Source organism: Stegostoma tigrinum, chromosome 12 (assembly GCF_030684315.1).
Source record: "Stegostoma tigrinum isolate sSteTig4 chromosome 12, sSteTig4.hap1, whole genome shotgun sequence".
NCBI lineage: Eukaryota > Metazoa > Chordata > Chondrichthyes > Orectolobiformes > Stegostomatidae > Stegostoma > Stegostoma tigrinum.
Window position 1 is genome coordinate 39,096,765 of NC_081365.1, and position 72,089 is coordinate 39,168,853.

At 40.8% G+C, this 72,089-nt stretch overlaps 2 protein-coding genes and 1 long non-coding RNA gene across 6 annotated transcripts in view; all 3 read right to left on the reverse strand.

The window, feature by feature from the left end:
- Window positions 1-6,963: 6,963 nt before the first annotated feature.
- On the reverse strand, window positions 6,964-32,518 carry trim45 (tripartite motif containing 45). 3 transcript variants are annotated; one of them, XM_059650292.1, is made up of 6 exons: window positions 31,372-32,518; window positions 27,519-28,105; window positions 16,481-16,610; window positions 15,157-15,271; window positions 9,893-10,019; window positions 6,964-8,866 (listed from the first exon to the last, which is right to left on the reverse strand). In XM_059650292.1, exons 1-6 carry the CDS (start codon window positions 31,809-31,811, stop codon window positions 8,718-8,720), a joined length of 1,548 nt encoding a protein of 515 aa, XP_059506275.1. In that variant the 5' UTR covers window positions 31,812-32,518; the 3' UTR covers window positions 6,964-8,717. The 3 variants fall into 3 exon arrangements, with proteins under 3 accessions (XP_059506275.1, XP_059506276.1, XP_059506273.1); XM_059650293.1 differs by having other exon boundaries at window positions 9,893-9,939; window positions 27,519-28,255; XM_059650290.1 differs by having other exon boundaries at window positions 27,519-28,255.
- A 6,361-nt stretch (window positions 32,519-38,879) lies between these two features.
- Window positions 38,880-48,109, reverse strand: LOC125457308 (uncharacterized). 2 transcript variants are annotated; one of them, XR_009446552.1, is made up of 5 exons: window positions 47,333-48,109; window positions 45,526-45,966; window positions 41,973-42,451; window positions 40,792-40,872; window positions 38,880-38,984 (listed from the first exon to the last, which is right to left on the reverse strand). It is a non-coding gene; the product is annotated as an uncharacterized LOC125457308 (long non-coding RNA). The 2 variants fall into 2 exon arrangements; XR_009446551.1 differs by lacking the exons at window positions 38,880-38,984; window positions 40,792-40,872 and having other exon boundaries at window positions 41,017-42,451.
- Window positions 48,110-59,823: 11,714 nt separating this feature from the next.
- ttf2 (transcription termination factor, RNA polymerase II) overlaps window positions 59,824-72,089 on the reverse strand; it is a 60,034-nt gene continuing 47,768 nt past the window's right edge. Inside the window, exons 20-23 of the mRNA XM_048540549.2 lie at window positions 71,384-71,537; window positions 67,799-67,881; window positions 66,084-66,158; window positions 59,824-60,368 (exon numbers count right to left, since the gene is read on the reverse strand). Coding sequence (XP_048396506.1) covers window positions 60,224-60,368; window positions 66,084-66,158; window positions 67,799-67,881; window positions 71,384-71,537 — 457 coding nt within the window. The 3' untranslated portion in view covers window positions 59,824-60,223. The remainder of the gene's footprint in view (window positions 60,369-66,083; window positions 66,159-67,798; window positions 67,882-71,383; window positions 71,538-72,089) is intronic.

A 72,089-nucleotide genomic window follows, 5' to 3' on the forward strand; every position in this document is an offset into this window, starting at 1 on the left:
AATTTCATAATGAGAAATACGCTGTTGGAAATATTTCAGAAAGCCAGGGAACATCTTACAGAAAGATGCATGTTTCAAGTCACTGATCTTCCATCAGGTTTCAAATTTCCAGCACCTGCAGCATTGTGCTTTGTATTAGATTTGGAAGTTAGCACAGATATCATGGTCTAAAAAGCCTGAAACCTGTGCTGGTATCCCTTTTTGGTTCTATAATGTCATGAAAGGTGATTGAGTACATGCAAAGCAAAAATTTTGCCATTGTTGGAACTTAACCTCTTGCCTCCATTTTGTTGTTGCAACCAAATTAGTTGTTGGTAGTAGGGAAGTTGAGAATTTCTGAGTACAACTTGAGACAGGCTTTGAAGCTTTTTCTGTTGCACTCATCAGGACAAATGCAAGGATACCAAAATTCAAGGGGAGTAATAATTTATACTTCATGAACAATTGGTCCAGGTTAGTTGCTAAATCAATTCTGACTGGTAGAACCATTGTTGTGAAGGGTGCCCAAGGACATTATTGTCACCACACTTTTTTTAATTCAATAAGATACAATGACTGGACTTTTTTCTGCTTACAGAGGACAAGTCATTTATGTGAATATATGTAGCTTCTAACAAGTATGAATGAACCACATTGCAAGCCTGACTGATAAACCTAAATTGTTTGTTTGCATAATTTTCAAGTAATTGTGAATGTTCAAGAAATGCTGTCCAATCACAGAATCACATTGAAAGCTAGATATGAGGCAGAATCTTATGACAGCCTGAATGGTGTGGACTGTTGGAGGAAATGTGGCACAATTGTTCAATAAATCCAGTGAGGGAGGCCTACCTCAACACTGGAAGTAACCTGTTATATTTGTTAACTGAGATCTGGGTATTGAGGTGAGATTCTCACTAGGAAGCAGTGATTGTTGTGAAGCTTCATCGGAGGCTGCGCTGATGATGTTACCCAGCAGGGTAATGAAATGTCTGTGGAATAACAAAGCAGCTCGGCGAGGCAACCAACCACAATATCCACAACCCAAGTTACAAATCAATTCTGAAACCTTGGAACAGTGCTGTGTTCATCCAGCTCTACACCTTGCTATCTAGCAGTGATTGCTTATTGAGGGTGATTATTGCTTGTTAACAATTTTATTAAATGCACATCTCACCTCATTAAAATGTATCTTTCCATCTTACCTTCCACTGCAAACAAATTAGATGTCAGTAAATCTCAACATGAAAATCAGGCCAAGAATCTTCCAACATTAGCTCTCCACTGGCTGCTAAGAATCTCTATGTTGGGCCACCAGCATCAACATCTCAAGGCACACTTCATAGGCCCTAGTCATGTACATCCCATGTCAAAGGATGTGTGCCTCGAAGGAGCTTTGTAACACATGTCCAATCGCGAACTGTGAGTTTATGCACTTCAATGTGCACCTTGGGTGAAAGCAGCAAATGCCAGTATAAAGTTGCAGCAAGGCCACTCTAAACTCACAAACACAGAACCCAGCTCAAGGACTTTCATCTCTGAACTGTTTTGCTTGCTCTCATGGTGCTCACTCTCCTTGACTCAATCTGGATACCTACAGTATCCTGCCTTGCCTTGCATTTTTATTCTTTATCCCCTCAATGATCAGTACCAGGCACACAGTACTTCTGCCTTGCTGTTTTGTGCAGGCACAAAGCCAGGAAACCTGTCATGCTTGATAGTCATCTTCAGTCAAGTCAAGGCCTTTGATCATAGGGTCCCAACAAATACATTAAGGCCAGTTTTCAATACCAATCTAGAGGCTGCACGTGGTCAGTCAGCCACGCAGTGCAGAGTCAAGATCCTCTCTTCAAAAGGGATGAGGATTTTTACTTGAGACGGACTGGTGTTAAGGGAGATGAAAGTGGGTGGCACACCCATTACATCTGGTGTCGGTGGGCTGGTGTCCCAACCCAGAGAGTAGGGCAATGCAGAGGACATGCAGGGTTCGTGGTGTTGTTGGTTTGATTGGGTGTGAGCAAGTGAAGGAAGATGTTGCAGGTAGTAATGAGAGCAGTAGAGTATGAGCCATGGTGGATGGTGGATATGGCAGTAGAAGCAGAGTGAGCATGAGTTATCAGAAAGAAGATAGTTGCACTTGTACTAATGGAGCGAAGATGTCTTTCTTCCAATATTGCTGGGCAGTGGCTAAGACTGCACTGAGTTGGATGACAACCTCAGGTTGAGATGGTCTGGCGTTGAGGTTTCTATTGCTAGTCCCGGGGAGTGGGGATATCCCCCTCTGCACCACCCTGACCAGCAGAAGATCCAGGTCCCTACTGACTTTCTCTTGCCATATATGGCTGGGGAGAAAATGTCAGGAAATATGCTGGGCAGATCCAGTCAAACAGTGCTTGTCCAGGTGCATTACACTGTTTTAAAGATGGCACCTCTTCAGGGATACCCTTGCAATGGTGAGTCCTTCTAGGTACAGCATTTGGTATAGTGGGGTTACAATTGAGTTGGGGTACCAAGGTGTATTAAGATTAAATGTTCACATAGCAAAAACAGAGTAAATTACACTTATTTCTCTTCATTGATTGTGTTTGGCCTTGTTTTGCAAAGTGAAAAATATAAGGTGTAACCATGATTGGTATGTGTCTAAACTGTTTTTATTAAGTCCTAAGAAAATGAAATCCTTTAAAAACCCGGAAGTGATTGGATATAATAGTTAATGATAGGGCACACAAAAAAACAGTAGCAGACATAGACCACTCAGTTCCATGAGGTTGGCCTGCCATTCGATAAGATCACAATTCATGTGTTTGTGTTTCAAATGCAACATTACCATCTACCCTGATAACAGTTGATTCCCTTGCCAAACAAAAATCTATCAGCTTCTGCTTTAAAAATATTTAATAACTCCTCCTCATCTGCCTTCTGAAGTAGAGAGATGCAAAGTCACACAATCCTCTGAGAGAAAACAAAATTCCCCTAATCGCTAAAAGTTTTAAAAGGGTGATTCCAAGTTTTAAAATAGTGCCCCCTAATTCTGCACTAACTCACAAAAGGAAACATTCTCTACATGTCCACATTGTCAAGTCCAGTTAGGATCTTATACACTTCAATCAAGTCACCCAACACTGTTCTGAACTTCAGTAGAAACAAGCCCAACCTGTCCAAACTACCTTGATAAGAAAACACACTCATTCCAGGTAGCAATCCAGTAAACCTTCTCTGAATTACCTCCAATGCATTTACATCCTTCATTAAATAAGGAGAACAAAAGCTGCACACAGAATTCAAGAGGTACCACCAATACCCCGTGTAGCTGAAGTATTACCTTCCTTAGTTTCTGTTCAGTTTATCTCGTAATAAAGGGTAGTGTGCCGAGGTTTCTTGACACGTGCTGTGCCAGCCAATCTCATAACCATGCTAGTTTGTTACGCCAATCAGTCCACACTGACCCTTGCAGCATCCCACCCATACCCATCTCCCTATAACCCACACACCCCTGAACACTACAGGCAATTTGGCATGGCCGATCCACCTAACCTGCACATCTTTGGACTGTGGTAGGAAACCGGAGCACCCAGAGGAAACCCACGTAGACACAGGGAGAATGTGCAAACCAAACAGACTGCATTTTTGTAAAGATCTTTGCTGTGGCACCTTATCAAGTGCCTACTAGAAATCCAAGTACATCTGAAGGTTCCTCTTTATCCACAAGACATGTTACTCCTTCAAAGAACTCCAAGAAATCGCTTAAGCACCAATTCCCTTTCAGGAAACCATATTTAATTGAGCCGCTATAATCTCTTCAATGATCAATTCTAATATTTTCTCTCTGACAGATAAGGCCTTTCTCCCTTTTTGATGGGTCATATTTACAACTTTCTAGTCTCATGGAATCTTTCCTGAATCAAGGGACTTTTGGAAAATTAACCAGCATATCTAAAACTGGATGTGATCTATTTGAATTTCAGGAAGACTTTTGACAAGGTGCCACACAGGAGACCGCTGAATAAGAGCCCATAGTATTAGGGGCAAAGTATTGGCATGGATAAAGGATTGGCTGACTGGCAGAAGGCAGAGTAAGGTTAAAAGGATCTTTTTTGTGACAGTGGCACAGTGGCTAGCACTGCAGCCTCACAGCGCCAGGCAGCTCAGGTTTGATTCCGCCCTCGGGCAACTGTCTGTTTGGTTTGCACATTCTCCCTGTGTCTACGTGGGTTTCCTCTGGGTGCTCCGGTTTCCTACCACAGTCCAAAGATGTGCAGGTTAGGTGGATCGGCCATGCCAAATTGCCTGTAGTGTTCAGGGGTGTGTGGGTTATAGGGAGATGGGTATGGGTGGGATGCTGCAAGGGTCAGTGTGGACTTGTTAGGCCGAAGGGCCTGTTTCTATGCCATAGGGATTCTATGAATATTGGAGTTCTGCAGCGGTCAGTGTTGGCACTACAATTATTTAAATTAACAATCTGGATGAAACTGAGGTCTTTGTTGCTAAGTTTGCAGATGACACAAACGTAGGTGGAGGGACAGATAGTGTTGATGAAGGAGGGAGGCTGCACAAGGACTTGGGCAGGCTAAGTGAGTGGACAAAGAAATGGCAGATGGAATGCAATGTTGGAAAGTGTAAGGTTATTTACTTTGGTAGGAAGAGAGGGATGGACTATTTTCTAAACCGAGAATGGCTTTGGATATCAGAAGCACAAAGGGGCTTAGGAGTTCAATATCAGCATCCTCTTAACGTTAACATTCAGGTTTAGTTGGCAGTTGAGAAGGTAAATGTAGTGTTAACATTCATTTCAAGTGGGCTAGAATGTCCTACTGAGGTAGACTGCATTTGGAATATTTATAGCAGTTTTGGGCCCCATCTCTAAAGATGGTATGTTGGTATTGGAGGGTGTCCAGACGAAATTTTCAAGAATGATCCTTGGGTTGCAGCGTTTGTCATATGAGGATCTGCTAAGGACTATGCTTCCGTACTCGATGGAATTTAGAAGGATGATTGAGACATACACAATACTGAGAAGCCTGGATAGGCTGGACATTGAGATGATGTTTCCACTAGTAGAGAAGACCAGGAACTGAGGGCACAGCCTCAGAGTGAAGGATGACCCTTTAGAACAGAGACGATGAAAAATCCTTTTTTAGCCTGATGGGTAGGTAACCTGTGGAACTTATTGCTGTAGAAGGCTGTGGAGGCCAAGTCATTGAGTGCATTTAAAACAGAGATAGATAGGTTCTTGATTAACGAAAGGATTGAAGGTTATGGAGAAAAAGGCAGGAAATGGGGGTTGAGAAACAGATCAGCCATAACAGAATGGCAGAAAAGACTGCTCCTATATCTTATGGCCTTAACGACATTAGTAGCAATATCTTTCAAGATCCTAGAATGAAGTCCATCTGAACCTGAAGACCTGTCAGCCCACAGTTTCATCAGTTTGCCTATTACCACTTCCCTTGAGACTGCAATTTCACGAAGTTCTTTTCTCTTTTCCACCTCATGATTTCAGCCAAAGTGGAATTTCTTTTTCTATCCTCTATAGTGAAGACAGAAGTAAATATTTGTTCATTTCATTTTCTTATTATCTACTATTAACACCCTACTTTTGTTCTTGAGAGAACTCTCTATTTTTACTCTTTTCCCTTTTAAATACCTATAGAAATTCATACTGCTACATTTTAAGCTAACTTCATCTCATACTGTGATTTCTTCCACTTTGTTAACCAGTTCCACATGCTGTGCCATTTTTATATTCTGACAAGTCATTTGACCTTTTACTCAACTGTGCAGATATATACCTTTTCCTTAAGTTTGGTGCATCTGCTATCATTATCAATCAGCCATGAATGGTGGGATTCCTTTAATAATTTTTCCTTTATAGTTTCATACTTATTCTGAAATATCCCCTTAAATACCAGAGGTTGCTTCTGGATTGATCATCCCCTAGTCAAGGATGCCGGTTTACTTTAGCTAGATCAGCTTTCATGTCCAGAGTGGTCCTTACTTCGGTTTAAAATACTAGTCTCAGACACAACTGTTTCCCATTCAAGCTGAAAATGTAACATTCAATCCAATTGTGCTCACTGTTACCTTGAAAGGTCCCTTCATTCTAAGGTCATTAATTAATCTTGTCATATCGCACACAGTAAGAATTTTGATATAATAAAATGTGAGGCTGGATGAACACAGCAGGCCAAACAGCATCTCAGGAGCACAAAAGCTGACGTTTCGGGCCTAGACCCTTCATCAGAGAGGGGGATGGGGAGAGGGAACTGGAATAAATAGGGAGAGGGGGGGAGGCGGACCGAAGATGGAGAGAAAAGAAGATAGGTGGAGAGAGTGTAGGTGGGGAGGTAGGGAGGGGATAGGTCAGTCCAGGGAAGACGGACAGGTCAAGGAGGTGGGATGAGGTTAGTAGGTAGCTGGGGGTGCGGCTTGGGGTGGGAGGAAGGGATGGGTGAGAGGAAGAACAGGTTAGGGAGGCAGAGACAGGTTGGACTGGTTTTGGGATGCAGTGGGGGGGGGGGGGGGAAGAGCTGGGCTGGTTGTGTGGTGCAGTGGGGGGAGGGGACGAACTGGGCTGGTTTAGGGATGCAGTAGGGGAAGGGGAGATTTTGAAACTGGTGAAGTCCACATTGATACCATATGGCTGCAGGGTTCCCAGGCGGAATATGAGTTGCTGTTCCTGCATATAACCTGTTTTCTCATCATTTCCAGAAATGTGCTGCTCTAAGGATCAAAATAAAATAATCTATTCCCCCATCTCAGTATCAGCACTCTGGTCTCATTCTGAAACATGTGGGCTGCTGATGTCATCAGTCAAACTCGAGTCCTTTCATAAATGGGGTTTGGGCATTTCATGTGAACTCTTGCTGTTACATTGGTATTTTTATGGTGATAATCCACGCATGTTTGATGCAAGCACAGTCCACAAATCAAAAGAATAAAGCTTAATATTTTGAAATTAGTTTATTAAATAGGTTAAAACACAGAGTTAGCGCATTACATGTAATTTAAAATTCAAGCTTTAAAAGTCTGACGAACACAGGAAGGTTTAAAAAAAACAAAATCATAATAAAGTATATAAGGAAAGGCCTGATAATTTTTTTAAAAATCCAGCACTTCAATGTAACACAAATTGTTTCAGGCTTCAAAGAGTCAATTGTTTGTCATGGTCCATTGTCTTGATTAATCAAAACATTGTAAATTGAGCAGAGCCAATACAAAGGTATCTACATAAGTAGCACGTTGTGTTCATCTAAGTTAGTATAAAAAAAGTAGACAATAAAACAACATCTCACACAAACTGATGGATTTTCATGTGCGTAGTCCATCACCCATGTTTGCCAATCTCTGGCAGCCATGATGAAGTTCCTATTCACAGCAAGTATCCTACTATTAGGATTTATGCCTCTCCTAGCATCATTTACTTGCCACACTATCACATCTTGGGTATCCTTCCGCATCCCACTCCCCACTCAGCCCAAGAGTTGTTAGTCAGAGGCCAGCAGCTCTGCAATTTTGGTTCTGCAATAATGGCATTGTCACCAACAGTGACAGCTACTGCTCGCATTACAGTTAGTTAATGGAACGGAGAGTTCCATACCACCACCAGACTCCTCCCTCGGCTCCTTGATACTGGGTCCCTCTATCATGCACAGATGACAGGTGCCTCCACTTGTTGCTAGCTGAATACCAATGATGATCTTATGAGGCACTTGAGTGGTTGTTTAAGAGCCTTGATTGCTTTCTGGACAACGGCTGCCAACCTGAACCTAAAATACACTGTTTACAGTGCAATGGTTGAAGTTAGTTTTAAGTATTTCAAACTGGCACAAAGCCGGTATTAAAAAAAAAACAGCTGTATGATTGAGATTATTTGAAATTTATAAAATTGATTTAATTTTAATTGTGACTTCAGTATTGAGATCACTAAAGTTAAATCAATAAGTAAGAGCTAAACATCCATTCAGTATGATTCCATATTAATATAAAATATGGATGCAAAATACGTATAATCTAATATAAACAAATTCACATACAAAATTATTGTGTTATAGATTGGGTACATTTCCACAAACAGCAGACACAATGTCTCCTTACCCAGATTTTTATTTCAAAATAAACATGCACCATTTAGTCAGAAAAAGTTCTGAATAAAACCAAGTTCAATTGAATCCATTGTTTGCTATCACCAAAGTATATCACAGTATCCCATACAGCAATTTACATTCATTTCTCTCAGGCCTTGGTTTCTTGATCATACCTCCATTATTTTCAAGTGGTTTTTGTGCATCATAACAAAAATGCATTGCTTCTAGTACAAGGTAATGCCATTTAAAAACGAGATCCTTTATTTTATTACACTGTGCTGCAGAGTATTCATTTGTGAAATCTGAAATAAAAGTACATTGTTACCCCCTTGTTATTACTATAATGCAGAACTCAATATTTGAATCGGTGCTGGTTCAGTGAATGTTCAAGTTACTTCTCTTGGGATTATAACTGATAAATTAGTCAATTTGATAAGATCTGAAAAGTAATTAACAACAGCTAGATCAGAACATCTCTGTCTCTGTCCACATCTTATAATTAAAAACTATAGCAAACATTAAACTGGCTAAGTTTTGAGCACCCCTGAAGATCACAGATTCTTCCAGATTGGCTGAACAGCCATTACGTCAATGCAATTTCTTTTTAAAAAAAGATCAATCATAGGTTTGTGGTTTCCATGTCTTGGTTTTTTTTTACAGAGCAACAGTTCTAACCAGATTCTGGTAAGAGTTGCTATTTATTGTTCCAGAGCATTCTGAATGTTCAGTCAACTTTCCACAACAGGACCAGTGTGGCTGGCCAGGGTGACCTTTGTGCCCATGTCCACAGCCTTGGTACCCACCTGCCAATTGAATACAAAGAACAAAAAGTTTCACAATACTGTACAATCAGCAATCCCTGTAAATTTCATGCAGTGTCACGTCAGAAACAATGCCCATCAAACTAACTACATCTCTACCTTCTATAAAAAGGCAAACATTCACGTTCGTTCTATATTCTGAATTTTCTCAACAAGTTGTTCCTCCATGAGCTGGATGGAGCATCATACATAAATAAGTCACCCCTTCCTCCGTGTTCATGTTTAATTACTTTAAAGTAGTCACGGATAACTTTAAAATCAACAAAAAAAGCACCTCCCTTTTCAGTAGATGATTTTTACACTTTCAAAGGAAATAAATTAGGAAGATTAATAAAAAAAAGTTCTCTTCCAATATTATTTGTGCTATTTCAGTTTCTGTTTTATTTTTAAGCATTATTTATATAGACTACCAAATCACTTATTACAACCCAGTAAGGATTAAAACATGAAGGAGAAAACAGAGTTAACATTTTGGGTCCGGTGACCCTTCCTCAGAAGTTCTAAGTAAGGGTAACCGGGCCCAAAGCGTTAACTCTGTTTTCTCCTTTACAGATGCCGCCAGACCTGCTGAACTTTTCCAGCAACTTTGTTTTTGTTCCTGATTTACAGCATCTGTAGTTCTTTTGGTTTTTATTAAGAACTAAAATGTGACCGGTGAGATGTGTAATTCACTCATAAAGGCTATCAAAAATATATTAAAGAATCAGCAAGTGTAGGTGATAATGCAGTGTATACAAAAACACACATTGTTGAGGTCTTGGGGATATTAATTATTAAATTGTATATTAAGTGCTTCATTGCATTCAGGTGGTAAACATTAAAAAGCGTTTTACTTGTGTTTCTCAGAATATAAAGTATAAGAACCTATAGCTGTAGAATTTGGAGGTCTATATTTGTATTGTGTATCTCTGTAAATGATGTTTTGAATGATTATGCCCTAGTTTTATAATTCACTGTCTGCTTATCTGCAACGGAACAATTATAAGTGAGACTTTCTATTAAACTCACCGAGCATTGTGCCTCCGCAACCACAACGGACATCCTTTTGTCCAACACTAGAACAGAATGTGCAGCAATGAAATATACCAGTGTGCTTACGGTATTTACTTGTGACTGTTATACTGAATGGAGATCCCTGGGAAACGAACAGCAGTTACTGAAGTTATATTATACTTAACATTGAAAAAATTCTTTAATGTTAAAAAAAGCAAAACAAGTGCTTCTTACTGTAAGTTATATGCCCCCTTCTTCAATGCACAGAAGTGACCAAATGTACAGCTACTGTACTGAAGGGCAAAATTTCAATTACTGTAATATTCTATCCTGTCCAAGTTTTATTTACAATATTTGTATTAGAGGAATGACAGTTTAAGTCACATTATTTTAAATCTACAAACTGGACTACTCCAGAATATGAGAGTTCAAATCACAGCAAAACAATTTAAGAAATTACAGTTTTTGTTTGCTTTCAAGCCTGGAGATTGCAGCAAGTGACCGTAAAGCTGTGAGATTGTTGTTAAAAACTCAAATGATGTGGTTTAGGCAGTGGATTCACCTGTACTTACCCAACCTAGCCTAGGGGTAACTACATTCAGACACCAAAGTGACTGACTTTAATTGCCCTCAGAAATGGCCGTGTAAACCAATGTATCAGCAATTCAAGAAGACAGGGCCTGTGCTGAAATACAGATTAAAATTGATTTATTTATAAGGGATCTCATGTTGAGATTGTACAGGATGTTGGTGAAGTCACTTCTGGAGTACTGTGTGCAGCTCTGGTCATCCTGTTATAAGAAGGCTATTATTAAACTGAAGTAGATTCGGGAAAGATTTACCAGGATGTCGCAGGGAACGGAGAGCACAATATAAAAACAAATTGGAAAGACCGGGACAGGTTTTTCACTGGAGCTTAGGAAGTTAAGGGGTGACCTTGAAGTTTATAAGATCATGAGGGGCATAGACAAAGTGAATGACAAGGGTATTTTTCTTAGGGGGCGCGAGTTCAAAACTAGAGGGTGTATTTTTAAGGTGAGAGGAGAAAAATTTTAAAATGATATATGTGGGGCAACCTTTTTTTTAAACAAAAATCACAATGTTTCGCGTGTGGATTGAACTGCCAGAGAGAAGTTGTGGAGGAAAATGGGCTGAGCCCTAGCAGATCAGACTAGTTTAGTTTGGGAACATGGTTGGCATGGATTGGTAGGACCGAGGGGTCAGTTTCGACACAATAGGACTCTACTGCCTCTGTCATGAAATATCAGAGATTTGGAAAGATACAAAGTAAGATTGCAATGAATCAGTCCACAAGGTAGAAAAATATCCTTTTCTAGAGCATACGGACAAATTTGGAAAGGTTTGTTCATAGGGAATACCCAGAAACATTAAAATTATAGAAAAAATATGGCACAGAAATGGGACATCCAGCTCAAGCAGCCAATGCTCCATTTATGCTCTACTTAAGCTTTCTTCTGTTCTTCCTTTTTATCCAACAACATAACCAAAAACAAACAAAAGGGTACTGACAGTCAGAGATTTCAACCATTCCAATTCTAACCAGCATAAAATCAGTGCACAGTGGGCACAGGATTCTTTAAAAAACATTCATGGAAACTATTTTAGTGAGTATCAGGAAGCCAGCCAAGTGGAAGCTGTATTATGTGATCAGCATTTTGTTGGTAATGATCATAATTCATTGATACTTACTATAAAAAAAGTTCAAAGATAGATCTAGCGAAAAAGTTGTCAATTGGCACAAGGTCAATTTTACAAAGCTGAGATATGTTTTAACAAATATGTTTGAGAAACAACAACTTGAAGGTGACATTCAAAAAGAAGATTGTGAAGGTATAGCGCAAGTATGTTCTCACAGATAAAGGCTGAGACTCTCAAATCTAGGGCCTTTGGGCAATCCATGAGTATGCAAGATAAGATGAGGAAAAAGTGAAAGCTTGTAGCAGATGCTGAGAACTCAATAGTGCAGAGAGACTCAAAGGGTACAAGAGATATAAGAGTTGAAATATTTTTCAAAATATTAGAAAAACAGAGCAAATGAGATATTATTGGCAAGTAAAATCCAATGATATTTGTAAATACAAAAACAAAGTGATATGTCGGACCTATTAGAACTTAAAATTATAACTGGGCTGTGGAGGTGAAAAATTGGGCCATGTTTATATCTGTTTTGCCAAAAGAGGGAAATGATCTAAACACTGTCGTCATCGATGAGGAAGGAAATGAAATACAATGTGGTAAGCATGAGAGATGAATTAAGATAATCATCATCTTTGAAAGTAGATAAGTTACCAGTCCTAGATGAGACATATTTCAGACTGCTAAGAAAAGCCGGGCGAGGAATTATTGAAAGCTCTGACTATCATTTTCCAATCCTCTCTGTCTACTCAAAAGATTTTAAAACATTTAAAGGTCACCATCAGCATTCTTTTTGCAAGAAAGAAACAAACAAAACAATTTTACATAAATGCTTCATAGAATCAGTCAAAGCAGAATTTCTGCTTTGCCAAATCCTCAGTTCAATTATCCATTTAAATGAGATAAAGATTATAAAGATTTTAATTTTTCTTTAAAATGAGGTAGCATATCAAATCGAAAATTTTTGTGGGTCGTTGCTTCTGTGACAAAGCTTGTGAATTGAAAACGTGTGTTTGGGTTGCAGTGGTCTTGAAATCTCGAATTTCTAAAGATCCAACTGATCACGTTGATCCAGGTTTGGCTTCTCCTATTGCATTATTTTGTTTGTTCAGTACTTTGTTGTTTGTTAATGGCATTTTGCAATTAAATCTAAATTTAATTACTTCTTTTGTGCAAAGTAGACAAAACACAAGGGCTGTTAGCAGAAGATAAGAGAACCAAGTGTGTCTTAAACTTCAAATCGTGAAAGATCAGAACACACAGTTAATTGAAGATAAGTAGGAATCTTGCAAGCATTGGAAAGAATTAGAAGGCTTTATACAAGATGCAGAGTATTCAGCTCTGCGCTAAATGCCTTCTGCAATTAGCCTGAGTAATGGGGCAATTGCACCTCACTCTAGACAAGCTGACAAAGCAGGTTTTTCATGTAACTTCTTAAAATACTCATGGGTTGTCAGAGTTTTAGTTACTTTTTATTGATTAATTTATAGAATGTGGACAACACTGGCAATTATTTACTGTCAATCACCAAGTGTGCTTTAGAAGGTATGCACACACAACGCTAGGGAAAAAAAAAGTTAGGGATTTGGCAACGATGGGGCAATAGTCATAGGTTTGAAAATCAAGAAAGTGTGATACTTGGATGGGAATTTCAGGTGTGGTGTTCCTGTGTACCTACTGCTCTTGTTGTTCTAGGCACTAGAAGTTATCACTTTGAATTGTGCTGTCAAAACTGTCTTTCTGAATTGTTGTCATGCACCTTACGGATAATATACACTCTACTCATGATCAGCTGGTGGTGGAGCAAGTGAATAATTGTTTGGCAGTACAGAACTGAAACCCTATTTAAAAAGGAGCTAAGCGGCAAAGCTTTTTTGTCTTGAACTCATTGGAACTTGGAACAAGGCGGAACACTAATTTCTACTGCCTGAGAAGTGGGTTGTGATTGGTTGGGCCATTGTTGGCATGAAGATACAGCACAAACAGTTAACTGTCTATTTTCATTCTTAGAACAAACAGGCAGAGTCTTATTTGTCAGGGTGTTGTTGTGGGAGTGTCACAGAAATTGGCAGGCATCATTCCCCTATTGCCAATTAAAAAGTAGCAATGAATACGCAAAATCATTTTGCCTACATAGAATAGCATCCTGTGTTAATATACACTGAGTCCATCATGTGCCCGACTAATCATTTTAAAGGGTTCCTAGTGTAAATTCTTAGCACAGTCTGTATGATATAGTTACTAGTCGTCCTTAGGTTGCTGGTTTTAATAGGAGGTATGGTGGCTCAATGCTTCGTACTGCTGCCTCACAGCGCTAGGGGCTTCGATTCTAGCCTCGGGCAACTGTCTGTGTGGAGTTTGCACATTCTCCCTGTGTCTGCGTGGGTTTCTTCCGGGTGCTCCGGTTTCCTCCCACAGTCCAAAAATGTGAAGTTTAGATGGATTGGCCATGCCAAATTGCCCAGGGATGTTTAGGTTAGGTGGGCTAGGTGTGGGGAAAGCGGAAAGCAGGGGGATGGGTTTGAGTGGAATGCTCTTCGTAGGGGGAGTGTGGACTTGTTGGGCCAAAATGGCCTGTTTCCACACTGTAGGGATTCTATGAATTTGATAAATGCAAATGGCATTTCTGACTGGTTGTCAGGAGGCATTTCAGAACTTAAAAGCCATGTTAACCACAGCACCAGTTTTAGCCACACCAAACTTCTTGAAACCCTTTACAGTTGCTATTGATGCCAGTGATGTAGGGGTTTGAGCTGTGTTGATGCAGGAAGATGATGGAGGAATTTGAAAAGTCCACCAGAGAAAATACTCCACTTCAGTATCTGAGGAGTCGCAAATGATGCTGCGTATTTTGCAAACATCCCCTCTTCTTAACCTTATGATGGAGGGAAAGTCACTGATAAAGCTGAAAATGATTGGGTTCAGGACATCTATCTTGAGGACCTCCAGAGTGATGTCTTGGAGCCCAGATGATTCAGCTCCAACAACCCCATTTACAAACCCATTAGTTTACCTCAGTCATCAACAACTGATAAAATGGTATCAATGACAGTGCCATCCCATTAGTGACGCCAAGTTTAGGTTCTATCAGGGCCACTCAGCTGATAAACTCATCACAGCTTTGCTCCAAACTGGAAGAGAGTTGAACCAAAAATAAATGCCTTTAACATCAAATCAACATTTGGTCAACATGAACCAACATTAAAAAAAGAGAAGGGTGAAGTTGCTGCAAAGATTTCAGTGCTGTAAAACAGCCCACTAAAATAATCTAACTCAGAACAAAAATAAAGAAACACAGAAAAAGAAGAAAAAGAAAAAGAAAAAAAAAAATCACTTATACTTCACTCTCCATACCATATAATGAGCCACAAAACAACAGTGCTTCTAATTCAATATCCTTGGGGCATTTTTTGAGCAAAGTGTAAATCAGAAGTGTATATTTTACATAATTACATGCATGCTTTCTAGAGACAAGCATATCTAGGAGGTTAGATGCAACTAGAAAACCCACTTAGAAACACAAGAACTATTTTAAACCCTTAAAAGCTGCATTCAAGCCAGGATCCAAAAGGTATGAAGAGCCAAGTCAACTTACACCCTTGTGACCTCAATATGTAACTCACTTGTACATGCTGTCCCTTCATACAGACATATCCCTCATACAAGCCTGACACCCGAGGAGTGTACGTAAATTGATAAGTTCCATCATGATTGTCGTGTAGTATTGTCTTGAGAGTGCTGCATGAGAGAGAAGCAAAGTATTCACAAGTTTTCCATTCAGTTAAACAATAGATTACTGTTGAGGTATTTTAGGATTAAAGATTTCTTTTTAAAAGCACGCAAATATAGGTGAGGAAAACACGGTTTCCCGAACATCTGGATTACTCAATCTGTGATTGAAATGTAAAGTAGGCAACTGGTCTTATTTCAACATTCAAGGTGGAACGTTTCTTAAGAATTTTGAACTTCAGTTCAATATTTCTCGGGATGACCCAACAATAACTTGTAAGGTTATACAAATTAAATACAGTAGTACATTCAGTCATTGAAGCCCCACATAATAGGAGCAATATGGAGCATTGCATATGCTATGTACACTTTGTTGGGAGAAAAAAAAGGCGACTTTGGACTTAAGTTGAGTAAGATTTTCCACGATAGAGACTTTTTGAGCTCAAGTCTGGGTCTGTTATATAGAATCTAGCTGTCATGATTAATCAACAATTCTAATATCATTATATCATGGATTGCACCAGGATCAGGACAGTGGTGGCCGAATTGGGATTTTGGCCTTTTTGCCCATGTAGCAATGCTGGATTTCTCATGTTCCTATGAAGGAATCTGTAGAAGCATCCAGAGAAAACAGCAAGTCTTTTAAAAGGAAATGAAAGCATTGCTTGTCAGCTGCTTTCAATGTTTCATTATTAGCTACAAAATCAGCTTGAACAAGAAAGTAAGACTTGAATGACATCAACCAAAGATGCAAGTATGTTGTGAATAGCCAGTACAATAAATATAAGCAGATAATTAATTTTAGTCAATGGGGAATGTTTAGGACGATAAGCAATTTTAAAAAAAACTACTTCTCAAAAGATTTGAGAACTATTCATTCAGGAAATATCTTTAAGTAACTTTGACCATTTAAGTCAATGAGTTGTTTTCAAAGGATTCAGGAACAGATACATTGAGGAATCATCTGTAATTTGCACCTTTGTTAAGCAAACTAGGGTACGTAAAAGAACACTGCGCAATGGACAGACAATCTGGGCCAGTCAGTCATTTTTTTCCCCCAAAGTAGACAGTAGATGCACATAGGGACCCCTCAGAATTCCTCTATGGGATGGATGAGCTGTTCAATAACCCAAACTTAACTCACTTTGTGTAGTATTAGTGCCGCATTTTGTCATGCAGTAATTTATGGCACAGTTAACCCTTGCACAAATCACTCACCATTCTTTATTCTTCTTGTTGTAGATGCTGACCTGAATGGATTCGCCTCCTCGCCCTATCTGCTGCCCGGATTGGTCATTACAGACCAGAACAAATACACTTGGCTGGTCTTGCCAAGCCACACGGAGGCCTGAGTGTGAGCAAGTTAAATTGTATTTTGATGAATTCATTGGTGTACGCACATAAACAATTAACACAATAAATAGATAAACACACAAAATCACGTATTCCTACAGGCCCCACTTGCCCTGAAATAACAGAAATCATGAATTTTATCCATGTGACTCCATGCACAGCGAAAGCCTGGTTTGTATGCCACACCCTGACACCATACTGACTTGAAGGTGCTGGAGATCCCTTGTCTCAACACAGGACAGGAACAGTTCAAACTGAAAGAACTGCAGATGCTGCAAATCAAACAAGAAATAGAAAGTGCTGGAAAAGCTCAGCAGGTCTGGCAGCATCTGTGGAGAGAAATCAGAGTTCTGAGGAAGGATCATTTGACCCGAAACGTTAACAGATTTCCATAGATGCTGCCAGACCTGCTGAGCTTTTTCAGCAATTTCTAATTTTTGTTACAGGAACATTTCACCTCCCCGTCCCTTGGCTCGCAAGAAATTTAACAGCATGTTGCCATTTCCGTTCTCTTAGCTACAGTTGTCTGCTTTGTCATAGAAAATTCTGCAATTCAATCTCCATCCTCCCGCAACCAGCTCACATTCTAAATGAAATATCTTGTTTCCTTCCACAACGTGCCAGCAACCCACTGAAAAGGCAGCCCAATAGTTTTCACAATGCTGCCTGTGGCACTGGCAGGCCATATTTAGACAAACAAGATGATAGGCAATAAAGTTTTCACCAGACATCAGTGAGCATGTTCTAAATTTCAGTCAGTTGCAGTAAACAGGAAAAACAGAGTGACAGCCTACAATATGTAGGATTTCAATCTAGCAATTCAAATGTTTTAAACAACCTCAGACATATTCCTTGCTGAGCAACTTTTAGACACGGGGTGGAAGTCACACACACTGTAAGCAGCAAAAATACATCAAGTCACTATGGAAACTGGGCTCGCTATTTTATATAACACGGTGTGAAGCTGGATGAACACAGCAGGCCGAGCAGCATCAGAGGAGCAGGAAAGCTTGACATTTCCAGTTGGGACCCTTCTTCAGAAAAGAGAAGAAGGGTCCCAACCTGAAACGTCAAGCTTTCCTGCTCCTGATGCTGCTTGGCCAGCTGTGTCCATCCAGCTTCACACCGTGTTATCTCAGATTCTCCAGCATTGGCAGTTCCTACTATCTCTGTCACTATTTTACATGTCTGTAAGTGGAACATGGTTACTTACCTTCCTGCCCTGTTGGTTACTATTGATGGAGTTCATACAGGCAAATTTACTGCTATATAAGAACAAAACTCCACGCTACTTGTTATTGAGAGGCAATTGCTTGCAACAAAAAGATTTGACCCGCATCTCCTGTTGACTTTGATTATAAAAGGCAGCAGGGAAACCCAGTTTGTGCATTAAACTAAGTTACAAGTAATTAAGGTTAAGTTTTACCATTAAAACAAAGCTACGCATTCTGACAGTGCATTGAGAAGAGTCAATTGAGGAAAAGAAAATTCCACCGTATCGATTAAGTACGTAATTAAAGCCCTCACTGATGTTTCATTATTGCTATTTTATTCTTCTATCAATTTTGCTGTGAATGTCTGAAGGACTACAGGCCAGCTCGGGCTAAAAAAAGAAAAGATCTGATACGGTGTGTGTGCGTGTGCGCGTGTGAGCGCGAGAGGGAGAGAGAGTGCAAGCGAGCAAGAGCGAGAGGCCGGGCCTGGAGGAGAGTTGAAGCCTTCATTACAGGGTTTTAACAGTCACCCCACCCTGCTCTTTCTCCCCTGAAACAGTATGGTATTTGAATAGATAGCAGAGGTCACCCAATGGACAAGGAGGTGAATTGATTCTGTAACAAAAATAGAAATTGCTGAAAAAGATCAGCAGGTCTGGCAGCATCTATGGAAATCTGTTAACGTTTCGGGTCAAATGACCCTTCCTCAGAAATCTGATTTCACCAAAGGACATGATTACAGAATGTCTGAAGGAGACCCTATATTCAACAGATGACCTTTGTTGAATGGTGACTGAGGCCTCATGGAGTCAGTCTAAACAGGGCAGAACCAGAATTAAAGTTGTTTTTTTTGACCTATGTTTTCTGAGAGATGGTTCCGGGCTGTTGCTAAGATAGAATGAAGATTTGAAAGTTCCTGTCTAATCTGACACAGCAGCCTCTGGATGCCTAGAAAAAAAATGAAAGTTACATTATAAGTATTGCTGTCTTTGCTTCAATGAATTGAGGTGACCTTGATCAACATTTTAGGAAAACCAGCCAACAAGTCCATATTTATGCCTGCAAAACAATGCATTTTGAGAGCCATTTAAATAATCTGGCCACTTTTGTAGTTTTATTTATTCCCTTAAATGTGCTTGTTTGTCTGTCTGTCTATGTGACAGGGCTGAAAACAAATGTTTCGGGTTTGAAGCACAAATGTTAATCAGCTTACCATGCCACCAAATTTTCTCTCGCTAATATTAGTTTTTAATTTAATAAATTGTTAAGCCTTTGTTTGAGATACAAAACTGATATCTGGAAGGTAATTATTCTGGGATTCATTATTCATTAGTCTGGTTATGAATATTGAAGTGACTATTTTGGGTGTTTCAATAGTATAATTTTGCTGTGTTGTGAAATGCAATCTCATTCGAAGAAAAAGTGGCCTAATTCCCACAGAAACAAGTATAGAAGAGACAAATCAGGAAGGATGGCATCAAAATAATTGCAAAATTCGATACTGTTGACAGCATTCAGGAAGCCAGCCTTGTCTCAGATTAAAGCCTTTAATTTTTTTTGTCTTCTTTTGTACTGGTCACAGTTCCCTTTTAACTTTGTAATTATGTGTATGTACTTATGCATGAAGTTTGCATTTTAATTAGCAATGCTCTACTTTGGTTCACTTGTATGTCAGATGTTATTTTAGCACATATGACTTATAAAATTTCACTCATTAAAACTTTATAAATTTGATTAAGATGAGGCAACTTTAAAAACTCAAAGCCACTTCAAGGCTAAGGGCAGACTCCTGAAATCCAGATCCATCAAAACCTGTTACTGCTGCTGGAATGCATTAAGAAATGCTAAGCACTAGACTTTCAACCACAGCCATCATAAAGGCCAACCCACACAAACTATAGGTGGACACACTCCTGGAAATACTCCGGGCCATGTCTGAGTCGTTGCCCACCCTCGCATTGAAGTTGCCTAGGACGATGAGTTTGTCTTTCGTGCTGACTTTCAGGACGAGAGACTTGAGCTGGTCGGAGAAGGCGAGTTTCTGCCTGTACTTTAATTTGAAGAAACGTATACAGACTATATGTCCAGCAACTGTACTTCTTCATTGAAGTGTTCCTGTTTATAACTTTAATTTGATGTCTTAAACAAATCATAAAAAATAATACAGTCCAGTGACATGGAGCCAAGGCATAAGATATAATTTGCTGAACTTGGAAATACAAACTCCAGGAAACTCTCTTGTTATAAAGTTTGCAGACTGTATGGTCTGTAAATGCTCTGAACAGCAATCTTACTGCTGAACTTAAGCAACCGCATATCTCCATTCACTATGTGTGAAATAAAAATCAGCTTACCACAATCCGTTCCATTATCTTGTGTCTTTTATCCTACATGCTTCAGTTGTGCTTATACCCCAAACTTCATATCATATCAAAAACCTTCTGGAAGTCTGTATACACAACATCTATTGCAAAGCCCTCATCAATTATTTTCATTCCCCCATTTAAGATAAAGGTAAATGTACACAATGTGTCCTTATCAAATCCAGACTGGGTCAACTTTACTGGTCCAAGTAACTGTTAATTTTCTTGCAGACTATATTTTCCAAAAGGTTCCCCTCACCTATGCTAAATTGATTTGGCCATGATTGTTAAGGTTATTTTTCTCAATTCCTGAACAAGAGTGTAACGTTTCCAACTTTCTAGGCCTCCAGCACCTGTTTTGTAGATGAGTAGGTTAGAAGACTGTGCCCAAATATTTCATAATTTCTACCCTTCTATCTGCTAGCATTATAAATGGCATCAGATTGAGATTGGATAATTTACCCAGGTTAAGGACTACAAAACTTTGTAGTACTTCTGCTTTAACCTAAACATTATCCCAAAACTTCATTCACCTTCATTGGCAAAGTCATCCTTTGTCAATAAGCCTGAACAGATTTCAAGCATATTTTGGCCTGCACCAACCACTTCCATTTTAGGCATGCAACTTGGACTGTAAAGTCCATACCTTTTTATGTTTCTGTATTTTTGATTTTGGACTGGAAGGTTCAAAAGCCAAAAGATTTTCAAAGGATTGCCACATATTTTAAAAGCAAGTAATATGACACTTATTGCAAGTACTGGTTAAAGAACAGTTGGTTCAAATATTGGGGGCGGTGGGGGGTGTCAAATTGGAGGGGGAGGAGGTCAAGCTAGAGACAACAATGTGTGACGAATGGAGATTTGGCCAGAAACATGTAGCAGATTGGTCAGTTACACCTTCTGTTTTTGCCAACACTATGCCATTGGCTCACAGGTACTTGAACAGGTGGGAGGTGTGAATGTTTGGATTAGAAACCATAAAACATCTGGAAGTGAAGGAGTTGTTTTTGCTGTGCTGCAAGAAGCATCTCAAGCCTGAAAATAAGCAGCTACTTCCTCCCTTATTTGTTGCGGCAAGCTATGAATCTTAAATAATAAGTCAGAGATTTTTTAATAGCGTCAACCAGTCACCCTGTGCCTCTGCAAACAAGTGAGAGAATTGGGAGAAGGAAGATCAAGAAACAGGGCTTCTAGAAAGACCCACTCTTGAAAATATGCACTGAAATTAATATTGCAAGGAAGGTTTTGAGTAATTTTGAAAATTACTCAAAAAAAGGAAGCTACTGTCTCTACTGCTTACTTAGTCTCTGACAAGAAAGTGGCCTGGTTCCCATAGAAACAGCTATTTAGGGAAGACAAACCAGCAAGGAAAGATTTCAAAATAATTGTAAAATCTACTACTGTTGACTAGATTCAGGAACCCAACCTTGTCTCAGATTAAATCCTTGATTATTTTTGTCTTTTATTGCATGGTCACAAGTCTGTCTCTCCATTTGTCCCCTTCCCTCACTCCCAGTGTCTGTCCCTCCCCTCACCCCACCAAACCCTCCACCACCGCGTCCAGTGTCTATCTGTCTCGCTTCCCCCCACCCTGTGTCTGTGTGTGCGCGTATGCAAGAAGATTGCTTTTTAATTCACAATGCTGTGACTGAAAACAAAACACGCCTCAGAATCACAGATTCCCTACAGTGTGGAAGCATGCTGTTCAGCCCATCATCACCACTCCAAACATCATCCCACTCAGACCCACCCCCTACCCTAGTCTATCCCTGTAACTCGACATTCCCCATGGCTAATCCACCTAGCCTACGCAGCCCTGGACACGATGGGCAATTTAGCATGGCCAATCCACTTTAGCTGCACATCTTTGCATTGAGAGGGGAAATTCCTGCAGACACAGGGAGAATATGCAAGATTCACGCAGATAGTTGCCCGAGAGTGGAACTGAACCCAGCTCCCTGGCACTGAGAAGCAGCATTGCTAACCACTCAGCCACAGTGCTGCGTCCATCTCAGCTCAAAATGGTTGATCACGGATTCTGCGAATATGTCTCAATGCTCCAGATGCCCGCAATCAGAGAAACATTTTCCCAGTATCTACCCTGTCAATCTGCTCATGATTGTTACATATTTAAATGAGACCATTTCTCATTTTCGCATATGCCCGAGAATACAGAGTAGTCTACACCATGTTTTCTAAGAGGAAAATCCACTAAACCCAGGAATCAATCTAGATAATTTATGTTTTGCTCTCAAGGCTGTCCTGAGGTAAGGAAACTGAAACTATGCACAATACTTCAGGTGTGGTCTCAACAAAGCCCTGCTCTCTATAATTACTATAACATTTATTTACACTTGTAATTGAATGCCTTTGTAACATGTAAAAGTCTCACATACCATCAGCTTTTCTAAATACTTGCTGAAGCATGTCAACTTGGTGATGCATGAACAAGCTCTCTTTGATTGCAAACATTTACCAGTCTCTCACCATTAAAACATTTCTACTTTTCCCATCAAAGTGGATAGTTGCACACTTTTTCATTACATATTCTATCTGCCACATTTCCCAATCAGCGATATTTTCTGAAGCATTTTGCAACATCCTTGTGACCTCCACTCAACTTACTTTCTGTTTTCCTTTGCGTCAACAGTTAACTTGGGTACATTACATATCCTCCTCATTGAAGTCAATGGACTGTAAAAAGCTGAAGTCCAAGTACTGATCCTTATACCACACTCATTACTGCCTAACCCCAAAGTGATCCACTTATTCTCACTGTTTCTTGTCGATTTGTCATTTGCCAAGCCCCAATCCATATTACACAAAAAAACCCCCAAAGAACTGCATATGTTGGAAATAGGAAACAGAAATTGCTGGTGCAGCAGATCTGGCAGCATCTGTGGAGAGAAAGCAGAGTTAATGTTTGGGTCCAGTCACCCTTCTCCAGAACTGATTATACTTGGGGGAAAAAAATTGGTATATATGCTGAAGATGGGATGGGGGAGGGGAGGAGTAATCAATGGAGATCAATCCTAGAGAACGAGAACGAGAACGAGAACGCAATAATTGGGCAGTCGGAGCAGTGAATCAGTCTGGGAGAATCAACAGCTGCTAATGGTCAAATATTGGGTATTTTTGTTTTGTGCAGCACCTTACTGAATGCTTTTTGAAATTCCAAACACAGTACATTCACTGGTTTTCTCTCTACAAACTGTTTGTTACAATCTTAAAAAAGATTAAAAATGCCAATGATTTCTTTATTACCTTGGTTATATCTCCCTCTAATTACCTGGCTTACATTTCATTTGACAATTTAACGGAGCCTATAAACTGCTCCCATCAGGGTTATTTGCCCCTTGATGCTTCTATATACATTGTAATCTACTCCTTCACACACTCGGCAGTGTTTCCTTGTCTCTATTTTATATATGCCATAATTTATTGTCTGGTCTACCCACTCCTCCCATTCTACCCATCACTTCTAAAGCTCAAACATCCTGATTTAATGCTTCCCCCACAAATGGGTTTCAAGTTAGTCAGTCAGAGAGACGTTAAATCCAGCAGGTTCAGATTACATTATCCAGATTACATACTGGATATGTAATCCAGTAGTTTCTGGGAGCCCTATACCTTGCACAATTTTATCATTGACAAAAGGGACAACTGTGAATTGTAGTGACAAAAAGCTGCTTTTAAAACAAAAAAACAAACAGCATTTAACAGGATGGCTGCAGAATTTCACAGCAAGGAATGATACCTGTTGTGAACCCTATTTTTGTGGCTTTGGATTCCTGCAATGTCCAGACAAACAGAAGCCTAAGAGTTGTTTACAAGTGAAGCGATTGTGGTTTTCAGCTTAGAAGGTTGGAACTGGAAATAAGTTACAGTGGCAGAGACAGAGCGGAAAAAGAAGTGTGCAGATCCCTTCCTAGTCAATAAGCTGCTGTTCTCTGCAGTTAAAAAAAACTCTAACCTGAAGAAAACCAATTACTTTTTGTACAGCCGTTGCTGCATGCTGTGACTTTTGAATTGATATATCAGAGACATTTTCGAACTGAATCAGTTACTATATTTCTTATTGACCAGTGGAAACAATCCAGAGAAAGATAACTGAGCAATAAAGTAATCTGGCCAGCCGAAGAAAGGTTACCTAAAAAACAAACAGAAATTGCTGGATAAGCTCACTAGGTCTGGCAGCAACTATGGGCAGAAATCAGAGGTAGCATTTCAGGTTCAGTGGTCCTTCCTCAGAACTGCTGAGCTTTTCCAGCAGTTTACGTTTCTGACTTCCAGCATCCAAGTTCTTTCCTTTACCTCAACATCGGAGCCAGGAAGCAAAGACCACTAAGCTGACGTTGTCAGTAATAGGAAAAAATGGCAATCTACTTTCCCTATTTATTTGTAGAGGTATATCTTGGGGGAGTGTGTAAGGGAATTAGAGTTTTGGTTAATAATGTTGTATGTCAATAGCTTTTATCCATTTATGTGCGGCTAAAGTCTAATTAGTGGGAAGAGATAATTTTTGGTTAGTACAGAAATCTGGTCCGTGCTTTCTATTGACCTTGGTCTGAAATTCAGATGAAGGGAGACACTGTGTGTACCTTAAAAAATACTTTCATATTTGGTACACTGCTCAGAATATTAGGGCTTAATGCATAACACACTACCCTAGTGGGTTGTAACATCTGTTATACACTGCAACTTTGCCTTGTGCTGGTACAAATGCATCAGAAATCATGCTGGCTTTCATTTTGCTTTCTCTCCTTTCAGATGGGAGTTTCCTATGACTCTGACACTCACACCTCCATGAAACACATTTTTTTTGTTTCTTTACTTGCCATATTATGATCTCCCTTTTGCCTTGCACCATCAAGGCTTTTGTCATTTAATTTCTCCTGTCTTCTGTGCTATCAATGACCTCTTGTTTATTCTTTTAAAAAAAAAGGCAAACTCAATATCCAATTTTCAATTGCTTAAAACATTTATATTTCTCACTTTCGCAGTGACCTGAAATGCTAATCTTAGACTGAATCACAGATAATAGGAACTGCAGATGCTGGAGAATCTGAGATAACAAAGTGTGGAGCAGGATGAACACAGCAGATCAAGCAGTGCTCCTAAGATTCTGCTTAGCCTGCAGTGTTCATCCAGCTCTACACTTTGTTATCTTGGACCAAATCTTCTGGTTAAAAAAAAAATATGAGATTGTCCCCATATCAACAAGATGAACCAAAAGACCCATTAGATGATGCACCAGTCAGGCTGGGAGAAGCCAACCAATGGGCTTTCCACTAGAACCACCACCTGGGAAAGTGCTGACCCTCCTGCTTGAAGCTGCCAGACAGAGGCTGAAAGTTACAGAGATGGAAGCAAAGGCAGGGAGTTGGCTCATCACTCACACACTGGCCACAGGGTTTTTCACCAGTCAAGGAGGCAGCCAGTGTTTTTGCCACCCGAGAGCAGAGTTAATGGTGGTGGTGTGACGTGACAAAGTCTTCAAGGGTCTCAATTATTGTTGTATTGGGTAGATGGTGAGGACCACGCCCCTCCCCCCTCCCACTCGATGCCAACCTGCCCAATCACGTCCCCTCCTAAATTTTTTCCTCGCTGCTTTTCAGGAGGCGAAGATTCTACTCGTTGTTTCTCCCTCTACTGAAGCTCCTTAAATACTGATTATTTACAGATATTTCTGTTACTATCACTGGCAGCTACTAATGGATCTCATGTTATTCTGCATACAAGGGAATTCTCAAAATTACTGTCAGCTTCTGTATAACACTGACAGTCTCACCACTGTTACCAAAGCAAAGACCATGTGAAATAGTTTTAAGTTTCTATAGCTTTAGTTGTAAGCTTTTTGATTAGTTCAACATTGACACTAAATATTCTGACTGAATTGAATGATGATTTGTTCTTGCTACAGATAAAAACATGATGCAAGTAAGAGCCCAATGGAATCCAGGCAAAGTGATACACTGGATCCAAAATTGACTGAGGCTGAAGAGGTAGAGGAATAATTTTGTGACTAGAAGTCTATTTCCAGTCAGTGTTGGGGCCCTTGCTGTTTGTGATGCACAGTAATGATTTGGACTTAAAATATAAAAAGGGGAATGATCAGTAGTTTGTGGATGACAGGGTGGTAAAAATTGAGGAGAACAGCCGTAAACAATAGGAGAACATCAGTGGACTGGTCAGGTAGTCATCCAGCAGTGGCAAAAAGAATTCAACCTGGAATTGTGCTAGGTAATGCAGTTAGTGAGGCTAACAAGGCAAAGTGCACATACTGAATGCTGGGACCGGGGCACATACGGAAAATCAGAGGGATTTTATAGTGTGCATGTCACAGATCCCTGAAGGTAGCAAGGCTTGTAACAAAGTGGTTAAGAAGGCATATGGGATACATGCTTTTATTAGTAAGGTACAGAATATAAGAGCAGGGGAGGTTATGCTGGAATAACCGCACTGTCCAAAACACTAATTAGGTCATGACTGGAGTACAACAAAAAAGTTCTGGCCATTCAAAAAGGTGCAGAGGACATTACCAGGATGCTAGAAAGCCTAAGCCATGAAGGAAGATAGGAAAGGTTAGAATTGTTTTTCTTGGCGTAGTAAAGATTGAGAGGGTACTAGATAGAGGTGTATAAGGTTTTGAGGAACATTTATGGGATGGATACAAAGGCACTGTTTTCCATTAGAAAATGTGTCAATAACTAGGAGCCAATGATTTAAGAAGAGAGTTAAGGATAATGCTTTTCACCCAAAAGGACGGCAGGAATCTGGAACTCAGTGCGTGAATGGCTGGTTGAGTCATAAATACTTGTAACATTTCAGTAGCATTTACATATTCACTTGCAGTACCATACCCTCATGGGTTATGGGCCAAGAGCTGGAACGTGTTATTAGCATAAATCAGACTTTTGTTAGTGGGGAAAGATTTGATGGACAAAATGGCCTCCTTCTGTGCTGTAAATGTCTGCATCTATAAGATAATCCTTTTTCTTCCAGTGATTATAGTGCTAAGCAAACATGGAAAACAGAGGTAGTCTTGCTTTACATTCATAACAGCTCCAGCACGTTACCACCCTGGGACCACCAGCATTATCCACTTTCTTTATCACAGACATTCTCAATGCTTTATTTGCTAGACATCCTCATTTCATATCTGGCACGTCCCTTCCACTTGGCCACAATCTCACACTGAAATTTGTACATTGATCTCCAATTCTCGTCCTGCAACCAAATCCATTGAAAGTGGAACAATAATTCAAAAGCTTTAAAAGAAATTCAGTGCTTGAAAAGTTGTCAGTCTTTCATTCTCCTGCTTACCTTCGCCCTGAAGGAGACACTTGCTGGGATCAAGTGTCTTTGTGACAATGATTCCAAATACCTCAAATCCATTGCACTGTCCTGCTCTCTCCTGTTGCTGGAATTGTATTCCATCGTCCTCTCTGGGTTGAGTGCTGTAACTGGTCTTATTCAACAGTTTCAGCCGGTTGACTACCACACGTTTAGTTAGGAGGATTTCTACAGGAGAACCATTGGTGAGCAAGTGCTCAGTGAAATCCACTCCAGTCTTCATATCTGCCAGGATCTGTTGCAACTGGATCTGCTGAAGATTCAGGGAGTTTTCCTTCTGGATCCTCAGCTCTTCCAGCTCTTTCAAAAGGCTGCTCCGATGTTTCTCCAATGCTTTGATGTAATCCTCTGTAAACTTATTAATTTCTCCAGTTAAAGTTCTCAGTCGCTTTTGCACCAGCTGCCTTGTATCTGCAATCTTTTGCAAAGTCTCCTGCAATCCAGCAATATGTGGCTGTGTTTGCTTCAGAAGCTGCCTGATGAAGCTGCCATATTTGTTAATGACATTAGCGACAAAGTCACAGTTATGGTCACGGTGGTCCACCATACAACAATCCCTGCACACCAAACAATCACATGTCTCACAAAACAGCCTCAACTCTTCTGCAGGGTGAACAAAGCACATGATGGACTTATTGACTCTCTCATTTCTACCTTGTAGGTCTGTAAGGGCCACTGTGTTGTGAGAAGCAGTCATCTTCTGCCTCCTGCAGGGGATGGATGGATTTGCCTTACAGTTTAAATAATATGACAACCAAGATTTAAAAATACTTACTTAAATTACATGCATTTTTTAATCTTAAAAAAATCATGACTCATCACTGTGTTCAAATAAAGATATATTTTGCTGAGAAACAGACAGATCCAGCCAAAAGAATAAACCATTGCGGCTGACCAAGCAAGTTATAGATTGCATTAAGTTGAAAACAAAAATGTAAAATGCTGTGGAAGTTAGTGGTTGGCCTGAGGTTAGGGAAGGTTTTCAAACAAAACAAGGGAGATTGTGAAAAATTTCAAAAATAGATAATGAAACTAAATGCAAAACACGAATTCAAAAAGACAGTAAGAGCTTCCACAAGTGAATAAAACAAAAGTGAATATCTTAAGTAAATACTGGCATATTACAACATAATCAATGGAAAACTAGTAAATGGATGAGACTTGGAACCAATGTGTTGATTCTATCTTCTTGTGAAAAGACATCTAGAAGAAAATCTGGAGGCAAAGGGCGGGGGGGGGGGGGGAATTTAAGACAATCACTGGAGCAAAAGTAATAGACAAACTCATGGGATTAACAGCTGACAGTGCCAAATTTCGTGCAGAGATAACAGATGCACTGATTGTAAACTTCCAAAGTTACCCAAATTATGAAAATCTCCCAGATGATTGGAAAAATATCAAATGCCAAATTCCTAGCTAAAACAGGAGGGAACAGAAAGCTGGAAAATACAGGCTAGTTAGTTATGTTGGATAAATTTGGCTAAAGTGTAAAATGGGAGAAATCAGAGGTTATCCACTCTGGTAGGAAGAATAGCAGAACATTATTTAAAAAAAAGGAAAGATGGCGGAAAGGTTGCAGTACAGAGATCTGAATGTCACCATATGTTAGCATGCAGGTACAGCAAATAATTAGAATAGGAAATGAAATAATGACTATTATTGCAAAAGGATTGTAGTATATATGTAAGTGGGTATTGCTGCAACATTTCAGGACATTGATGAGACCACCCTAAGGTGCTGTGGTAGCTTTTTGGACTTCTCATTTAGAGATATAAATTTCATTGGAAGCAGTTCAGAGAAGGCTCACTGGGTTAATTCTTGGGACAAAGGCCTTTAATGATTCACTCCTAGGACATGGGCATCACTATCCAAATCAATGTCTGAGAATTACTTGCAATGATCTCTCTTCTCGGTCCATTACTATCACCTCTGGCGCTCCTTGACAATCTAGACCTGGCTCCTTCCTATCCTTTATATCACCCAAACAGTGAGACACAGCTTTACCACACCACCACTTCTCTTGACCTCTCCATGTTAGACTCTGTTCACAGCCAGTGCTGGTTGTGTGGATATTTTCTCCATCTGAATACTACAGTGTCCAAAACCATTGCATTCAGTCCCTGAATATAACTATACTCTAGTACCCAATACCATCTGAGAGTGTAATGTTAAACCAGATATACACAACCTCAGCATCACACCTATGCTGAGATCAACTCCTATCCATGTACTCACACTATCATTCAGACAGTCCATCTCAACGTCTAGAACATCATCTGACCCCTGCCACTGTTTCAGCTCAAATGATGCAAAGATTTCATCCGTCTCCTTTGTTACCCTGAGATTTCACTATGTGAAGTCACCTTTAATGAACCTCCCTTGCACATTCACCCCAGTGATTTCTGGCCTGCTTTGGTTCAGGATTAAGCAACACCTCTATTTCAATTTGGACCTCCTTGCTTTCAAACCACTCCATGGCCTCACCCCTTCTTATCCCTGCAAGCTCTTCTAGTCCTACCTTTCTGACCGCCTCTAATTCTAGTCTCATCCCTTCAGCTTCTCCAGTTTTAATTGTTTCACCATGGTGGCTGTGCCTTCAGCTGCCTAGGGCCTTAAGTTTGGAATTCAATCTCTACCTTGATTTCATCATTTAAAAGGCTCTTCAAAATTACTTTGATTAACCAAATAAGCAAATGATGCAAAGTTAAGTATTAAACTGGCCCTTTGAGTGTTCTGTTATATTTATAATCAAATAAGACAAAAGAACTTTTGATGCTGGAGATCTGAAATAAGGACAGAAATTGCTGGAGAAACTCAGCAGGTCTGGCAGCAGCTCCAGGAATAAAGCAAAATTAACATTTTTATTTGCCAGACTTGAAACATTAACTCTGCTTTATTCCCATGGACGGAGTAAATGTTTCAAGTCTGGCAAATAAAAATGTTAATTTTGCTTTATTCCCGGAGATGCTGCCAGACCTGCTGAGTTTCTCCAGCAATTTCTGTTTTTGCCAAGTGCAAGTTTTTCTTATAGTTGAAAAAGATTTTTTCTCCAGTTATAGTATCATACAGCATGGAAACAGACCCCTCAGTCCAACTCATCCATACTAACCAGACATCCCAATCTGGCCTCGTCCCATTTGCCAGCATTTGGCACATATCTTTCTGAACCCTTCCTATTTTTCGACCCATCCAGATGTCTTTTAAATGTTATAGAATCATAGAATTCATACTGTGTGGAATGAGGTCATTTGGCCTATCAAGTCCACACAAAAAGGAGCTTCCCACCGAAATTCATCCCTGTAACCCTGCATTTCCCAAGGCTAACCCATCTAGCCTGCACATCTTTGGACTGTAGGAGGAAATCTACACAGACACTGGGAGAATGTGCAAAACCCACACAGTCACCCGAGATTAGAATCAAACCCAAGTCTCTGGTGCTCTGACGCACCAGTGCTAATCACTGTGGTACCGTAATTGTACAAGCCTCCACCACTTCCTCATTCCACCCACACCCCACCCTCTGCCTGTTTAAAAAAAGTTACACCTCAGGTGTTTTTAATTCTTTCCCGTCTCACCTTAAACCTCTGCCCTCTAGTTTTGAACTCCCCCACCTTACGAAAAAGACCACGGCTATTCACTCTATCCACGCCCCTCATGATTTTATGAAGCTCTGTAAGGTCACCCCTCATCCTCCGACGCTTCCTAGCAGAAAAAAATCCCCAGCTATTTAGCCTCTCCCAATAACTTAATTGGAATCACTGTCTGACAGACCTGATAAAATTTAAATGAAGACCGATTACAAATCCAATGACCTGGGCTTTACCTGTGTGCTTCAGAGCAGAAATCGCAGAGATTTGTTGAGCAGACGTGACATCTTCTTTCAGCATTTCCATCGTTGCAAAGATCACAGACTATCCGGTAGTCAGGTCTCTTCAGACTCTCCAGGAAAACTTCATTCTGAATCAGATGGTTACCGGTCAGTTCTCGCAGGCCAGCAGCGGGTACGTTCACTTCATAGTCGCAGGCTGGACACAGGATACAGATCCTAGACTCGGTGCAGTCGAGTGACCCAGATTCACCCTCTCGCTGAGTTCTGGGAATTGAGAACTGCTGTAACCCTCTCACACAGTCCAGGCAGAATGTATGAAGACAGGGCAAGATCCTTGGATCAGTGTAAGTGTTTTTACAAATCGAACACTTTGTCCTGCAGCTCCTTGGTGATTCTGAACTGGGTACAAAAGTATTTTCCTGACTCGCCGACATTTTTTGGATCTTTTACACACAACTAAATCGAATTCAAATTCCTAAGTGCTAATGAAGTGCTAAGTGCTAAAAATCAAAAACAAAACCTTAAATATTTTAGTTGGCGTATCAACAGTTAAGATCTCGTGTTAATTATTTCTGCTTTTTACTCGCTCCGAAGCTGCCTATTGATCAATAGGCTCGAAAACATGCATTACTTGTTTTTTATCCCCAAAATCCCAGTCCACTCAAATAAGTAACAAAAAATTAAAGACATGTTGCCAGCCACAGGATTGATTTGTACTTGTAATTTGGGTATAGGATCAGACTTGAACTTCAAGTGATTAAAACTGTTATATTTCCGAAATAACAGTGTGGAGCTGAATGATATTCCCAAAGACTTTGTTATCAATCATTAAACTATGACAGTGACTGACATTATTGTGCGGATCACCTTATAATATGAAACAGCCGATTTCCCGTCAGCTGAACATAAAACAACCTAGTCTCGACTCGTAACACATTCCCTGCTATTCACTCAACCAAAAACACCAACTCCCTCAACTTTCGATAACTTCGTTTCTTTCGGTTTTCACCACTGTACAAAATGGTTTAAAATCCGGGAAAAAAAAAACACTGCTAGTCCGGAATAAAGTTTCGAACACCAAACTATTCAATCAGACTCGTTACTTTCTGTCTCTCCCCGATTTCCTTTGTGATTGACAGCTAAGCAGTCCAATCAGCAGTTTCCACACTCAGGACGATCCCAGGAAGTGCATGATCAATGATCAATTCTCAAGAGTTTGCCGTGAGGCGTTTCGAGCAGAAATGACTGGGAGGTGCTGCCAATGCAGGATCGGAGGATTAAGTGCTCGGGAGTCTACCCGTTTTATATCGAGCCAAGCAGCATCTCAGGAGCACAAAAGCTGACGTTTCGGGCCTAGACCCTTCATCAGAAAAGGGGGATGGGGTGAGGGTTCTGGAATAAATAGGAAGAGAGGGGGAGGCGGACCGAAGATGGAGAGAAAAGAAGATAGGTGAAGAGTGTATAGGTGGGGAGGTAGGGAGGGGATAGGTCAGTCCAGGGAAGACGGACAGGTCAAGGAGGTGGGTTGAGGTTAGTAGGTAGGAGATCGAGGTGCGGCTTGGGGTGGGAGGAAGGGATGAGTGAGAGGAAGAACAGGTTAGGGAGGCAGAGACAGGCTGGGCTGGTTTTGGGATACAGCGGGGGGAGGGGAAGAGCTGGGCTGGTTGTGTGATGCAGTGGGTGGAGGGGACGAACTGGGCTGGTTTTGGGATGCGGTGGGGGAAGGGGAGATTTTGAAGCTTGGGAAGTCCACATTGATACCATTGGGCTGCAGGGTTCCCAAGCGGAATATGAGTTGCTGTTCCTGCAACCTTCGGGTGGCATCATTGTGGCACTGCAGAAGGCCCAGGATGGACATGTCGTCTAAGGAATGGGAGAGAGAGGCGAAATGGTTTGCGACTGGGAGGTGCAGTTGTTTATTACGAACCAAGTGTAGGTGTTCTGCAAAGCGGTCCCCAAGCCTCTGCTTGCTTTCCCCAATGTCGAAGAGGCCACATCGTGTACAGCGGATGCAGTATACCACATTGGCGAATGTGCAGGTGAACATCTGCTTAATATGGAAAGTCATCTTGGGGCCTGGGATGGGGGTGAGGGAGGAGGTGTGGGGGCAGGTGTAGCAATTCTGCCATCTGCAATCCGACCCCACCGAAGACATTATTTCCACCCCACCCTTGCCTGCTTTCTGGAGGGATCACTCTCTCCGTGACTCCCTCGTCCGCTCCACGCTTCCCTCCAACCCCCCCCCCCCCCCCCCCCCACACCCGGCACTTCCCCTGCAACCGCAGGAAGTGCTCCACAACAACAAAAACAAAGTTGCTGGCAAAGCTCAGTAGGGTCAGCTGACCTGAAATGTTAACTCTGTTTTCTCCTCCACAGATGCTGCCAGACCTGCTGAGTTTTTCCAGCAACTTTGTTTTTGTTCCTGATTTAGAGTTTCCACAGTTCTTTTGGTTTTTATCTCCTATTTAATCTATTTGTGCTCACACTTTGTACCTAATTCAATGCGCACAGTGTCTCACTCATGCCTTTTCACGGTGTTCCCCTTCAGCCAGAGCTAAAGAGTCACAGTACTTCTTGTTGTAGTCGCTGTTGAGGGATAATTATTGGCTTGTCGAGTAGGATTTCTCCCCAGCTCTTCTTCTAGATAGCACCATTGGTAGAAACTTTCCGGTCCTGAACAGCATGTGTATTGGTGAGTCAGTTGGGAACACAGCAGAAATTAGGCTCCTGAGATCAAGAAACAGATACAACAGCTAAGTTTTGAATGGCGAGAAAAGAATCTTGTTATTGAGCAACTCGAAGTGTACTTCCATTTATGTGCATACAGTAGCATGACATTACTAACTCACCTCACTGATATGTAGCTTCCTTTAGCCCCAATGAATGGATGGAACCTAGACAGGACAAGTCCCGACATGAAAGTCAGAACAATAACCTGGTGACTCCATCTTGCTGCTTTTTCCACTGGGCCTTCATCTTGGACAGCATTCCCCCAACATCTCACAGCATGGTCAATAACGCTCCAGAAGCTTGACACCAGCAAAGCAAACTGCTTTAATGGAACCCTAAATCACAGCTTCAATATTCATTGCCTATACAGGGACATGCAATGTCAGCAGCGTGTACTACAAAAGGTACAGCAACAAGTCCCCATAGCTTCTTGGATAAAACAATATATAAAAAGAAACAAAAAAATGCAGGTATTGGAAATCTGAAACAAAAACATAAATTTCTGGAGAAACTATTGTTCAAAACTGTTCTGAAGAAGGATCACTGGACCCAAAATGATCTGCTGAGTTTCTGTTTTTGGCTTTAGACAACACCTTCCAAAATCAGCAATTTCTACCACCTGGAAGTACAGACTCAGCAGATAAATGCAAACCTCACTGTTTGCAAGTTCTCCAAAGCTGCGCTCGAAACTAACTTTGAACTATGTCAACATTTCTTATCACTGGTGAAAAATCCTGCAAGTATGCCCCTAACTGCATTGTAGACTTCCACAACAAATGGATTACAGTGGTTCAGAATTAAATCCAGTGCTACCTTCTCAAGGGCATTTTGGGATGAGCAGTAAGGGGTGATCACATGTGAGCTTTGCTCACATCATATTAATGTAGAAACATGAAACTGGGAGCAGGAGTCAAAAATTCAACTCTTCAAGTCCGCTTTATCATTCAATATGATCATAGCCAATTCAGTGCCCTGTTCCTGCGTTTTACCCCCATGCTCTTTGATCCCATTAGTCCTAAGAATTACATCTAATTCCTTTTTGAAAGCATTCAATATTTGAGCCTCAACTGCTTTCTGTGGCAAATAATTCCACAGGCTCACCACCCTCTTAGGGAAGAAATTTCTCCTCATTCCTGCCCTACATGGCCTATTCCATATCGTTAAACTGTGACCTCTGAATCTGGACTCCCCAGTCATCAGAAACATCTTTCTTGTGTTATCCTGTCTTGGCATGTTCAAAATTTGTCGGTTTCCTCTAAATACCACTGGATATAGTTATTAACCAATTCAGTTTCTCTTCAACCCTGCAATCAGAGGAATCAGTCTGGTAAAGCTTTGTTGCACTTTCTCTTTAGTAAAAGCCCCTGCTTCTATATTTGAATCCTGTCACTATGAAGGCCAAAATACCATTCACCTTCTTCAGTGCCAGCCGCATCTGCAGGTTTACTTTCAATGACCGACTTTGTTGCACTTCCACATTTCACAATTTATTGCGTTCAGATAAAATTAGCTCATTAAGTGAAAGACTGTTAGTTAATTAAAGAGAAGTAAAATTGGACAGCAAATTCCATTCTGGTCCTCCCTGCACATATTCAGTTACACATGAACATCCAAACATTCCTGATCAGGTTTCTGCCCTCTTATGTAAATATTGCTGCATCTGTACAAATTCAGTTGGGACAATGTTACCCTGTATTTTATTTATAGCCAAGAACTCGTTAAGACACTAAATGCATGCAGTTTATGTGAACAGTTATTTTCTAGGTGTCTCATTGTCTCTGATTAATTTGTTACATGTTTCACATTGGTGACATCATGAAAACCACTGCATGGATCTTGCCTGCTTGTAAATTCTCCACTTCGTTAGATGCAAAGATCACCAGGGTCGACCCAGAAAGTTCACAAGTTTTAACTGCTAATGATGTTTGCCAGACAGATTCTCACTCCTGCTAAGTATATCAAAAGCTTGCGCACTTTTAAGTGAGAGATAATGGGAACTGCAGATGCTGTAGAATCCAAGATAATAAAGTGTGGAGCTGGATGAACACAGCAGGCCAAGCAGCATCTTAGGAGCACAAAAGCTGACGTTTCGGTCCTCGACCCTTCATCAGAGAGGGGGATGGGGAGAGGGAACTGGAATAAATAGGGAGAGAGGGGGAGGCGGACTGAAGATGGAGAGAAAAGAAGATAGGTGGAGAGGAGAGTATAGGTGAGGAGGTAGGGAGGGGATAGGTCAGTCCAGGGAAGACGGACAGGTCAAGGAGGTGGGATGAGGTTAGTAGATAGGAAATGGAGGTGCGGCTTGGGTGGGATGAAGGGATGGCTGAGAGGAAGAACAGGTTAGGGAGGCAGAGACAGGCTGGGCTGGTTTTGGGATGCACTGGGGGGAGGGGATGAACTGGGCTGGTTGTGTGATGCAGTGGGGGGAGGGGACGAACTGGGCTGTATTGGGATGCGGTGGGGGAAGGGGAGATTTTGAAACTGGTGAAGTCCACATTGATACCATTGGGCTGCAGGGCTCCCAGGCGGAATATGAGTTGCTGTTCCTGCAACCTTCGGGTGGCATCATTGTGGCACTGCAGGAGGCCCATGATGGACATGTCATCTAAAGAATGGGATGGGGAGTTAAAATGGTTCGTGACTGGGAGGTGTAGTTGTTTATTGTGAACCGAGCGGAGCTGTTCTGCAAAGTGGTCCCCAAGCCTCCGCCTGGGTTTCCCCAATGTAGAGGAAGCCACACCGGGTACAATGGATGCGATATACCACATTGGCAGATGTCCAGGTGAACGTCTGCTTAATATGGAAACTCATCTTGGGTCTTGGGATGGGGGTGAGGGAGGAGGTGTGGGAGCAAGTGTAGCACTTCCTGCGGTTGCAGGGGAAGGTGCCAGGTGTGGTGGGGTTGGTGGGCAGTGTGGAGCGGACAAGGGAGTCACGGAGAGAGTGGTCTCTCCGGAAGGCAGACAAGGGTGGGGATGGAACAATGTCTTGGGTGGTGGGGTCGGATTGTAGATGGCGGATGTGTCGGAGGATGATGCTTTTAAGTGGTTGGATTCACTCATCAACCACAAAGCTCATGAAAATGTTCTTTGGCTGAGCTTTTCTGCACTGTATTAGAAAAATATACAAATGCAATCCACAGTCCAGACACCTCTATTTATATGAACCTTTCTGCACTTTGAACTCTTTTTGATATGGACTTTGCAAGCTTGTGGTGCAGTCACATTTTTAACCAAAATGCACAGTTTAGGTTTAGTATATATTTACACAATAAGTGATTAGATGAAGATACTAAATACAAACAATACGATGGCCTAAATAATAGAAGAGCGTCCCTTCATCCCATTGCACCACCATGTCCTCAACGTACCACATTTCCAAATGGCAGATAACATTACCATGCACTCACTGAAGAAGATAACATGGTAAAACCACACAGCAAGACTTCCCCTTCACAAAAGTGAATATCGAGAGGAAACTGAAAGCAATTGGTTTTCAGTTATTTTTTTGGAAAAAAACTGGATATTTACCCAATTAAGAGTATCAGTTGTGTTATTGTTATACAGAGAAAGCATTTTACCGTTGGAATAGGAGTCATGCTTTAACCATATAAATGCTGAAAGCTGACATGGATGTTATTCTTTGGTAAACTAAAGAGAATAAAGGCTTTAAAATGTGCTCAAATTTCCCGTTTGGTTTTCTGATAATTCATTCTCTCTTTTAAAGATTATTTGATCCACTCAGTTTCTATATGATGAGAACCTGGATCAAGAACCTTTGTCCAAGTTGCACTGATACTTTTGAATTAATGCAAATCCAAAAATGTTGTCATCTATGCGGAAATGGTATGCAACAAAATATATAAGCCAACCTTAGATTGTTAAATGACTACTGTGCCTTTTCAGGTTTTATTAATCAAACTAAATCTCTTGGAACAGATAAAAATGTAAATATACTTGCAATAATGTTATCCAATCTGCCAATAAATGATTTTATGGGTTTTTTTGGCTGTGAAATTAATGATAATAGTAACAACACTAGTCTTATTCTGCACAATTCACAAAATTAAACTTGAAAGTCTGGACGTTGCTTCCTATGATATTGCTACATCCCTGTAAAATTTACAAAGATAGTATTTCACTGGCTGGATTCACAATTAAATGTGTAGAATAAAGTGAACTTGCAGTACCTGGTACTTGCATAATAAATATGGATTAAGTCCACAAGATTGAAAGGGAGCTCATCCATTTGAATCGAAGTATCCTTGTAATGATGTGGTATGTTTTATTTACTTCCAAACAACATCCCCAGCCCTGAAAATTCAATTTTTCAGGAATGTGGAGCCATCCCTTGAGGTTTTCGTTATTACTTGGTATTTAAAAGAAATTTAAATACTTTGTAAGACCTTTTCTTTCTGAATATTGGATTTTATCGCTGAATCTAATATTATTGTAACCAGCTGATTTTATTTTCTGTATGTAATTTTAAAAGTAAATTAAGTATTCTAACTGATATTTCCATGCCTAGATTCTAAACCTCATCAGTTCAGGTTGTTTATTTGTAAATTAGACTCTTGATATCTATTAGTTTATTGTAGATGGTTGTACAAGAAAGATAAATAGGTCAGCAACAAGAATGCACTCCAGCCCACCCCACAACACTCCACAACCCACACACATGAAGGGTCTGATGAAGGGTCTAGACCCGAAACGTCAGCTTTTGTGCTCCTGAGATGCTGCTTGGCCTGCTGTGTTCATCCAGCCTCACATTTTATTATCACATGAACCAGAAGGTGGTTGAAGGATTTCAAACCTAAATGTTGCTTTGCTTTCCTTCCAGCCACAGACAGGCACATCACGTATCACCATTGTAGCCATCTGTAAATAAATGGTGGTTATATATTAAGATATTAATCTAGTAATGTCAGTCATCACACTAAAAGTGCACAGGTGAAAAATAAGATGTTTTTTCATTGAGGTCCACTGTAGCAATGTTATGGTCAAACACATTGTCTTAGGGAATTAGTTATATCTGCAACTGGAACAGAAGCCTACAGCAGTGTAATCATCAGTGCAACAAACATTTAACAATGCAGAAAAATTGCAGTCAATATGTACAGGTTGTTATTGAATGTTTTCCAGAACACTCGATAAAGTCCAGTAAGATTTGTTTATGATGGAATTAGGTTCTTTACAAATGGAATTAATATTATCTCACCTAGTGTTGCAGGGCTGTGGAAAATGCTTGAGGAATAGGGTGTGCTGTGTTGCTGTTGCAGAGAGTCAACAGAAGCACCTTGAGTCAAACAGCCTCCTTATGTGTTATAACTATTCTATGATATACGTTCAGTAAGAACCTTCAAAGTAAAATTCGGTGAGTATGTGAGGGAGAAAAACATTCCAGGATACAGAAAAAGAGTTAGATTCTTGTCTTCCTCTTTGAAAGAATTGGCTCTGACTGGAAGGACTGAATTACTTACTTTTCGGCTGCTCTTTTCTATGAAAAAGAGAAATGGAAATACACACAAGTTTATCTTGAGATGAGAAAGAGATAACAAAGTGTGGAGCTGGATGAACACAGCAGGCCAAGCAGCATCATAGGAGCACAAAAGCTGACATTTCGGGCCTAGACCCTTCATCAGAGAGGGGGATGGGAGAGGGTTGTGGAATAAACAGGGAGAGAGTGGGAGACAGATCGAAGATGGATAGAGGAGAAGATTGGTGGAGAGGAGACAGACAAGTTAAAGGAGTGGGGAGGGAGTGAGGAGACGTGAGTGTAGGTGGGGAGGTTGGGAGGGCATAGGTGAGTCTGGGGACGACGGACAGGTCAAGGGGGCGGTTTGAGGTTAGAAGGAAGGAAATGAGGGTGTGGCTTGAGGTGGGAGGAGGGGATAGGTGAGTGGAAAGACAGGTTGGGGGCGCAGGGATGAGCTGGGCTGGTTTTGGGATGCAGTGGGAGGAAGGGGAGATTTTGAAGCTTGTGAAATGCATATTGATACCATTGGGCTGCAGGGTTCCCAAGTGGAATATGAGTTGCTGTTCCTGCAACCTTCGGGTGGCATCGTTGTGGCACTGCAGGAGGCCCAGGATGAACATGGCGTCTAAGGAATGGGAGGGAGAGTTGAAATGGTTCGCGACTGGAAGATGTGGTTGTTTATTGCAAACCAAGCGTAGGTGTTCTCCTTGGTTTCCCCGCTGTAGAGGAGGCCACAACGGGAACAGCAGATGCAGTATACTGCATTGGCAGATGTGCAGGTGAACATCTGCTTGATGTGGAAATTCTTCTTGGGGCCTGGGATGGGGGTGAGGGAGGATGTGTGGGGGCAAGTGCAGCACTTCCGGCAGTTGCAGGGCTAAGTGCCGGGTGTAGTGTGGTTGGACCGGAGTGTGGAGCGAACAAGGGAGTCACAGAGAGAGTGGTCCCTCCACAAAGCAGACAAAGGTGGGAATGGAAAAATGTCTTTGATGGTGGGGTGATATTGGCATGCTCTGTGTGCTAAGTGCTGAACTTAGTGTTTCATTCCATGTTGAATACAAAATGATAAGTAATGCAGACAAGATGTTCTCCAAATTGGACTTCCCAAAAGTAAAACAGTTCAATTCTTCAAGCAAAGGAATCAGTAATAGTTGTGTATTTAATCTGGCACTGACCAGTGGGAGCTGTATAGTACAGAATAGCAATTACCCTTAATTTCTCTGCAGCAATTAAGCAGCAGTGATGGTCATGGCGGTTTTTTTCAAAAAATTGTAGTTTGAGACAAAATGGCTAAAAGAAAAAGATAAGAAATGCTGTTAGCAATATATATTGGATACTATTCAAAATGAAAATTACTGCAATACTAGTCGTTATTGTATATTAACAGCACAGCAATCCTACTGCTGAACTTAAGGAACTACATATCTCCATCTGGTGTGTAAAAAACAATTTATCATAATCTGTTCCATTTGTTTTGCCTTTTATCCTACATGCTTCAATTTTGCTAATAATCCAAATTTTGTACCTTATCAAAAAACTTCTGGAAGTACACGTACACAACATTTATTGCAATACCTTCATCAATTCTCCTTGTTGCCTCATCAAAAAAAAACTCCATCAAGGCAATCATGCACAATTTGTCCTTTAGAAATCCAGCCTGGTTCAACTTTATTAGTCCAAGTAACGATCAATTTTCTACTTCTTTGGCACCAGTTTTTGGGTAAATTTCCCAGGTTAGTACTCTTTCTAGTGCTTCCATTCGTTTAACCTTCACATTATCCCAAAGCTTCGTTCACCTTCATTGGCAAAGTCATCTTTCATCAATAAGCGTGAATAGATCGCAAGCACTTTTTTGGCCTGCCCCAATTGTTTCCATTTTAGGCATGCAATGTAGACTGTAAAGACCATTTTTTTAATGTTTCTGTGTTTTTGATCTTGGACTGCAAGGTTGAAAAGCCAAGAATTTTCAAAAGATCGCTACATATTTTAAAACCAATTAATTTGAAACTTATTGTAAGTGCTGTTTAAGGAACTGTTGGTTCAGATTGTGGGGGAAAGTCAAGTTGTAGACAAGTTAGTGACAACAATGTGTGACGAATGGAGATTTGACCAGAAACATGTAGCAGATTAGCCAGTTATTGATGACAAATACCTTCTGCTTGCCAACATTTTGTCATTGGCTCCCAGATAGTCTAACAGTTGGGAGGTGTGAATGTTTGGATAGAAGCCATAAAACATCTGGAAGTAAAGGAGCTAACCAGGTGGAGTATCACGAGGAAGTGAAGGAATTGTTTTTTGCTCTGCTGAAAAAAAAATGCATCTCAAGCCTAAAAGTAGACAGCTTAGTTCTCCCATCAGTTACTTTAAGCTTTAAATAATAAGTCAGAGACCTTTATTAGTGTCAAACAGTTGCCCTGTGCCTCCTGCAAACAAGTGAGAAAACCAGAAGAAGGAAGATGAGGAAGCAGTGCTCTGATCAGGAGTAGGATCATCTCAGGAAGTCCTTCAAAAAGGATCATTGCGCTGCCTTCCTGTCTTTCTCTCTGCCCATAATACCAATTTCTGAAGAAGGGTCTAGGCCCGAAACGTCAGCTTTCCCGCTCCTCTGATGCTGCTCGGCCTGCTGTGTACATCCAGCTCCACACCTTGTTATCTCGGATTCTCCAGCATCTGCAGTTCTTATTATCACTATTATCCGAGACGAAAAGCAGAAACTGCCGGAGAACCTCGATTCACGATTCGAGTCTACTATGAGCCTTTCTTTATTGGAGTCGAAAGGTTTACCGTGCTTCCGTCTTCACAGATGCAGCCAGACTGCTCTGTTAGAATGTGACACATTGGAACCTTTTGAACTTCTTTTTACCGACCACTGAGAACATAAAAAGATTGAAACAGAGACAAAAACACTGGGTTAAGTTTTTGGTATTCGCTTAGGGTTTTAGACCGACAGGTGTAAGTGTTTCCATTGAGATTGGGATCGTAAAAGTACAAGAGGGCACTGAGACTGACAAAACTCATTCCCCTCTCAGGAAGCATGGCTAGTGTTTTTATATGATTGTGGGGAGGTAGGTTGGATTGATTGTCTGTTACACCCTCAGATACACTATTATAGAAAAGGAAGGAGCGTGCTCTAAGTCCACTCATTAAATGGTACTCATTATGTTAGGAAGAGTTTAAAACCATTGACACTCGGGAGGAATGTATGATACATCTGTATTTATCATTTTGACAAACGAATCAACTTTAAGCCTCGGTTAAAAAGTGAAGAAGCAGAAGAATGCCTTAATAGGTTGTGAATCCATAGTCCACAGTCACTTAATCTCACCCTGTGAATTTCATTTACATTCCAGGAATGATACAGTACCGCATCTTTCTTGTGGTAATGAGTTTGTTTCTGCTCCAGTGTGTGTTTAGCTCCCCAAGTGAACGGTCAGTGATTAGACTATTTAGCAGAGTTTTTTTTAGAAAAAGAAGATAAACGTTTGCATCTCTTTGACTTTATCTCTCAAATGTTCTGGTGGCAACGTCAACTCGTTGTCAACAAATAATGACACGGTACTTGTTAAATTTACAAGTCTGGTACAAACGATTTGTCATGGCAATTTGTATCAGCGATAGTGGGAACTGCAGATGCTGGAGAATCCAAGATAACGAAATGTGAGGCTGGATGAACACAGCAGGCCCAGCAGCATCTCAGGAGCACAAAAGCTGACGTTTCGGGCCTAGACCCTTCATCAGAGAGGGTGATGGGGTGAGGGTTCTGGAATAAATAGGGAGAGAGGGGGAGGCGGACCGAAGATGGAGAGAAAAGAAGATAGGTGGAGAGGAGAGTATAGGTGGGGAGGTAGGGAGGGGATAGGTCAGTCCAAGGAAGACGGACAGGTCAAGGAGATGGGATGAGGTTAGTAGGTAGGAGATGGAGGTGCGGCTTGGGGTGGGAGGAAGGGATGGGTGAGAGGAAGAACAGGTTAGGGAGGCAGAGACAGATTGGACTGGTTTTGGGATGCAGTGGGTGGAGGGGAAGAGCTGGGCTGGTTGTGTGGTGCAGTGGGGGATGGGGACGAACTGGGCCGGTTTTGGGATGCGGTGGGGGAAGGGGAGATTTTGAAGCTTGGGAAGTCCACATTGATACCATTGGGCTGCAGGGTTCCCAAGCGGAATATGAGTTGCTGTTCCTGCAACCTTCGGGTGCCATCATTGTGGCAATGCAGGAGGCCCATGATGGACATGTCATCTAAAGAATGGGAGGGGGAGTGGAAATGGTTTGCGACTGGGAGGTGCAGTTGTTTATTGCGAACCGAGCGGAGGTGTTCTGCAAAGCGGTCCCCAAGCCTCCGCTTGGTTTCCCCAATGTAGAGGAAGCCACACCGGGTACAGTGGATGCAGTATACCACATTGGCAGATGTGCAGGTGAACCTCTGCTTAATGTGGAAAGTCATCTTGGGACCTGGGATAGGGGTGAGGGAGGAGGTGTGGGGGCAAGTGTAGCATTTCCTGCGGTTGCAGGGGAAGGTGCCGGGTGTGGTGGGGTTGGAGGGCAGTGTGGAGCGAACAAGGGAGTCATGGAGAGAGTGGTCTCTCCGGAAAGCAGACAGGGGTGGGGATGGAAAAATGTCTTGGATGGTAGGGTCGGATTGTAGATGGCGGAAGTGTCAGAGGATGATGCGTTGTATCCGGAGGTTGGTGGGGTGGTGTGTGAGAATGAGGGGGATCCTCTTTGGGCGGTTGTGGCGGGGGCAGGGTGTGAGGGATGTGTTGCGGGAGACGCGGTCAAGGGAGTTCTTGATCACTGTGGGGGGAAGTTGCGGTCCTTGAAGAACTTGGACATCTGGGATGTGTGGGAGTGGAATGCCTCATTGTGGGAGCAAATGCAGCAGAGGTGGAGGAATTGGGAATAGGGGATGGAATTTTTGCAGGAGGGTGGGTGGGAGGATGTGGATTCTCGGTAGCTCTGGGAGTCGGTGGGCTTGAAATGGGCATCAGTTACAATCTGGTTGCCTGAGATGGAAACTGAGAGATCCAGGAAGGTGAGGGATGTGCTGGAGATGGCCCAGGTGAACTGAAAGTAGGGGTGGAAGGTGTTGGTGAAGTGGAGGAACTGTTCGAGCTCCTCTGGGGAGCAAGAGGCAGCGCCGATACAGTCATCAATGTAACGGAGGAAGAGGTGGGGTTTGGGGCCTGTGTAGGTGCGAAAGAGGGACTGTTCCACGTAACCTACAAAGAGGCAGGCATAGCTGGGGCCCATGTGGGTGCCCATGGCCACCCCCTTAGAGTGTAGGAAGTGGAAGGAATCGAAAGAGAAGTTGAGGGTGAGGACGAGTTCGGCTAGGCAGATGAGGGTGTTGGTGGAGGGGGACTGGTCGGGCCTGCGGGACAGGAAGAAGCGGAGGGCCTTGAGGCCCCCTGGCCCCCAACACCTCATTTTCACCATGGACGTCCAGTCCCTATACACCTGTATTCTGCATGCAGATGGCCTCATCCAGCCTCACATTTCATTGTCATGGCAATTTTTTCGCTTAACAAAATGTTTGAGGCGTCACTTTGAAACCATGAAATAATGGAATGATTCCAAATAAGATTATGTAGGACCTGAAATTATTGTAAACAGGCTAGTTAGACATCGTCTACAAGCATTGATAACTATTAACTTTCAGGAAATGTATATTTTATAGAATTAAATAAGCAGAGAGCATCACAATAGATTACTACTGCCACAGATTGAGATCAACAGTGTTGTAGGTAAAATATTACCAAATACAATTTAGTAGTGAGTCAGACTCAGCTTTATTAACAAAAGCTTTTGGGAGAAGCGAGGATCTCAAAGCGGCTTCACCAAATTTCTCAGCTATTATAGACGATTTCAAAGCTTATATACATTTGCTGTTACTCGCCACTCTCCCCCAGTCACGAACACAGTTCCTTAACCTGTTCCAGGCGACTCACAATCATCAGACGTTGCCTCCACAGCTTCGGTCTAACGCTCCACTTCCTTTATCGGAGTTGTCGTGCTGTTCGTTTGCAGGATCTTCCTGTTTCACCACAGTTCTGCTTTTTCAGCAGTTTGTATTCTTCAAGCTACTTGTTGTTAGAGGCGTTAGCAAGTTAACTCTTGACTTAATCCCCTCCATCAACAGTTATAACATACTTTAATTAAACCAATTACATGATGCTCACACCATGTTTTTAAGCTCAGGTGGGCGAATCTCATCAACATTCTTCATTTATTAGCTTATGCTTATTTTGATGAACGCTAATATAAATGATTTATATTGGGAGAACAGTGGTTTCCCTTTAGTTTGCCAATGCAATGTTTTTTTAAAATCATGGTTGATGGTATTGTGGAGCATTTCGTAGATTTTGAAGGGATCCTACATACAGAACACTCTGAAAAACAAAATTTTAAGCATAATTTTCAACCATCGATCTGTGTCTTGCATTTGCATAATGAATGTTAAAATTCTATTAGTTATAAATGCAACTAAATGTCATGTCTGTTTCGACCAAAGGCAATGAGACGCAATGACACATTTAATTTTTGAATACAATATTAATCAAGGTTCATTTCCCAAATGGGGGTCCTCAAAATGGAAATTGGATTAAATCAGAATTATTGTGATTTAAATTATATTGTGCTCAGTGTTTGTGAATTGACTAGTCATCTAAGACAAAAATATTGTATTGCTACATCTAACATCATCATGTGTTTTTGGAAGCAGATCGCAATCTGGAAACATTTCACTTAACTTCAAATTCAAGTTATCTCTTACTGATTAGCAGTTAGTTCAATATGTTTTCTTCTAGTGTCCTAGATTCTACAAAGTTGTTATTTTTTTGTAAGTTTGTAAGCTTGAGGAGAAAATGCCATTTGCAGTCATTCTGTGCATTTCAGTTACCAATTTTATAATTGATTCAAGAAGTCGATAAACCTGATCCCATTTCACTAGAATAAATAAGAAGCAAGCCACAAGAGAATGTAAAGTTACTATTCAAATGCAGGATAATAAAATGTGAGGCTGGATGAACACCGCAGGCCCAGCAGCATCTCAGGAGCACAAAAGCTGACGTTTCGGGCCTAGACCCTTCATCAGAGAGGCCCGAAACATCAGCTTTTGTGCTCCTGAGATGCTGCTGGGCCTGCTGTGTTCATCCAGCCTCACATTTTATTATCTTGGATTCTCCAGCATCTGCAGTTCCCATTATCACTATTCAAATGCAGGTTTCACTTTCTCTTTTTCCAGCTTTACATCATCAATAAACTTGAATAATTATACTTTATTTCTATATCCAAGTTCTTGATATGAACAATAGCCGAGGTCCTTGACTTGCCAAATGCAGTCTGTCAACCCAACGATGACTGTTTGCACTCTCTCCATGTTATCAATATGACGTTTGTCTTGTGCAGCACCTAATTGATCATTTCTGAAAATCCAAATACACCTTCGCCCCAGATCTACCCTTCTAGCTATATCCTCAAAAACCAATAATTTGTGGAACATGTCTCCCTATTGTAAGGTCAGGTTGACTCTGTATGCTCATGATTTTCTAAATGCAATGAAGTCGTGTACCTATTGAACGAATCATGTATTTTCCATACTGTCTACATAACCTCGAGGAACATCCTCCAGCCCGCCCCCAAGCCAGCCCAGCAATCCACCATCTCCACCAACAACAACCCTTCAAACACAAAAGTGCACAAAGAAATAGACGCAGAACATTTACGCACTGCATTGATAATGATTTCACCACATACCATGTTTAAAGAGCCGTATCCGCACCAGAATGCCCTTTTACAAACATCCCCAAAATTGAGCTGGTCCCCGAGTACCGGTCGGTGGTGAGCAGCAGTCAATGTGGTGTGACACAGTGCTCGCTACACCCGCATCAATCTCGCTGCGACTTGAATTTCCCGCATGATAACCAATATTTCCAAGTAACCCGTGAGGCAGCGTCATCCTCAGTAACATGGGCGCAGTTCTCAGGCTCTGGCTCTTGGTCTTAGGTAAGGATTCACTTTGATTCCAGCTAGAAGTCATTACAGTTAGACTTGGATTCCGTGGAGCTAATGGTCCCATTTGTTGCCTTGTTATGTTCCAGGGCCTGTTGTCCCTCTGGAAGTGATTGAGTCTCCTCCAGTTCTCTCCCTCCTGAGAGGACAGACGGCTCGGATCTACTGTAGCCTGATACCGGGGGAGGAGCTGGCTGATTTTGTGAAATATTATTGGTGTCGGGCAAGAGACGCTCCTGATTTGAACAGCAACATATCCAGGATCTTCGTGAAAAACAGCCCCCGTGTGTCCGTGTCTATGTCTGAGAGTTTTCTCATTATCCGGGAGCTGATGCTGAATGATTCGGACACTTACCGATGCGTGGTTCTTAGAGAGAAACCTCGGCCCTGGAAATACTTCCTGGGAAATGGAACAACATTGAACGTCCAAGGTAATTGTGAAAGATCGTAAATATTCAGCAGATTGGGTTGCATCTGGAAACAGAAACAGGTCACGGTTCAGAGAAACGACCTTTGCTGATAAACTGTTCACCAGTAAAACCTCCAGCTTCTTCCAGTTCTCACCAAAACACGCCGACCTGAGCCGTGACCTGTTTCTGTTCCCACAGAGACTGCCTGAGTATTTCCAGCAACCGTGATATTTTGTTTCTGATTCAGTCTGGACAGACTAGACAGGGAGAGGCTATCCCATGTCCGAAACCAAGCGGTACAGGCTGACACTGAATATCTCAAGAAGCAGAATCCACATGAGGGTTCGGTTTTAGCTCGCACTGCCGCAGAGTGTGGCGGACACAGATTCAATCGGGAATTTTAAAACAGGTTGGGACAACAACCTGAAGAGGAGCATTCCAAAGAGAAACATTTTTCAGAGTTGCCGAAAGAGCCGAGTTGCTCCGGCTCAGTATGGACACGATGGGCCAAATCGCCTCGGTCTGTGCAGAGGCCTTTCTCTGACTCGATTAAGGGAGAACGAAATAGCTCAATGTGCGAGAGAAGGAAACAGAAATAGTGCCCAGAAACACACTAATATAAACCAGACTGGGGGTTCTTTGGGATCGAATGGTTCGCCCGGGACGATCTTTAATCTGACGGTAACCCCTCACCACCTCCTTTTCTATTTAGAACCTTTCAGTCCAGATCCTTTTCAAAACTTAGTTTGAAGAAAAACGTCCAAAAGACAAACTTCTGTAATCCGAAACCCAACAAGTCAAAGACCGAATAAAACGAAACTGATTTTGGGACAAAGGTTCATTTTTTTATCATTTCCCGGAATATACTGAAGTAAAAAAAACACAAAACCGAGTTTGTGTCGGAACCAGTGAGCCTTACGTCTGTTGTAGGAAAAGTTTTGGAAAGGATTATAAGAGATAGGATTCATAATCATCGAGCAAGCAACAATTTGATTAGAGATAGTCAGCATGGATTTGTCAAGGGCAGGTCGTGTCTCACAAACCTCATTGAGTTTTTTGAGAAGGTGACCAAGCATGTGGATGAAGGTAGGGCAGTTGACGTGGTGTACATGGACCTCAGTAAAGCCTTTGGTAAGGTTCCACATGGTAGGCTATTAGTGAAAATCCAGAGGCATGGGATTGAGGGAGATTTAGCAGTTTGGATCAGAAACTGGCTTTGTGTAAGAAGGCAACGAGTGGTGGTTGATGGAAAATATTCAGCCTGGAGTCCGGTCACTGGTGGTGTGCCTCAACGATCTGTTCTGTGACCACTGCTGTTTGTCATTTTTATAAATGACCTGGATGCAGGCATAGGTGGATGGGTTAGTAAGTTTGCAGATGACACTAAAGTTGGTGGAGTGGTGGACAATGTGGAAGAATGTTGGAGGTTGCAGGGAGACTTGGATAAACTGCAGAATTGGGCCAAACGGTGACAAATGGAGTTTAATACAGATAAATGTGAGGTGATTCACTTTGCGAGAAATAATAGGAAGGCAGAATACTGGGTCAATGGAAAGATTCTTGTTAGTGTGGATGTGCAGAGGGATCGTGGTGTCCATGTACTTAGATCCCTGAAAGTTGCCACCCAGGTTGATAGTGCTGTTAAGAAGGCTTACGGTGTGTTAGGTTTTATTGGTAGCGGGATTGAGTTCCAGAGCTGTGATGTCATGATGCAATTGTACAAAACACTAGTGTAGCCTCATTTGGAATATTGCGTGCAGTTCTGGTCGCCCCATTACAGGAAGGATGTGGAAGCATTGGAAAAGGTGCAGAGGAGAGTTACCAGGATGTTGCCTGGTCTGGAGTGCAGGCCCTATGAAGAAAGGCTGAGGGACTTGAGTCTGTTCTCATTGGAGAGAAGGAGGCTCAGAGGGGATTTAATAGAGATGTACAAGATGATCGGAGGATTAGATAGGGTGGACAGTGAGAACCTTTTTCCGAGCATGATGACTTCAGCTTGTACAAGGGGGCATAGCTACAAATTGAGGGGTGATAGATTTAAGACAGATGTCAGAGGCAGGTTCTTTACTCAGAGAGTGGTAAGGGCGTGGAATGCCCTGCCTGCCAATGTAATTAACTCAGCCACATTAGGGGCATTTAAATAGTCCTTGGATAAGCCTACGGATAATGATGGGATAGTGTAGTGGAGGGGCTGAGGTTAATTCACAGGTCAGCGCAACATGGAGGGTCTGAAGGGCCTGTTCTGTGCTGTATTGTTCTATGTTCTATCAAACTGGGGAATTTCAAGACTTGCATATTTTAAAAGTAAGAGGGGAAAGATTAAAAAAAAGACGGAGTTTTTTTTAGACAGAGTGATTTGTGGGAGGAATGGTCTTCCAGAGGAAGTGGTGGATGTACATACAGATATAATGTTTATAAGACATTTAGATAAATACATGAATAAGAAATGTTTGGAGGGATATGGACCAAGCCCAGGCAGGTGGGACTGATTTAGTTTGGGATTATAGTCGGCATGAATAGGCTGGGCCGAAGGGTCTGTTTCCGCGCTGTATGATTGCCTGACTGGAAAATCAATATAAACGGATAGATCGGATGGCACAATATTAAGTGGTCAGGCAACGTAGAGAAATTCAATTGATCGATATTCCTTGATGAATGTATACAAGTGTCTACTGCAATGCGACCCAAGGAAGGATTCTTGTCAGGAAATCAGGACGAGTAGCCAGCAGAATATTCTATAGCCGGTGGATTACCTCAGTTTTTATTATAAATTCAGACTTACTTAAAACAAAACTGAATTGTTTAAATGAGAAAATTTACTTCCAAAAATGTATTCTTCAAACTTGTTTAAGTGGCATTTGCTGACCTAAGTGTTTGCTGGAACTATAAAATATGACTTTTAATTGCTACATTACACACAGTTTGTGAACAACACCCCATTCTACCGTTGGAATTCCGTTTGACAAACCATGTATTCTTTTGATGCATTCCTTACGGTGTATCACTGCTAAGTACAACGCGAAACAGAATGTTTTAAATTGGCCGTTTGGGAATAAACAGTATTTGGTCGAGAGAAAAAAGAACAGAAGTTGTTGGAAAAGCTCAGCAGGTCTGGCATCATCAGTGAAGAAAAATCGGGGTTAAGATTTGGGTCCGGTGACCCTTCTTCAGTATTTGGTCGACATTTCGTATTGTTTTTCTCCAATCAACTTTACAGTATGGCTGGAAGGGAACTGGGTGCAAATCGGAAAGTTGGTGACTGGAAGGTTTAAAATGACGATTTTGTTCATAAAATCACACTTCATCTATAATTGTATCAGAGATAATGGGTTTTTTTTTAACTCGTCCTCACACTCAACAACTTCTCTTTTGACTCCTCCCACTTCCTACAGACTAAGGGGGTGGCCATGGGCACCCGCATGGGCCCCAGCTATGCCTGCCTCTTTGTAGGTTACGTGGAACAGTCCATCTTCCGCACCTACACAGGCCCCAAACCCCACCTCTTCCTCCGGTACATTGATGACTGTATCGGCGCCGCCTCTTGCTCCCCAGAGGAGCTCGAACAGTTCATCCACTTCACCAACACCTTCCACCCCAACCTTCAGTTCACCTGGGCCATCTCCAGCACATCCCTCACCTTACTGGACCTCTCAGTCTCCATCTCAGGCAACCAGCTTGTAACTGATGTCCATTTCAAGCCCACCGACTCCCACAGCGACCTAGAATACACCTCCTCCCACCCACCCTCCTGCAAAAATTCCATCCCCTATTCCCAATTCCTCCTCCTCCGCCGCATCTGCTCCCACGATAAGACATTCCACTCCCGCACATCCCAGATGTCCAAGTTCTTTAAGGACCGCAACTTCCCCCCCACGGTGATTGAGAACGCCCTTGACCGCGTCTCCCGCATTTCCCGCGACACATCCCTCACACCCCGCCCCCGCCACAACCGCCCCAAGAGGATCCCCCTCGTTCTCACACACCACCCTACCAACCTCCGGATACAACGCATTATCCTCCGACACTTCCGCCATTTACAATCCGACCCCACCACCCAAGACATTTTTCCATCCCCACCCCTGTCTGCTTTCCGGAGAGACCACTCTCTCCGTGACTCCCTTGTTCGCTCCACACTGCCCTCCAACCCCACCACACCCGGCACCTTCCCCTGCAACCGCAGGAAATGCTACACTTGTCCCCACACCTCCTCCCTCACCCCCATCCCAGGCCCCAAGATGACATTCCACATTAAGCAGAGGTTCACCTGCACATCTGCCAATGTGGTATACTGCATCCACTGTACCCGGTGCGGCTTTCTCTACATTGGGGAAACCAAGCGGAGGCTTGGGGACCGCTTTGCAGAACACCTCCGCTCAGTTCGCAACAAACAACTGCACCTCCCAGTCGCAAACCATTTCCACTCCCCCTCCCATTCTCTTGATGACATGTCCATCATGGGCCTCCTGCACTGCCACAATGATGCCACCCGAAGGTTGCAGGAACAGCAACTCATATTCCGCCTGGGAACCCTGCAGCCATATGGTATCAATGTGGACTTCACCAGTTTCAAAATCTCCCCTTCCCCCACTGCATCCCTAAACCAGCCCAGTTCATCCCCTCCCCCCACTGCACCACACAACCAGCCCAGCTCTTCCCCCCCACCCACTGCATCCCAAAACCAGTCCAACCTGTCTCTGCCTCCCTAACCGGTTCTTCCTCTCACCCATCCCTTCCTCCCACCCCAAGCCGCACCCCCAGCTACCTACTAACCTCATCCCACCTCCTTGACCTGTCCGTCTTCCCTGGACTGACCTATCCCCTCCCTACCTCCCCACCCACACCTTCTCCACCTATCTTCTTTACTCTCCATCTTCGGTCCGCCTCCCCCTCTCTCCCTATTTATTCCAGTTCCCTCCCCCCATCCCCCTCTCTGATGAAGGGTCTAGGCCCGAAACGTCAGCTTTTGTGCTCCTGAGATGCTGCTTGGCCTGCTGTGTTCATCCAGCCTCACATTTTATTATCTTCATCTATAATTAGCAGTTTCTGGAACGTTCAGTGTAGGTAGAAAAAGGCCCAGATTTTCCGGAAGCTAGATAGTCATTGTTACAGTGGCCGGGAGGCGTGCATGGGGACCCTGCGGACGAACAAATTGCCCGAGGCACTAAAGATTCTGTGGACATATCCTCTCTTAAAGTCTCCACATTTGAAAGTTTCTAATGAAATTCAGTAAGTAATTACTCAGGAGAAGGCAAGTACCTTGTACTAAATTGCCCCCGCCCCCCCCCCCCAACAGTGACGAACCCCTTACCCCACCTCCCCCAGGGGACTTACAGACCCGGATCCTGACTTGAAACCCAGATCGGATCTGACCTGTTCCCCACCTCCCCCCCCCCTCCCCACACCCCACCTTACTGACCAAGTACACTACCCTCTACTCAGCTGGCACCTTAATTTGTATCCTATGCCAGGGTCGCGGGGGGAGGTAATGGCCTAGTGGTATTATCGCTGGGCTGTTAATCCAGAGAGCCAGAAAACCATCTGGGGACCGTGACAGGTGGTGGAATTTGAATTCAATAAATATCCAGAATTAAGAATCCACTGTCAATTGTTGGGGGGAAACCCATCTGGTTCACTAATGCCCTTTAGGGAAGGAAACTGCCATCCTTACCTGGTCTGGCCTACATGTGACTCCAGTCCCACAGCAATGTGGTTGTCTCTTAATTACCCCCTGGGCAATAAATGCTGCCTAGCCAGCAACACCTTCATCCTGTGAACAAATAAAAAAAAGTCCACCTCATATGATCCCGATTTTGTGGCACCTCTTGTGTGGCAACTACAATGTTTTCTGAGAATCTAAAGAAGTGAAGCCAAGGCAAACAAACACATTAATGAAATTAAATGCATCTTGGAGTCTAGTAAGTGGGGAGAGAGGAAAGGTTGGACTCGAGGAAAGTATTTATTTCCTTTTACGCTTTCTGCCCTGTCAGAATTAGCTCTTGCTCTGCTGCAGGGGATGGATTAGCTTTTTGCTGAGTATCTGGTAAGTGATTAACATCTATTCTATTCTTAATTTTAACAGTATAAATTCGTAGTAACATTAATAAAATATATCAAAAGGAATATGTGTATAACATGATTAAACAAGTTTAAAACAATTAAGGATTGGAGACCAGGTGAAATGTCAAGGCTGAAGTGTGTGGGAGCCTCTGGATGCTGTTGTGGCCCAGGACAAACACATCAGCAAGCGTTTCAAGTTTTAGATGCTTTGGCTCAGAGTTTATGAGCTGGAGGCTGAAGGAATGTTACTAAGGTTCTTGGTATCAAGAATAGTCAAACCATTTCGGATAAAGTCTTCGAATATGGTCAGGGACAGGAATATGTGAGCGTAAGGTTGGCGGGGGACGGGGCGTCACTGATAAGGGAAGTCAGAATGAAGTGTGGGCACTGTAATTGTCCAATCTGTCTGAAGCGTTCTTAGTTTGGGTGAATGCGCGGTCTGTATGTTCAAATTCAAAACTAGAGAGGAATATTTTGAAATTACGGTCAGCTGTTTCCAACAGATTAAGAGATTTCTTTTTAATCAGAAGATTGTGTAACTTTGAAATTCCTGACCTTAGAATGCGGATCAGAATTACCTTATTGAATGGTGGAGTAGGCATCGGGGACCAAACTGTATATTTCTGCTACCATTTCATATGTGTTTATGAAATTCATGGCCTGGTTAATTGTCTTACTGTGAGAAACAAAAGAAAAGTGATTTCAATCCATCAGCACTTATTTTCCTTGAAATCTTATTGCTTCCAACACGAACTGTTCATGCTGTTCAACAATGCACAGAATTTCTAGCAAGTTCAAATGGACACTTACGTAAGGTCTAATTAATCCGAAATGATGGTTTTTAATCTCTTCTCATGTCGTAATGGACATTTACCTCTCACTTCGTATCAAGTACTGCCGGTAGTCGTTGAAAAACAACCAACCTAGTGTTTAATTCTTATTTTAAGTTAATTAAATTGTGTTGAATTAGTTCTAAAATGTATATCAAAATTACTCTGCAGCACATCATATCTCAAAAGTGAGAAAACCTATAACTGAAAGGAATTTATTTTACAAATATAATGAACATACGAAAGCGTGTGGTGCTTATATGACAGTATAGTGGCGTGTGCAATTCCGAGGTTGTGAGTTCAAGGTTCACCTGGAGCATTTCAAGGGCGGCACAGTGGCTCAGTGGTTACCGCTGCTTCCTCCCTGCTCCAGGTACCCGGGTTCGATTCCACCCTCGGTTGTCGGTGAGGAGTTTTCACATTCTCCAGTTGCACGGTCAACCGTGGTTTCCACCCACAGTCTAAAGATGTGCAGACTAGGTGGATTAGCCGTGCTAAATTGCTGGTAGTGGGTGGGTTGTCGGGGGATGTTCGGAGTGGATTCTATGTTAAAATATAATGCAAATAGCATACCTGATACTATGTATAAATCTATCACTACATTGATAGCTAGTAAGGACAAAAGTGTAGAATTAAAGGTGATGACTGGATACAGGTCAGTGACCTCCAACAATTATTTCTAGGATAAGCAACTTTGTCAGTTTGACATGAGAAATTTCCAGAAAAATCGAAGTGTGAAGTTTCAGATCCAAATATCCATGTGCAAAAAGTAGTGCTCAGAGGAGTCTGTTACATGCATGAGTATTTTTTAATGAGATGCACTGTACAACACAAGTCTGCACTGAGTAGAAATATGCCCAAATGGAGAGCTAATCAATAGCTGGGACTGTAGAGAGATTAGTGGCAGACTGAATAAAAAAACTGAGCAGATAGGTAGTTGGACATTTAACCAAACATAAAAGAAATTGACTAGTGTAGCAGCACATTGATAACAATCTTTGAGGCCGAGGTTTGGAATTAATGGGGTTTTTATGCACTACTAATAGATCTTTGTTTACCTTAGATTGCTGAGTTATAAAGCAGTGAATATAATGCAACATTAAGATTTGCTAAAAGTTTCTGAAATTACTTTAAATTTAAAGATAAACAACCATAGCTTAAAGAGGTTTATGGTTTTTATTTGAGCTTTGAGCAGTTCTATGAAGTTGTTTGACAAAGGTGCTTGAATGGCAATCTGCTGTGGAGAAGGGAAGGACATAATGAAACTAGATTACCTTGGAGTAAAGAATTCATAATAGTACTAGACAAGAAGTTGTGATAAAATCCTGAAAAAATGATTTAAAGTATGAATAAAATAACTCCAGGAAGAAATTATCAGCATTTCCAATCTAGAAGTTAAAATAACAATCAAATTGACTGAGGTGTTAGAGAAAGGGATTCTGGTACAAGTACTATATGCATGATGTTTTTGAGTACTATACAAGATAAATCATTGGGTGCAGTAACGGGTATGAAACAAAATTGATGTTTTTCTTCTCAAATTGTAAAGGAGTGTGTTGGGATTAATGGGGTTAGTTTTGCTGTGTATTTAAAAATGTGTTACAAGTATATAGTTTGGTTTAATCTATACATCTTGATTTTGTTTATGGATAAACTCGTTTTTTGTTTTAAAGCAAAATCTCTAGCAATGTGTGCTTATGTTTCAGCGAGAGATAACTTCGTTACATCTAAATGAAAACAAAGTAGAATTTGATCAAACAAGTCAGGTTTCAATCTGGTTTCTGATTTGTCCAGGAGTAATATTAGTTGGGATCACAATTTTTCCAAGCAATTTTAGCATGCAACTCAGTCAGTGTAAACAGGTAAATTTACAACTGTGTTAACCTAGACCTATCAAACTAAATGTACAAGTAACAGATTTACTTTAAGCACTACTTTGTGTGCATGGCAGTTTCAAACTTAAAATTCACACTCCAATTATAAACATTTCCTTTTGTGAACCGTAGAATTTTGGCTAATATGGAATTACCAAATTTATGGTATTATTCTATAAATTATTTTAGATAGTGATTCAAATACTACCTACATTTTCAATGCCTAATTTTTAGGACCAGTAGTTTAAACTTAGCTCACTGTTTTACTATGACTGAAAGTTTACAAATGCTGGAAAGGTATCCTGTTTTAGTCAGTAAGTCTTAATAGAAAATAAAACTATTAATACAGAGGAAGGGCAGGATGTAATTTTATGATCACATGGGGAAATAAATTAACTGAAGGATACAGGCACAAAGTTCTGAATTCGCTATGGTTGACCTTAAATTACTCGGGTTAATTAATTCAGTCATAGTAGTTGTCTCTGTTTAAAAACAAAAGGATCAGAAATATGTCTTAATGTGAGATGTTTTTTCCAACTTAACCTATTTTTCTAATCAACCTGTTCAGAGATGTTATTACACACCTCTGGAACAGGTGGAATTTAAAACTGGGCCTCCTGGTCCAGGACAACGACACTGCCACTGCACCTCAATATTGCCCCTTATGAGTTAATATATTGTCAATCTGTTATCACAGCAAAGCGTTCTCACCCTTTCAACTCCATTGCCAGGTAATCAGTTTATCCCAGTATACTACGCCGTTATCCTTGTCGGAATGAGTTTGTTACTGATGGCAATGATTTATGTTCAGATTTTCTATTAAATGGTAAGTTATTAAAGTTTATCTTTGTTTAAAGATTTAAAAAATGCATAATTTTGTTTTATTCCTCAAAAGCTCTTGAGGCATTGAAAGTTTCTAGTCCCACTGACAAATAATCAGGAGATCTGCATAAATTATGATACAAATTGACTTTTCTTACTAAATAAAAACCAAAAGAACTGCAGATGCTACAAATCAGAGACAAAAGTAAAAATTGCGGAAAAGCTCAGCAGGTCTGACAGCATTTGTGGAGAGAAAGCAGAGTTAACATTTCGGGTTGAGTGACCCTTCCTTAGAACAGAGGAAAGGTCATTTGACCCAAAATGTTAATTCTGATTTCTCTCCACAGATGCTGCCAGATCTGCAGAGCAATTCCAGCAATTTCTATTTTTGTCTCTGACTTTTCTTACTAGTTTTGAGCAAATTATGTATGACAATTTCATACTTCATAAACTCAAATCAGTCTCAGGTTTCACTTTGTAATCTAGTAAATACTGGCGCCACTGCAACAAGTTTATGTATAATGTCTATGCACTGCTAACTGGTAAAATAATTTTCACCTGCAAGCACAGATAAAAGACAAACTTTCAGGAAATGTAGGTATTGGAAAATTAATAAAAACAGATGAACTCAATTGCTCACACAATATTAGCAATTAAAACACACTACCTTTCTGGAGAATTTTTTAAAAAATCTGTATTTCAGTTGATTTGACCTCAAAATTCTTTTTTTAAAATCTAGGCTTGCACAAACTCACCAGCTTTCTCTCGTGTTGGTGAATATTCATTTTGCCAAATAATTGAAAAGTTTCAGTAGCTCATGTTTAAGTCTTGGATAACATTAGGAAACTCAAAGATTGATAGCATTTTGGGGTGTTTGTTAAATTTGGAAGGGATCTCCACACAGAACACTTTGAAAAGCACTAATTTAAACAATACAAAAGATTTATAAGTTAGAATCTTTCTGGATTTTACATGAATAATAAATTGCAAGATTTTATGTTGAGTAATTGTTTGTTTCAGTCCTTTAGTCCAAGCAAAGAATCACATACCATTTACCATTAGAATATAAATCAAGTTCTCCTCCGCAGATGAGGTACACACAGTAGGGTTTGCATCAAATAAAAATGATTTGGACTGGTGTTACATTTTGGTGATTGTTCATGCTTGTGCCAAACTAGTATCTTAAAATTAACTAGTCAACTATCCAACAAGACTGAATATTTAATATACCCCTGCATTTATACCTATCTCAGCTCATCTACTGCTGAAACCCTCAACTGTATCTGTGCTACCTCTAGACTTGATTCCTTCTGGGTTGCCTCCCATCTTTTATCCTCCTTGAACTTGCAGCCATTCTAGACTCTGCCGTCCATGTCTTAGTGTGCAGTAATATCCTTGCTGACTCTGACTCCAGCATCTGTGGTTCTTGCTATCTCTTGCTGATTTATCTTGCTGCTCAGTCAAGTAGCATCTTGATTGTCAAGTTTTCAACCCGGTTTTCAAATCCATCCAAGGCCCTTCCCTTCTCCATCCTGGTAATCTCCTCCACCCTACAACTCAGATCTGCACTCCATTACTCCCGGTCTGTACTGCATGACCATTCGTTATTATTGCACTCTTGGTGACCATGTCTTCAATTGCCTATGCCATAAAAACTGAAATTGCCTCTTTATACTTCACCTCACTTTCCTCCACTAAAAATCAATGCAAAATGTACGTCTGATCTAGATTTCAGTGATTTGATGCAGTATCTGCTTACATGACTTGGTGGCACACTTTGTTTCACAATACTTGTGTGAAGTGCCTTGGGACATTTCATTACATTAAAAAAAGCACTATATTTCTATAAGTGATAATGGGAACTGCAGATGCTGGAGAATCCAAGATAATAAAATGTGAGGCTGGATGAACACAGCAGGCCCAGCAGCATCTCAGGAGCACAAAAGCTGACGTTTCGGGCCTAAACCCTTCATCTGAGGGCTCTCTGATGAAGGGTCGAGGCCTGAAACGTCAGCTTTAGTGCTCCTGAGATGCTGCTGGGCCTGCTGTGTTCATCCAGCCTCATATTTTATTATCACTATATTTCTATAGTTTGTTAAATCCACAATAGGTTAAAGAATTGTTCTGCAGCTGAAAAAATATTGTAAGGATGAAATGGATCAATTATTGAAATAAAATACGAATCACAAAATCTTGACCAAAGTATTTTGCAAAAGGAGTCAAATTTATTTTAGTGATGAATTTTCCATCTCACATTCAGTCTTTACAGAACGATACATATCAAGTTAAGCACCCATTCTGACCAAATGAAATCATAAAAAAAAATTGTTTGCCTTGTAACTCTTTCTCATCATTGATAAAAATAAAGTAGCCTTTGATTTTGAAACAGAAATCATGTAACAAATACTTGGCTTCAGGGATCGGGAAGCATTTTTGCAAAAGAGAAACTCCCAAATATAAACTTATTCAGCAAAAGACTTTATAACTTGCACCATAATTACACAAGCATATTCATATTAAGCTTGACAAAAATAACATTTCCAAAATACAGAAATGCTAGGTTCTCAAATGTATAACACATTGAGCTTTGACTGTATTTTGTTGGAATATAATTCTGTAGCAGGGCTGTTTTTCCTTTGAAGCTCAGACGCCAAAGAGAATGCGAAGATCAGCCAGCGTTAGTTTAGTAAAGGATCCTCCAGTTCCCGATAGAACCTTTTTTGCTAGATCCTTTTTCTTCTCCTGAAGTTCAAAGATTTTCTCCTCAATAGTACCCTCACAGATAAACCTAGAGAAACACAACTTTCTTTAGTAAAACTTCTTTTTTTGAAATAAAAATTCTTTTCCATATCTTTCAGTTAACTCAGCCACATTAGGGGCATTTAAACAGTCCTTGGATAAGCATATGGATGATGATGGGATAGTGTAGGGGGATGGGCTTAGATTAGTTCACAGGTCGGCGCAACATCGCGGGCCAAAGGGCCTGTTCCGTGCTGTATTGTTCTGTGTTCTGTGTTCTATACGTATGTCTAATTTCTAATGTCATGTCCAAACTTCAGAACATTAGGTTATTTACAACAATTTTACACAAATTGATAAAAACAAGTTTTAACTTTAGTTTCAGGAGGATCATGTCAAATTACAACTAATATAAATGGACAATGATTCAAGAATATTCTGACCCATGCAGAATTCTGTATTTCCACTGATAGTAGATTTTTACCTTATTGTGGAAGACATTGTTCTTTTCCACAAAACCTGAAGTAGGATTTCCCGTACATGAACGCAAATTAACTTTTCAAATTAAGAAAATGAGAATGCAGGTACATAAGTGACACATGATGTTGGCACAAATTGATCAAAATGATGTAACTGATATTCCAATTCTCACAGGAAATGATTTGTGAAGTAACAATAGTATGTTATTCAGCTGATGAGCTCATAATGCGCTGTATTATAGCTGAACTATGTCCTACTCTATTCGTTTGCCTTGGCTCTGTATTCCAAATTTCCTGAGCTGAGAATAATCTATTGATCTCAGATTTAAAATTAAATAACTGTGATAGAACCCACTGCTTCAGAGAGAGAATTCCGCAATTCTACCAGCCATTAGGTGATGTGTTGTCTCCTGAAAGGCCTGGTTTTGATGTTATGGTCATCTTCCCATGTCTTAGACTCTCCAACCAGCAGAGCAGGTCTTTCTCCTCACTCTATCCATTCTTTTCAAAGTTCTAAATTTCTCAAACTCAAATCATGTAAAAATGCATTTGCCAAGAACAGAAACCAAGCATATGCAAACATTAACCATAATTTAACATCCTGAGCTCTGGTAAATTTGCATTCCACTCTTTCTAAGGCCTTTATCAACATGTGCTATCCTGAACCGTACACTTTATTCTTAACATGGTCTAACCAAGGCTTAGACTGATGTAGCAAAATCTACTCCCCATTGTATTCTAGGCCCCTAGATAATGTGATCCCCACGCAAGTATGTATTCAGTTTTGAAACTGACCAGGAGGAACTGCAAGCTGACTGTCGAATTATCACCCCTCTTTCCACAGGATTATTCAAGCTTTTGGAAACTTCTAAAGTTTGGAACGGATGTGGCTAAGCAATACCTTCTGTGGAATTCCACTCCTATCGTTAAGGTTTACTCCAGAACACAGGGACAATAAAGTCTAAGACTCTGACTCCAGGTCTGCATGCATAACACCTGATGCTATCGAGACTGGTTACCTGTAATGCAGTGCTAAAAACCCCTACGTTCTATTGTAGGTCATTTTTTTTGTCCATGCAATTTAAATTACTTTGTTATTGTGAAAGATCAAAATTATCTGCTAGGTTGTGTCAGTGGACATTCGTCAGTAATTAAACTACTCCAATTTTTAAAGTTTTATTACTAAGCCTGCCTGCCTTGAGGCAGTCTGCAAACTAGAAATCAACTAGATCATTATTGTAGAGAAATGCTGACAGACCTGGCCTCTTCAAGAAATGAGGTTTTTGGTGGTTTTGTTTTGAAAAGACTCAGAACCTATTCTAAACAAAATTCGGCTTACCTGCAACGAAATTGGAACCCTGGCTTCAGGAACTATTAGGGCTGATTACATGACCTGCTGAACAGTCCCTTACTTTGAATGACAAATTCACCTGGATTCTGATCTTGGCCAATTCAACTGCTGACTGGGAAAGATACCTAATTCACTGGACCTAAAAGTTTAGCAGAAGTCTGCCCCTTTTACTTCGTTGAACTTTTTTGACACGCTTACTGTGTGTTTAGAGATGATGAGGGACTTTCTGGGCAAGTGTGTGCGTGAGTGAAAATAATATTCCTTGTTTATATTCCATAAGGACTGCTGAAGACTTTTAAATTGATCACTTTAATGAAAGTTTGGAAACAGACACCATCCTTATTGAAATATTAAAACTACACTGCCTAGAGGAAGGCAGGAGAATTGGGTTTATCAGCCCATCCTTTTCTCCTATCTAGCAAAATAAAAGGTCAAAAGTCCTTTGACCTTTTTTGACCGAGTTTTATTTCAGCATAACATTTTAGCAAAGTACATAGATTCATCAAATTTCTTTGAACTGTCTAGCTTTTCAGTGCCCTTTCCTTTCTTTAAAAAAAACCTTAATAATCCCTATCCATTAGGTTCAAAATACATTGGTCTGCTTTGAAATCCATCTGTCACAATTCTATGCTCTTGTTCACACAACTCACTGTACCAGTATCCCGCTGCCACATCTGAAATTTAAAAGGGCCAGAATCACAGAGAACCATTGCCAGTGGCCGTCAAAAAAGATAAGGTAAGCGCAAGGTAAATGTGATGCCAGAATGTTGAAGGGAAAGGTGCCAGGGAGAGTAGGGCCTGCAGCAATGGTGTGGATCAGATCTGGAATAAAGAAAGGGTGGGGAAGTCCTGTATGGAGCAGGCAAGGTGAAGAAGTCAGATCTAGAGGGATTGTATCCCAGGCACTGGTGTGGAGTCCAGTGGTGTGGTGATTATGCAGGATGTCAGGGTTTGACTGGAGAGGCTACTGGCTCTACTGTCAAGGGATTGTGGGAGGAGATTGTTTTGGGCTGAGGTAAGGTGGGGTCACTGTTTAATCAGTTACTCACTCACAAGAAAGACTAGGTTTAGCAATCTAACTTTTCTGGAGTATTAAATGAACTTCAGCAATAGAGACTCTGGATTCTCCTCTTCAAATGGATACTTCTAGTGTCAAGTTGCTGGGGGGGGGGGGGGGGGGGGTGGGAATTCTCCAGTAGAATCTTCAATTTAATTTTCAGGGCAATTCCACTGGAGTGTGCTTCAAATGAGGATTTCATGGGGTCCCCTTTTGCAACTCCCATCTACCACTTCAGAAGCAGCTATCTGATTATTGAAAAATCCAAGCTATTGTGTTGACCAAGTATATTCACTGACAGTGTTAATAAAAGTACCCATAATATATCGCTGTTAGAAGCACTGTTTACTTCCAATAGTTGGTGTACATATCCATTATTCTTATCAGTTTTCTACCAACTAATTAATTTCCTAGCCAAGCCAATTATCTGCCTTCAATTCTATAAGCTTCTCTTAAGTGGAATCTTGAAGAATGCCTTCAGGAAGTCTATATAAACCATGTCTTTTTAATTGCCTGTCAACTGCTATAGTTATTTCCTGTTGCCTTTCTTAACAATTGGAGTTAAAAGTGACAGTTCGAGAAAAGAGCCGGCTCTGAAAGCTAAAGCATTTTCAATTCCGTCATCTGCTTCTTTCAAAAACCTAAGGTGGAAATCATTAACTCACAGGGATTTGTCAGTCTTTAATGGCATTATTCTTTCTGATACGGTTTTCTTCCTTGCGTTAATTTTGTAAATTCCAGTCTTTGATTCATATAACTTTCCTGGAAAGTCAGACATATATTATTCTTTCCCTTGATTACCATTTCCTTCTAATAATTTGTGGTTTTTAATTAAATTTAATTAAATGCCCATATTATCTGTGACTATTCTAATAATGGTGAATCATTGGATTAATCACACAAATTACTTTTCAAAGCTAAAATGAAACATTATTATATGGTCACTGTTAGTTAACAGCTTAATATCAAGGGGACCTTGATCTCAGCTTCGTACGTCAGCAAATACATTGGGCCTGCCCTCTTGTTCTCGAGCATACTGCTTTGGAAAACTGTTCAATGCACTGAAAAAGTCAAACATTCAACACTCGACTTGAGCTAAATTTGCTTTTCCCAATCTATAAAGAAGAATCTGAAGACACCCATTACAACGACCATGCTTCCATTATAACTGAAATCACAAAGTGAATGTTCAAGGTTCCCTTATTGTTGCTCGCCTTCGCTGCAGTTGCTCTTCATCCCACACTTAATTTATCTGGCTTAGAATTCTAAATTTTAAGATCAAAGTTAGCTTTCATGCTTCCATTTATAAACCTAGGGATACTATAAGCTTCATTTGCCTGGAGAGAATTATGCACATGAACCCCGAGACCCCTTCTCCTGTACTCCCCTCAAAGTGGTACCATTGACGTTGTAAAGTCTCTGTATGTTTCATCGACTGAAATACATTATCTTACATTTCTCTGCATTGAATTTCATCTGCTAGGTGTCTGCCCATTTGGCCAACTTATCAATAACCCTCTGAAGTCTCTCAGCATCACCCTCACAATTCACTATTCTCCCTACCTTAGGAACATCCACAAATTTAGACATTCTACCCTCAATCCATTTGCAAATTTATTTATTTATTTAAAAGTCAGGAAAAAACAATTCCTGGGAACCACCAAATTTCAATTCATCTCCAGTCTGAGAAATGCCCATTTATACCTACTCTCCGTTTCCTATCTTTCAGTCAATTTCTAGTCCATACTGCCAAGAACACAACAATCCCAAACCATATCAAATATCCAAATATACAACATCCAAAACACTGCCCTCATCGAATGCCCGCGTCACTTCGTTAAAGAACTTAATCAGATTTGTCAGCCATGACCTATTTTTAACAGAGCTATGACTGTCTAGTATTAAAAAAAAGTTTGGTTTATCCTGTATTATAGCTTCCATCAGCATTCCCATTGTCAATCACACATCTGTAGTTTCCCCAGTTATCGTTTGCCCTTTTTTTGAACAACTGCATTGCCATTACAATTCTTTAGTACCCGGAATTAATTGGGTGTTCAGAGGGGCCTGGAAAATTTCTGTCAATGGCGCCACAATTTGCTCCTTTACCTCTGTCAGTAATCTAGGATGCATCCTATCTGGGCCTTGGGATTTCTTGACCTGGGGTGCTGTCAACTTTTTTAGTATCTCCTCTTTATCTATCACTATTCTGCTCAGTGCCTGAACACCGACATTTTTAACTGAGCCAGTTTCACCAATTTTCTAATTTGGTAAAGACAGAAGCAAAGTTGAAAAAGGATAAAAATAAGTCACAGATTAAAATTCCAGGTAGGAAGGAAGACAGACAAAAGAGTTGAACAGTAGCAGATTGATTGGAAATGCATTTTGGTGGATAAAACAGTAGGTGAAAAATGAGAGACTTTCAAAAGAGATGAATAGGTGCAAGCTAGATACCTATACATGAGAATTTTTTTTTATTTGGTAACAACAGAGGGAAACAACAGAGGGAAAGTGCTCATTTAGTACTTCTGCCATGTCAGTGGCTTACCTTGCTTGTTCTTTACGGCCTAAATCTATCCCTTTCTGAATTTTTCTATTCATATGTTTGAAGAGCATTTTACTATTTATCTTAGTAGATGCCTGTACATACTGCCAGGTCTCTTTTCCTAACTCGTGGTGATGCTGTTTGCAACTTACGATAGAAAGAATGAATAAATCATGTAGTTCTTTCGAAAGTATTGCAGTTGTACCTTTGAATAAATGAGTTTTTAATTTCCAAATGCAGAGTTAAGCAAAAATTAAAAAGAATTATTTTAATTTATCCTTCTGACTCATTTTCACTCAAGAATACTGGATTTTTAGCATGACATCTTTTGTTACCTATGCACAGTTACATTCTTGAGTTGCCCTACACGATAAATTCGATCGGAAGCCTGTTCCTCCAATGCTGGATTCCTGAAAACAAAGTTGGGTGTATATATGAGTTTCACTTTCAAAATTTACGGTATTAAATAATACATTAACTTTAGAAATTATGTAGTTTTAGATTTATCAATTTTTTTGACAAAGTAACCACTCTGCAAAGACCTTCTGCAAAATAGAAATGCAGGTTTTACTACAGAAGGTACAAAGTGCAATGGAATTTGGGTTAAAAAAATGCATAAAACATATTAGACACAAATATCATCTTATCAGACTGAAAATACATTACATTTTCACTGCTGAAAAAAAAGTCATATTGCCAAAATCTTTTGTATTCCACCCACCCAGAATAATACAGAAATGCCAAATTACAAACAAACATTCACTGGAAAATATATCAAAACAAGAAATGTGTGCTGATTGGTTGGCAATTTGACTCTGCTTTCTCCATGGCACCTTGCACAATCATTGGGGAACTATGGGTTCTGTAACCTGTAACTCTTACGATGAATCCACATTATTATTTTTATGCAGAGTCATTGAAATTGGCATTTCAATTCTGCTGATAAAATCATCTGGATTTATCCAATTGGAGCTATCCAGTATGAACTATTAGGACATAAGTTCCTAACCAAGAACTCAATTATCTTACTTCAGCTATAGGAGAAGAGAAAAAGAGACCACGCGAACGAGAGAGAGTGAAGGAGATGAAAAAGTGCTGATCAGAGATGACTCCGTTACTAAACATCAGGGACAACACATGTAAAATAATCTCGAGAGTCAATTAAAGAATTATTTTGTAATCAGATTGCACCAATTGAGGCCCAGGGTTTAGGTTACCATGTACCTTCAAATCTAAGAAGGCAGTGATCGAAACAGATACAAGTGGAATTCAATGGTAGAGAAGAATCTAAAGGAATGTGGGAATTAGTATCGTAAATGAAATAAGAAAATTCCTAAATTATTTAAGAACCAACAAGTGTTACTATGATTGGAGGAAAACTTCAGCTCCGAAAGTCATATTTTCAGGAAGGATTTGGAAAAGGAAAGCATTAATTAAGGATGCTAACGAGACTGAAGTGAGACATGCAAATATTTGGTGATTTAGATGCAAGGATTTATATAATTCACGTTATTATTGCCAGCTATGAATTTTAAGCATTGAATTATTAAGAGAAATTAAAAATGTTTGAAATCATTTGGAGTTTTTCCCTTTATATTTTCATGTGACAAGGATATTGCAGGCACATCAGCTGTTGTTGCCCATCCTTAATTATCCTTGAACGAAGTGGCTTATAGACCACTTATGCTACTATGGGTCTGGAGTCACATATAAAACAGGTTATGTGAGGGCGACAGATTTCCTTCCTTCAAAAGGGCATTAAGTGAACCAAATGGAGTTTTCTTTGTACAAACTATCAATGTTTCAGGCACCATTAAAACTAGATTTATATTTATTTAAACATATATTTATTCATATATTTAAAATCCATGTTAGGATTTGAACCAAATGTCGCCTCAGCATTAGGTTGCTCCTACAGATTTGATCACTTGTCCGGTGACAGTACCAATTGGCCACCCCCGCAGTACAAACTACCTGTATGCACAGAGCACAAGGAATAAGTGTTCTTGCAATACCACATTTTAACATAACTACTCGTAATATATCTTACCAGTGCATATCCAACAGGAAGAGGTGATTGCCTCCAATGAGATTCAAACCCACTCCCCCAGCACACAGAGAGACCAATATGACCTGGGAGAAAAAAAAAATAGAAAGAAGGTGCTCTTAAATTTGTTAAATGTTATAAATTTCATTACAGAAAAATCTGGTTTGAATGAAGGATCTTCCGAATTAATCTATGATGGATCCAAGTATATTTGACTATGTCAGTAGAATTCCCATTGTCATCAGACTGAAAATACGTAACATTTTCTTTGCTGAAAAGAGAGTCTTGTTACCAAAATTTCTGACTTGCACTCACTTGGAATAATGCAAAAATGCCAAATTACAAACAATCACAGGAAGTTATATTAAAGAAGCTGATTGGTTGGCAAGTTGACTCTGCTTACTCCATGGCACCTTGCACAATGATTGGAGAACTATGGGCTCTGCAACCTGTAATCCTCTGGTTATTCAAAAACAATGCAAGTCCTTGTGTGTATAAAAGTATGTCATTTCTAACAAGTGACAATGATCCACATTGCAAATGTGATTAAAGATTTATAATGTTATTAGTTTTTATCTTCTGGGAATTTGAATTTGAGGTAGATGGGACACTGTGATGGAGACATTTTGTTTTGTAAAGTGGTCAGAAAGTCATTTTTGAACATCAAAACGTCATTTCCAATAAAGCATAAGACTTCAGCTAAATGATTAGAAAGCTACCTGGGGAGTTATTTGATTCAGCGTTTACAAAGTTAAACTTATGACATACAGAAAGACAAATAACAATGGAGTCACAGCCATGTTTCTGTGAAGAAGAATAGGATTGTCCCAGAACAGCAGTTTAAGTTTGGAAGCCTTCAGGCCACCAGAGTTGATTTAGCAGCCTTAAGCAGTCAAAGTCAGAAAGACCAGTGAGGCATAGGGAATCACAGATAACACGGTATGAACCTGGATGAACACAGCAGGCCGAGCAGCAAAGTTTGACGTTTCGGGTCGGGAATCACATCTGGTTAATGTGCAGAGAGTCACCAAAAGGAAAAAGGTTACAATCTCATATGTTAAATACGAAGTCTTAAACTGAACACACAAGTGATACACCCTTAGGGTTGACTGTTATAACCAGTCAGTGCTGGGAAAAAAATGTATATTTAGTTTATGATAAGATCTTTCTGAATGGTCTCTCTTCTTTTGTGAAATAAAACTTATGCTTTTGTTGAGAGTACATTGTCAGCATCATGTGATGAATGTTTAGTTTATGACCACCATAGTAACAAAGCTATAAAAATAAACACAGGCTGTATAAAACCAGATTTCATTATGAAGTCTGACTTGTCCTGTACTATCAGCGGAGATCATAATACAAGGTTGAATGGTGTTATAAATTGTCACTTAGGGTTAGGGTTAGAAACTATTAGCCCATTCAGGTTTCTCAGCAAGCTCTGTCAAATTTCAGAATCACATTTAATGTGTGTTTAGTTTTAGGCTTTGGAAGTGTGGTCTCACTGAGTATATAGCATGAACACTGCATATTATGAACAAGTGAAGAAGTACATTACTTAATGGAATTCATCCACTTGCCTGGATAAGTGCATCCCGAATAACAATCAAGATGCTGGACACCATCCAGGACAAAGCAGCCTGCTTGATTGGCACAACGTTCACAAGCATTCACTCCCTCCTCCATGGAAGCTCAGTAGCAGCAGTGTGTACTATCTACAAGATGCACTGCAGAAATTCACCAAAGATCCTCAGAAAGCACCTTCCAAACCCATGACCACTTCCTTCCAGAAGTACAAGGGCAGCAGATATATAGGAACACCACCGCCTCCACGCCACTCACTATCCTGACTTGGAAATATATCACCATTCTTTCATTGTCACTGGGTCAAAATTCTGGAACTACTTTCCTTATAGCATTGTGGATCAACCCATAGCAGGAGGAATGCAGCGTTCAAGAAGGCAGCTCACCACCACCTTCTCAAGGGCAACGAGGGATGGACAAGAAATGCTGGCCAGACAGCAATGCCCACATCCCAAAAACTGAATAGAAAAAACAAATTTAAAAATCATTGGGACGCTACAGCCTACATACCTGGCACTATAAATGATATGGAAATTCACAGACTGCGCAATTATATAGTCGGCAGAACATCTTTTGAAACTGACAGGGGCATCTTATCAGTGGAAACTGCACAGTCACTGCCTGAAGTGGATTGCCTAACTTGTACATATTTTTGAGATACTTTGTTTTTCATGGATATCTTGAGATAGACCAAGTCTTCAGGTGTGAATATGCAGCATTTGGCCCTTTTCTGAATTCACACATACACAATGAACAACTATCCGACCAGAATAGCCTCTGTCCCATAGGATAGGGATGCCAATATAGGTGGGAACAGTTAAGTGGTGGGGTGGGGTTTAGGGATGCGAAAACTCAAAATAAAACTGATCAAAAAAAAAACTTTTCTTATCCGGTGTTTAGTGCATGAGCAGCCACATTCTGCAGCAGGAACATATTACCTGCCCTGCCATATTTATCTTGTTTTAATTCATTATTTTACTAGTTAAATTTTAATGAGTGCCTCTATTCATACCTGACCTGGTATTCTTTAAAAGCTTGTTTTTATTCATTCATGGGACATGAGCATTGCTGGCCGAGTGAGCATCTATTGCCCATCCCTAATTGTCCCTTGAGCGGCTTGTTTGGGCTATTTCAGAGAGTAGTAAGAGTCAGCCACACTGCTGTAGGTCTGGAGTCATGTGTACCCCAGTCTAGCGAAGGATGACAATTTTCTTCCCTAAAGAACATGACTGAACCTGATGAGATTTTACAACAATGGTCACATGTCATGATTAGATTATCCTGTAATTTGAGATTTTTATTGAATACAAATCTCACCATCTGCCAAGGTGAGATTTGAACTCATGACCCCAGAACATTAATTGTTGAAATACTAGTCTACTGACATTACAATTGTGTCACCACCTCTGAGGTTAACTAATGCTTCACATGATCCAGGTGAACATTCCTACTTTAAATGAAATACAAAATTCTCAGCAGGCAATCATTTAACTATTGCTACGATTTCACGCCAATTTTTTGTACCGAACGCAGGCTCTTGGTGGCAGCTGCCTGACAACTGAAGTCTCACTTTGTCTGCCATGTTTGCATACCTGCTCTGGTCTAGCTCCTTCCTACCGCTCACTGTACTACAAAGTAAACGATTACATTTTGAAATTTGTAGATTATCGAAACCCATTATTGAACTTCCTGAGATATAAAGCACTATCCAAAGGGTAAACATTTTCTACTATCCAATGTTCCTGTCATTCCATGCTGACTATGTCTTACGGGGTCGAACAACATTCTAGTACTTCATCCAAGGAATTATTCTTGATGTGAGGTTAGATGGTTATACTGCAAATTATTTGCCAGGAAATAAAGATAAGGAAGGTGCATGTATCAAAATTAAACCCAGCCTAGTTCACAAATCTAAGTACTACAGCAAGTCCACAACTGTAAGTTATCACCCATTAGTATCCTGGATAAATGTTCAGAAGAAAATTCATAACAATAACCAGCTGGTACCTGAGGTCCTTTAGGGTTAGTGTTAAATTCCTCCACCAAGTCCATACGAAGTTTAGGAGTCACAGTGCCATCAAGTGTGATATAGCTCAGGCTGATTTGATCCAAGTGGCCTGCTATCACTTGCAACATGCTAGTCCATTGAGAAATTATTACACTGAGAGAAATGCACAAATAATTACACAGAACAAAGTGATTAACATAGCTTCATTATCTAATATGTATCTAACAAGCAATTGAAACAGGCAAAGTAAAAGACAGCACAAGGCTATAATTTACGTACATAGGGGTTAAATTCAGATACTGACTCCACCATTATCGTATCAACCGAAGGAGAAAACATTGGTGAGTGAATGTGATTGAGAAAAAAAATGGAATCTTTTATGTGCTCAGGATGTCCCCAAAGCATTTTACAGCCAAATAATTATCTTTGGATCACAGTCCCTCATGTAATGCAAATAAATACTTAATTCATTGAGAAATGTAACATACCCCCATAACTCATTTACAAAGCAAAGCAAAGAAGTCAGGAAGTGGTAAAATTGCTATCCATATGATGTTTCTTAGCAAAAAACAAACTTCATAGACTCCCTACAGTGTAGAAACAGGCCTTTGGTCGAACAGGTTCACATCGTCCCTCGGACCATCCCACCCAGACCCTTGCCCTTCATCTACATATCCCTGAACACTACAGGCAATTTAGCATGGC

Coding starts and splice junctions, on each gene's coding strand:
- trim45 (XM_059650290.1), bottom strand. CDS start 31,811: ATGTCGGCGAGTCAGGAAAATACTTTTGTACCCAGTTCAGAATCACCA. Junction 10,020..15,156: donor TGAAGGGACAGCATGTACAA/GTGAGTTACATA, acceptor TTCGTTTCCCAG/GGATCTCCATTCAGTATAAC. Junction 8,867..9,892: donor TTGCGGAGGCACAATGCTCG/GTGAGTTTAATA, acceptor TTCAATTGGCAG/GTGGGTACCAAGGCTGTGGA.